We start from the raw sequence: 60948 nt of genomic DNA, 5'->3' as shown, positions 1-60948 counted from the left end.
GCTGTCATTAAAGCGTGTTACACAGTGAACATTTAAGTTACTGTTCATTTAATCAACTATCCAAGTGCTTGTAATCAAATATCCACCATGTGACCGTTTTGTCAAGCTGCATTTACCTCGTGGCAGAAGACGAATTAGAAACACCACTTCCTCTCTGCATGTTTGACTTTGAAGGTTTCAGAGATGGTCTCCAGATGTTGGCACAAGGGTGGAGGAGACAACTGACCCGAGTCTGTTTACAATAACGAGTCTTCACTGCCCTCCAGTGGTCACAGGACAGAACGGCATCCTTTCCAGTCCGAGATCAAGGGAGGAAGAAAAAGGGTTGCATTTAGTAAGCTTTTTTATTTTTTAAAGATAATATACAAAACACATATGATGCAAGCAGTTGGTCAATAATATATTTAACACTTATTGGTGGAGATTAAAATATGTCACCTCAGTCCATTGTTTGTCCAGTCTGCTTCTTTATCATATAATAATTACCAATATGTGACAATGAAAAAATAAATGAGACTATATGAATTGTGGAGAATTATCCAACTAAATTTCTTGAGTGTGTATAAAAAAAAAAGGTTACACACAAAATGAAACCAAGTCATGTTACAAATGTATTCGATAAAAAAAACATACGAGGAAGAAAATATTTATCTTCAATATAAAAAGGTTATATCAGAGAAATGTGTAAGACTGTATTTTTAGGTATTTATTAAAAACATTTTCAATTATCAATTTATTCTGGGAAACACTTTGCAAAGTCACTTTTTACTCACACCTTGGGCAGACAAATATCTCCTGATTGATAAGCTTTACAGCTGGAAGACTCCACCCCCCATAATGCATTGCGTTTTCAACATGGCGTCTCACGTTATCGCATGACTTCTGTCAACAAGACCAAAACACAGCTAGAGGTTGAATTGGATAGTGTGTAGCGCGTTTGACTCACAGCAGTAACGACAGTAGGATGAAACTGTTGCTCACAGCGTTCAAACGAATCCACAAACCAGCTGTTTACACCAATCAGCGGCGCCGCCTGAGCTCCTGTGCCTCCAGCAGCGGCCTGTCACCTCTCCGGGATGAGGCTCTCGTCGTCGGCTCGAGCCAGGAGCTCGTGCGGAGACTCGGCTCACAGGTGGAGGTGAGGACGGGCTTCATCACCGAGGAGGAGGAAGGGTCTTTTCTGCGAGAGCTGGAGCCGGGCCTGAAGAAGAAACGCTACGAATTCGACCACTGGGACGACGTAAGTTATGTTCGCACGGTCTGTAGTTTGAAACGGTTCTGCACACCTTTCACGCGCGTTGCCATATAAAAAGTGGGTTGCACCGCACACCTGTTACAGATTTTTAGGATTAATTAAGCCCAATTAATAACGCTACCGGCTAAAACGTTACCACTCATACGAGTAGGCTAGTTAAAGGACACCTGCACCACGTTACAGCCTCGTCTCTTCGCTCTCCACACATTGACCGACTCTTATACCTGTCAGTCACCTGCATATATTGTAGGAAGGCATTTTCTGCCCAAATCCTACCCGTAGATGAAAGAAAATCATTGTATTTTACCGTTTCCGGGTGTAGTTTTCCTGCAAAATCCCTTATCAAAAATCCCATTCAAGAGTACTGGCTTAGCAATAACAAATGATTACTAACAACATATGTCACATCATCAGATGTTGAGCAAAAATGCAACACATGCATGCCATATACAATCTCAATTGAAACATCTACGTATTTTTAAATTCTTATGCAGATGTTTTCACTGGCTCCAGGTGACATGCAGCAACAACCACAAGCTGTGGAATGAAATCCTTCAAACCCTTTTGCAATTCACTTACTTGCAGCACGAGTGTTTTCTAAATGCCAGTGACACTGACTTCATCGGCGCTGTGTTCACTTCCCCCTCCTCTAGGCAATCCACGGCTACCGAGAGACTGAGCGTGCGAGGTGGGGCGCAGCGTGCGAGGAGGTGATGAATCGTGTCCGATCCGTAGCGTTTCCTGAGGGGGGTCCCCTCCTCGGGCCGGTGCACGTTCTAGATCTGGACAAGACCGGCTACATCAAACCTCACATTGACAGTGTCAAGGTAGGTTTTAAAGAGAAATGTTCGTTTCTAACATGGGACAATATCCTGAGCACTACTGCCAGTGGGGAAACCTTTTGTGTGGGCTTTACTGTTGCCGTAGCTGTGCTCTTACTGTCGTTCTCTCTTTAAGTTCTGTGGTAGCACCATCGCCGGGTTAAGTCTCCTGTCAGACTGCATCATGCGCTTGGTGAAGGAGGACGCCACCGATGAATGGGTGGACCTGCTGCTGCCCCGACTTTCCCTCTACATTCTCAGGTTCAGTAAATATGCTGCACATGGAGTGTACTCTATTCACCGCAGGATAGCCTACTGAAACGCCATCTTTAAACTGTGCAGTAATGTGTTTAATCCTGTTCTCTTCACACCCGTGCAGGGACCAGGCCAGATATAACTTCACTCACCAAATCCTGAGAGACGAGGAGTCTGTGTTCAATGGACAGAAAGTGCCTCGGCTGCGTCGTATCTCCGTCATCTGTCGGAACCTTCCGGGCTAACACCCACTTCCACACAGCTTGGATATGAACACAACGTCACCTGGATTTAGAGGATTATCTCACGGATCTCCATTAAGATATTTAGCAGATATCCCAAATATTTTTTTGGTTAATGTAATATTTATATATCTATATCTATATCTATTGTGAAGTGTCCTGGACTTTTATTGCTCCATACTGTGCTAAAATGAACCAGCATACTTACAGTACTGTATGTTACGCAGTGTCTTTTTTTCACTGGAGCATCTTTAAAGTTTTGCGATGGCCGATTTAAATCGACAGCAGGTTATACACAGCAACTGTGTCTCATCTTGGCTGTAATTTGAACATAATTTCAGAAACCACTCACTGTTTTTTAATGTGTTACCATCCCTTTGCTTTGATTCTCTACTTCTGCATAACACACAGAACCGTGTGAATGATTTCCAAATAAAATGAATGTGAACTTGGATTCCTTCATCCTATTCTTTACAGAAAGACGGAAGCTCTTTTCATTTGTATTCCACACTCCAAACATACATCTCAAGCTGCTGGACAAAGTTCACCTCACGTGGTATTAAATTCCTTCAAAATTCAAACTGACACTGCTGTTAATCGGTCAATGATGAGGCATGCTCAATTTTGTTTTGTAAGCAACTATTATTTAAACATATTTTATCCCTACTTAAAGTACTTAAGCTTAATCAATACGAGTCAACTAAAATCTTCCATTTTTCTTTGTGCATATATACAGTGTGTATATATATATATATATATACTTATATATGTCTAAAATACATTATAACCAGCAGATGGCAGCAGCTCATCTGCATTATGTTGGAGGAGTCTCAAATTATACAAATATCTCAAATAGCATACTAAAGATTGAACTTATTCAACTGAGTTGCCCATTTGTTGGCTGTTGTTTATCCGGATTGCTGACAGGAGGAAATACAGGTAACATAGAAGTCCTCCATACCAACTTGTTAGAGGGCTGAAGTAAGTGTGGACCTCAGCTGAGAGGGTGTTACCAACTTGTCTGTCATCATGAAGTTATTCAACAGGACAGCCAACAAGTAGGCAACCCCTCTCCACTCCACACTTACTCCAGCCCTCCAACAGGTTGGTAAGGACTTCTATGTTACCTGTATTTGCTCTGCGGAGAGTCCTACTTGGAATTGCATTTTTCTTTTTTTAATTTTCGCTCAGAAGAGCCAGCACATCTGTCGAAGATGGAGTCAAAGAGCCAAGCGGGGCCAATGCGTGTCCTGGTGACTGGTGGATCTGGGTTGGTGGGCAAAGCCATTGAGCATGTGGTGCAGCAGGAAGGTGGGAAAGTGGATGGAGAAGAATGGATCTTCCTCTCCTCCAAGGATGCTGATCTTGTGTAAGATTGGCTTCAATTGTACTCTTACCCAATTATGCCTATATTTGTTTTTACAAATTTGTCTATAATTGATGCGTTTTGACACTTATACTAGAATACTTGGAGTAAAATACGCGCCAATAGGTTGCAACGTCCCTTTTCAAACCTGCATGTTTCTCCAGTTTATATACGATTGTGAATACATGTGGTGTTAAAACACGAACAGAGATGTCGGGCAGACCAGGGCTGTGTTCGAGAAGTACCGTCCCACTCATGTCATCCACCTGGCTGCAAAAGTCGGAGGACTCTATCTACACATGAGGGAGAACCTGCAATTTCTGGTGAGAGATAATGAATGATTCACCACAGCTGACACATTGTAAACTGTTATGAATATATTTTTTAATGTAAACATGTTGAAAATATATCTGCATTGAATTTAAATTGTTACGTCAGTGACAGTTTGACACTTTCACAGAGGGACAACATCAAAATCAATGACAATGTACTCCACACCGCTCATGAGATGGGTGTGACCAAGGTCGTGTCTTGCTTGTCCAGTTGTATCTTCCCTGACAAAACCACATACCCCATCGATGAGACCATGGTAAGCTCCTTCTCTCTTTTGTTTACTTTTGTTTGTTTTAGCAACACACTTCCTGTTACTTTCTTCAATACAGGGGGATTTGCAATATATATATATATATATATATATATATATATATATATATATATATATGCTACAGAGCCATGAAATAAAGTACACTTATGACTTTGGCGAAATGCATTGATTTAACTTCATGTTTTCTGTAATGCCCCACTCTCCCAGATACACAACGGACCACCTCATGACTCCAATTTTGGATACTCGCATGCCAAGAGAATGATTGATGTCCAGAACAGGTAAGCAGCTGTGTAGCGCAAACAAGGGTGCAGTGTAGACACCTGGGGCTATGGAGAGAGCAGCCAATCAGACGAGTCGTTTCTAGTTCGTCTTTTGTAGCTTTTATTTATTTTGAGGTTCTTTGTATGGCATTGAGACAGGTGCTGTCAGACAAGTTCAATTTAGTAATGTCACAAAGCACAATGTCCTGAGGGATGAAGTTTCGAACAAAAGTTACCATGACAATTGACACGCCTTTTACTGTTGGAGGTGGGCAGCTGAAAGAGGGAAAGTGTGTGTTGTTAGAGCTCAACTCGTGTGAGCAGAAGAAAAGTGTTCATCGTTTCTCTGCATGTGTGTCTGTGTGTTTGACAGGGCGTACTTTCAGCAGTACGGTCATTGTTACACAGCGGTCATCCCAACCAACGTTGTCGGTCCCTTTGACAACTTCAACATAGAAAATGGTCACGTGCTGTCGGCGCTCATTAACAAGACACACGAGGCCAAAAGTGATTGCACAAATCCATTTTCATACACAAATACGGACTGAGAATAGTGAACAGAACATACAAACATAGACAAAAAGAGGTAAAAGAGTGTTTTCTCATGTCTCTCTCTCAGAGGAGGGAACTCCATTGAATGTATGCGGCACCGGAGCTCCTCGAAGGCAGTTCATCTACTCTCTGGTACGAGTATTAGTATATATTGCTCTTAGATTTGACTGTATAGGTGTGTGCTTCGATGACAATTTCATTTTTTCCTGTATCTATATTGGCCAAATGTATCTCTGACTGTATTAAGATAAATAAGTATGATAACATGCTTACATGTCGACTAAGAAAGCATCGTCCCACTGTCTGTGTTTACCGTCAGGATTTGGGTCGTCTAATCGTTTGGGTCCTGAGAGAATATGAAGAAGTTGAACCCATTATCCTCTCTGGTGAGTAGTACTGTTACTCACCCTTAGCTAGCAATATAATTCTCGTCTGGGTAGCTTCTGTTTGTGTGGTAATAAAATGGGGGTAAGTTATAGCTTCAGAACACCGAGGTGTGAGACAGCCACCATGTGGACGGTTTAACCATTCACTTTTTCACTGTGGATTTATTGTCAGTGGGTGAGGAGGAGGAAATCTCAATCAAAGACGCCGTGGACATGATTGCTGAGGCTCTGGACTTCGAAGGCAAGATACATGTATCCTTTCAACATACAGAGAGCAGTTTTATCACATTGAGATGTATGTGCATATGGTTTTACTTCTGAGATGCTTTTGTGAACCTTGGATATGTAGTACATGCTCTAGGTCAACAGTAAATCATCTCTTAACTGTATAAAAGCTCCAGAAGGAGTTGCTGGCTTAAAAGCGAAACATGTAATTGGACATTACCGATATAATGTGCAAAATTCAGCAATTTGTTCTTGCAACCAACTGATGCTTCTCCCGCGTGCCACGTGTGTAAGAGAACTACGGTTGTCGTCACGATTCTTATTTTCCGGCGATTATACGCAAAAGAAAACATACTTATTTAATAATGTATTCAATTTACGCTAATAGATCCCCCCCTAAATGCTACACGCTGTTCCTTGAAGCGCAAAAACCCACACAGATCAAATTCAGTCTCTCCTTGACCCCTCACACCAGTTTGACACCACCCTGTCAGACGGCCAGATGAAGAAGACAGCCAGCAATGCCAAGCTGAGACGCTACCTCCCCGACTTCTCCTTTACACCCCTTAAAGAAGGTTTGATCTCACTGTGTCAGCCCTGAAACGCATGTGTGTGTGTGTGTGTGTGTGTGTGTGTGTGGCAGTGTATAGCAATAACATAAATACAAACTCAAAAGAACAGTGTAATGCCGGTGGCAGATATCTCTTCTTTCAGAGAGCCAGGCTGCCAAACAAAGAAGGGATTTAGGGCAGAGCAACACCTGCGCAGGTCTGGCTCATATAAGATAAGATAAGATAAGATAAGATAAGATAAGATAATCCTTTATTAGTCCCGCAGTGGGGACATTTACAGGATCACAGCAGCAAAGTGGACAGTGCACACAAGATACATGGTAAAAAAACCAGAGCAACAGTAATATAACTATTAAACGAAGTAAAACAATAATTCACAATAAACAGTTGTGCAGCCTGACAGCAGCAGGAAGGAAGGACCTGCGGTTCCTCTGCTTCACACACCGGGGGTGAATCAGCTGGTGGCTGGAGGAGCTGCACAGAGCTGCTCATCCAGCTGATAACGCTCCAATCAGCACCTGCAACAGATAAACAAAACCAACAGGGACACCAAGTGTATGGGAGGAGGAGGAGGGTCGTCACAATATCCACATTACTGATGATTACTCATCAAAAATCTCACCTTGTAAATATTTCGTCAAAGTGCATAAAGGACAAATCAACCCGACAATAGCGTTGCAACAGTTTGTATAATTGAGTAGTACTGCGTACATAATCAAATGCATGACACAGCAGAACAAATGTAGTTTTACATTTTTTAACACTGATAACAAATTAGACCACATTCAAATGAGAGCTTTTAATAAATATTTGCATGAACCCTCAGGTCGAAGCTGACTCGTTCTCATTTTTCTCTCCTAGCTATAAAGATGACCTGCAGCTGGTTCGAGATCAACTACGACAAAGCCCGGATATGAAGCGACCGACCATTGACACGACTCTTTGGTTCTGGTGTCGAGCAAGTTGTTATCACTGCACAATACTGGTTCATTCAGTGCCACAATAAACATTGCTGAACATATTCTCTAGTGTACTGGAGCCTCTTTTAATCGAAGAAATGTCACATTAACGTATTATTAGAGGTGTTCTTTAGCTACACTTTCCTTAAAGATCTCTTGAAACCGTCAGATATTTCATCATTTGGAATGATTAAGAAAGAGTCCATGATCATAATACAATATACATATATATATATATGCTAACAGTTTTTAGTTGTTCCTAGAACAAATATGACAACCCGAGCTGCCCGGTCCCTCTCTGTTGCTGCCCCTAGCATTGACTGATAATCATCCCAAACAGGCTCATAGGAACGCCTCAATATGCAAAGAAGGAAAATCTCTCAAAACAAAGCACAACCACATGACTGCCAACTGAACTCCACTCCTCCGACTGTACTCGTGCACAACAGTGGATGTACTGCAGGCTGTACACACATTCAGTACACCTCTAGAAACTAAATAAGGAACTAGTTTATAATTATATTTGAAGTGCTTGAGGATGCCATCTTCCAACTCAAGTTGTAAAAATGATACGTTTAGAAAACCTTACTTCATATTCGCAGATTACCGATTGAGATTTGAAATGCTATTTAAAGCTTTTTCTGTATTAAATTTCCTTACACTAACGTTTGTATAAAAATGATAAAAGACGTAGCCTGTTTCAGTATGTTTTAAAAGAGTAAAGTCTTACACAGCCACAGTTTTTACATTTTATTGGAAAAAATTCTACAGAAAAACAAAACAAGTTAAAGACTTTTTTTTTTCAATCATTAAATTCCAAGTTAAACTGTTCACACATGGAGAAAAATCAAGTTGTTTTTCTATTATTTAACGTGAGATTCCAGGGAATGAAAAAGAAATTCGGGATGCTTAATACTTAATACGAACAAAACAAAATACTTTCTGATAAATGCCACCAGTAATGACAGTTCCAACTTCCGATCCTGTGGCATGTCACAGCACAGCGTGTTTTAAAAACGGACACAAAGCCTCTCAGGGGGGCCATGGGTTTTGTGACTGAAGAGGTTCGCTTGCTCTCCACCCCGTCGCTTATTCGGTGAGGTAGAAGTGCATTTTGTCGTTGACGTTCTTGCGCTCCGGATTGAGGCGCTTCAGGATCTGTGCCAGCACGTTGACGGTCTGCTCACTGCTCAAACCCGTGCGCTTGGTCTGGAACTTCTTCAGCAGGTCTTTGGTGGTCATCGGTTTACGGATCAGGTATCGCCGGACTGCTTCCTCCGTCAGCTGCACATCACTGCGGGGAAGACGGACAGAAAAGAACACAAAGACCAACATTTAAAAAATATATATATATATTTTGCAGTTTCACCGTAAATCTCAGAATCATTTAAAGAACTTAATATTTCTGAAAGGCATAAACGAAGACTGGTAACAATCTAGTACCTGGAGCTAGGAGTGGATTTGCCTGATGGGGGTTGAGGCGTACTCTTCCCAGAGGGAGCAGGGCTCTGACTGCTGGGCTCCATTTTGAGCCTTTTGGCAGCTGGCGAGTCAGCGCTCGGACCCGGAGTCTGTCTCTTACCTGCAGGACAGACAGATTTAGTTGGAACAAAAGTGACGTCGACGGCCACTTTTGAAAGTTTCACACGAATACGTCGAAGTGGGATATGATGAAGCACCTTGCTCTAGCTTGCTGGCAGCAGCGCGGAGTGTGCTGGAGGTGGAGGCGGAGTCTATGGATGGCGTCCCGGGGCGACTGCCAGTCCTGGAGCTGCCCGCTGAGCCACGTCCTCCACGTTTAGGAGGCGTGCGCTTCTTCTGAGACGGGGAAAGAAAGAGGGATGCTTGATGAGACGCTACAAACACTGTATACACTTATGCAGCCACGCACACACCACGCACACACTAATCACCATGAACAGAGCGGAGGCCGTCTCTCCATCGATGTCACTGTCGTCTGAGCTTTCGGACTCGCCGCTGCTGTCTGTGACACACAAAAAACCACACGACTCAGCATAAATGCACTTGTCTTTATGCATCAAGCAGACGGGAGAGTCATTCAACACTGCTTATGTTTATTATTAAGAGCTCATTGAAGTATGTATTTCGTCAAACCCTTATCTGTCTCCGCGGGGTCTGCACCTTTTTTCTTCTTCTTTTCCGTTTGGACCGGCGTCTTCTTTCCCTCCTCTTCTTCTTCCTCCTCTTTCGCTTCCTCTTCGTTCGGTTTCTCCTCCTCACTCTCTTCCTCACTTTCAGACGCCTCATCGATCCCTATAAAAAGGACAAACATTTTGGAAGGAAAACAATCTAAATACCAATCATTCATTCCGTAAAGCCAGTAAATCCTAAACGCAACGCTTTGTGTGCATTGAGTGAGGACTTACACTCATATGGATATGAGTGTATAACAAAATCATTGTCTTCTTTTCATTAAGTGATTATTGGATCAGTAATGCTCAACAGCAGAAGACCTGACCTTTGGGATGATCCTCTCCTTTGCTGAGCTTTCCCTTTTCCAGCTCTTCGTCTGAACTGCGCCGGGAAAACAGAATTAGATGCTAGTGAAGGAAGAAACACAACGACAACATTTTGTATTGTGCACACAAAGAGGGAGTCTTCGTGTGAAAGGACACGACGGATCTGACCTGCTTTCATCCGACATGTAATCCACCTCTAGACCCTCTTGGTCCCCGTCATCGCTGTCCTCCAAGGCCTCTTTGTCGCTGCTCTTTCTCTTCTTCTTCTTTCCTTTTCCCTTCCCCGTGTCTTTCTTCGACTTCGTCTTACCGTCTCCATCTGTCCGAGGACGAGGTGCGTGGAAGGGGGGGAACAATCACACGATGACAGAGGGAATGAAAACGTGTACAGCTATGGCAGACTGAAGGAACATTGAATACTGCAATCCCGTTTAAGTGTCTTTAATCCTTTTCCTTCCTGCTCACCGTCCCCCATACTGCTGTCACTGTCATCGGTGCTCATCTCCAAGTCGTCCTCCAGGTCGTGAATGCGCAGGTCGCCCCCTCTCCCGCCCCCCTTCTTTTTCTTCTTGCCGGACTTCTCGTTCTCATCGTCATCATCGTCACCACCACCACCGCCACGCTCCTGCTCCCGGAAGCGTCTCTGAAGCATGATGCTGAAGTGATTCACCACCTTGTTTCTTCTGTAAAGCGAGGAGAATGTCAGATATTAAGTGCTTGACACACCTGCACCAGATGGGTAAACTAAGTACTTATACATATATATATATATATATATATATATATATATATATATATATATATATATATATATATATATATATATATATATATATATATATTTTTTTTTAAGCTAAAAATTGCCATCCCTCCCTGTTCAACCCCCATTCGCACCTGCCCCACTCCTCCTCAGCCTCCTCAGCAGTGAGAGTTCGGTGCTTGGCCTGCGGTGTAAAGTTGTACCAGCCGTGGACCGGGAAGGCCTCAAACGCTCCATCGGGACACTGAGTAAAGATGTAGTACGACGCATTTTCTGTAACACCGCCCTTCTTTACACCTTTGAACCTGTAACAGGTAGAAAGAAAAAAAACAGTAGAGATCCCCCATGAAGAACATTTGAAATTCATAAATATACGTGTGCTCCCTCCGAACCTCACCAGGTTCAAAGAGAGACATGTTGGTTCATTGAGAGTGAATCGGACGGTACTGAAGTATTTCTTTCTCCCCACCTCTTGCCGGCCTTGCCATTGATCTTAAGAACCCAGGGCTGATCCTCCACTTTGAACTCTCGTTTCACAATACCATACTTCTTCCGGCGCGCTTCCTCGCGCTGCTTTTTGCCAAACTCACTGCCAGCCGCGCCGTCCGCTGCCTCTTCCTCCCCGTATATCCGTCGGGCACTCATGTCTCTTTCCATACGAGCCTGAGAAGGAAGGAGGGAAGGAAGGAAGGAAGGGAGAGGGAGGAGTTAAGAAATGTAAGTCGCTATTGCTGCTTCTTTGAGACACTCGTCTTAAGACTTCAGATTTTCTGTATTCTTTTTAGGGTAACCACGCTGCTTGTCATTTCTCTCTGTGCTACAGACCGCTGACAGGAAGCCCACCTGTGTCCAGGCTGAACAGTTGACTTTGTCCCCTGAATTGAAAGCCATGATGTTGTACTTCTTGCTGGTGTTTCTATGGGACAGATAAACAAAACAAAAACAATTTTAGCTGCTTATTCCTTTGGAGGGTTACAGGAATAGTATAAACAATAAACTATGTAGTCTAATTAACCAATTCTTATTTGTTATGGCACATTTCAGCATCCACATCAACACTGACACAAAAGGTCAGTACGTACACATACGATCATTTCATCTACATTCTTAATACAGTGGTCTGCAAAACGTGAACGAGTAGCTCTGCCTTGTTTTAAGTTACACAACATGCCTGTACAGAAACTGCCAGAACAACAGACACGTGACCAGGTCTGTCGGGACACTTGCATGTCAGGCCATGTTACTCACTTGGGGACTCGCACTGTGTATTCTGTGGCTGAGGAACTGCTGCTCCCCTGTAAGACAAACAGATTAACGTGTATTTTGGGGGACTTTTGTCTCTTGCAACAGACCACCATCCTCCTTTAAACTGAGATAAATGGTAATACAATGCTGCCTACATGATTATGTGAAGGCTATGCTCTTATTTCTGAACTTTATTAGCAGGTATAAAAGTCAGGTTTTGTAGTTGAGAGCGACGAGATAAAAACTCACCAGTGAAGTCATGGTTGTCTCCGTGGTTTTTATTAACACATCAACAATGGTCTTCAGGTTAGTTGGGCAGCGTTACACTATAAAAAGAAGAGTTACGTTAACCAGGTTAAATGTGAATAAAAAGCACACACACACACGCAAACACAAACACAAACACACACACACACACACCTGTTTCCATGAGGGTTAACTAACGTTTAATTAGCAATACAACAAGTATTTTAATAATACAATAGTCAATAACTGCAACATAAAACTTGATAACGTCTCGCACTGACTAAAACTCTTTGTATCGTTAGCATCTGATGCTAATACAAACAGCAGCAACACGCATAAAGAGCAGCTTTAGTTGCAGTCTGTGGCTCGTGAAAGCGATGCTACGATTCTCCATCTTCAAACGTATGAGGCGTTAGAGATGCAGGGACACACAAATACAGGAATATAGAGCATTTAGACATTTAACAGAATTTAAATGCATCTGATTTACCGGTGCGCGTACTCCCACTGTACCTATTCCGTTCCTATAAATAGTGGTGAGGAAACACAGACTATGAATAATGGTTCCTAGTAAGTTCGCCCGCTCCGTCCTCCTTTCTTTGTTGAGCTCGTGGGGGCTCGGGTTGGCCATGTGTTCAAGCTACCTGTACTGTGCCACATGGAAAATATCATAGTTATTACCTTCATAGAGAAATTAACCATTTTATATATATTGTATTTCGATTCTGAATTCCCCAGTCGTGACTTTATTTTGAAAGTATACACCGGAAGTTTCGGTAAACTGTGTTTGAAATCGTACTTGAGTATGTTGTGTAAGTTGTTGTTTTAAACCTTGTATGGTGTTCATATTTTTGTTACACAGCCAGTGTTCGTGGGTCTGGTGGACCCGCTGCATTTCTGGGGTTTTAATTCAACACAATCAAACTATTTTATGTTAAAATACTCAAAAGATGTTTACTTCATCCCAATTACAAGCAATATAAACAGCATATATGGTTAATATTTGCCCTTTACCTTTGTTAGATCACATTTATGAATTAAAGTGCTTGTCGTTTTTGGTTTAAAATTGTCCCATGTGATGGGTCCAAGTCTCATTACTTGATTTTTCTCAGGGGCTCCTCCATCAGGCTTCCCTGTGTAGACTTGTAAATTCCAAGCATATGAGGAAGTGGCATCACAGGCAGCTGAGATCCTTATACCATATTTTTCAGATTTAGATGGTATATACTGCCTAAAGGGGCAGCGGCCCCTGAATGGCATTGGCTGCTCATCAATGGTGACATTGGGCCCAGTGTTGTAAAACAGGGGGAGGCGGTGCACCCACTTGTCCCACACTGTCCTGATGGCAGCTAGCTTGTCTCTCTGCCGTCGAGCTGGTCTATCATCTCGGTTATCAAAGCGGATAATCTTGGAAGTTTTCCAGAGACATTGTTGCACGGAAAAGTTCTCTGCCAGTTTCTGAATCCCACAGGTATTCTGTGGGTAATGAGTAATCGTATCATTTTTCTTTTGCTAACAAATGAAAACGGGTCCCACAGACCCGAACACCATACAAGGGTTAAAAAGGTGTTTACAATTTGTATGCATATGTGACGTTTATGGAAGTTAGTTCTGAACATGAAAAAACGTACTGATGTCTCTAAAATTATTAATATTATGAACAATATCTTTCTTATCGTGCCTTGATTTAAATATACACATCTCCAGCTGGTCCCCAGGCCCCACAATTGTCATTAAAACAACTCCTGATCAACAGTTATTACCAGAACTGATGTTGTGTTTATAACAATCACAGTCATATTAAATTGTATGTATTTCAATCAATGATGTAAACGCTTGAGATTCATTTGATTGTAGTACTGCAGTTCTCCAGTGTGACCACTGGGGGGCAATGGGCACTCATGAATCTAACAGGTCAAATCCAACTAGCATCAAGGTAACGACAAGTAAATGAATAAAACAGACTAAACAACCGAAAGAGACAGTCGTGTTTCTTTTATTATTATTATTCTGTCAGATTTCCCTCTTAATATTTGGTAGTATCCTGTGGGTGTGATATCATTTTACGTCAATCAGTCTATTCTGAGTAGAATTAACACAATTCCATGATGATAGACACCAGTGATCTTTCCTAATAATGTTGTCAAGAAATGATTTCTTTAATTTCATTCCTTCTTTTGGTATCAGCCTTGATTTCAATGCCGTATCTTCACTGGATTTGAAATTTCAGTTAATGAGACCAGGTTTGCAAGATGTTCACACACAGTACATAGCTGCTGCCTTAAAAAAGAAAAAAAGGACCAGCGTGTTTTCCTATGTTTGTATTTGCAGGGATTTGTTAGTTATTTACATACAGCCTATAGCTGCACAACAATGTAACCCGTTTTACAAGACAAATTGACATGAGAGGGGAAGCACGCACCCTCTCTTCTGTTTCACTCTGGAAACTATGAATTTATAAATGTTCAGACATATTTACAACCGCTCAGAAATGGTGATTTTGATAACAACAGGAGCAGTATGGACTTTTCTATCTGATGTTAATGCCTCACTGTACATGGGCTTACATCAAAATACCCCAAAAGAATATCCAAGCCATGATTATATAGTCTGAAGCATGTTTACTTTATCCAACAACATGACTCTCTAACAGAATTACCACATTTACCATCTTTATGATTAACAAGAAGCTATTTCAGCTCAAATAAAACATCTGTCTTTATTTTTGCCTCTGGGGGAATTTTTTTGCATCATAAAAAAAACCTCTTCATTGAAGAATGTTTCGAACATTTGGCTTTCTATTGACAAACATAAATGCATCCATGTGAAATATGAATAACAGGTAAACCTCCTGTTCATGATCATGACGCTAGGCCAACAAAACACAACCACAGCAACAAATAATAATTAAAATTCAATACAGAAACACATACCACAAACTAGAACATGTTCTTAATGCTTTTTATTGCACGCAGAACATTGTTTGGGGTGATCCTCTTACTCTAAGCAGATGGGGACTTTTACAAATGTTAGTGTATTGCAGTATGCCTCTCAGACCTCTGCTCCCTCCTCGCGTCTTGAGCTGTGTTACACTTAAGCTTTGTCACACGGAAATCATTTTGCATTGGTTTTTGCATTGGGTGCCGAACCTTGTAAAAACAGTTTTTGGATGCTGTGCAAATCAGCGGGTACATGGCTTAAACAGTAGTAATTGATGTTTTGTGGAGTCCGACCTGTCAAGATGAACTGCTGTGCCTTTTCACTGCTCCTGGGTGAGTTAATTCATGTTTCCTGACAATGCATTACTACGATAAATGTAAACTACTGTTCACTTAGAGTAATCTGCCTCCAGAGTAAACATGTGCTTTTTATTTTTTAACCAAATGCAGCAATATTATGAAAATAAAATTGAGTTTACGAAAGAATACTGTACATTTTTTTTGCAGTGTGTTGTTGTAACAAATGCTGTTGTAATTTAGTCTCATGAACACGTCTCGTCATCAATATCATCCGCACCAGCTCAACATTGACATCATTTCTATGATATATCTTGCATATAAATCTCACACGCATTTAGAATGCATAAAAACAATAACCCTTCTTTGTCTTTGTGATTTCCAGGTTCCCTCTTCATCCTTGGCCATTGTGCTTTTCCTCCTGGTGAGAATGATTTTCACTTGTAAACATCAGATACAGATTTTTGTTTCTTGGTGACATATTTTCATCATTATTGACATGTGCACGCTTTTCTGTTCCACGCAGGTTCTTGTGATGGATACACGAACCGAACTGACACATGGCGCAACTACTTATTTGTATCATCCTCCTTTTCTGACTATCCAAATAATGATGTAGGTCTTGTTTCGCATTGGTGGCGCTTCTCAGGGTTTGGTGGAGACAAACTTTTCACAAGCTGCCTAGCAGGCCCTAGTGGTGGTACCGCGTACCCCATCTATATGTACAATAGTCATCCAACAACTGAATCGGAAACTCCGACAACAGTGACTGCATATGGTTGGACTGGAACGTGCAATACTTTTTCTCTTACAATGGCCATAGTCCTCTGTCCTGGAGGATTCTACATATACAAACCATCAAGACACCCACAAAGCAGTGCGGGTTATCCAACCTGTAAGGAGTTATGACTCACTGACATCCGTTGCCATGTACTTTAGTGTATATTTCAGTTTATGTCCCACTAAATGATGTGCTGCTAACTGCAGTTAAAGAGATACTTCTAGCTTTCACCAAGAATATTGTTTGTCTATTTGAGTCTGTGTGTGTGTGTTTTGTCTCTGTTTAGACCATTCTGTGTGTAACACAGACTCCTGTGGACCCCTTGCTCAGTGTGCAGGTAGTGGAGGCTGTGTCTGTGTTTCTGGGTATGAAATCCCCCCAAAACACATACCCACACCAGATTCATACGGTTGTATTGGTACGTACATTCATTTCATCTGAGCTGCAGTAAATCACAGTGGGATCACCGTAACTATATATTTATATCCCCATTCATCACACCATTAAGATGTTTCATTCATTACGTTTTGTGAACATGTACCATACTTCGCACCTTAAAGTCCTGTCTGTAACGTCTCTTGGCAGACATAGATGAGTGCCAGAAGACTGCCGGAATTTGTGGCCCCGACGCCAATTGTACCAACACCATTGGATCACACGTCTGTACCTGTCTGGATGGATACAAAGCTACAGATCCAGCATTACCACCTGGAACTTCCAACAAATGCACAGGTACCGTTTGAAAAATGTCTCGCTGTCAATCTTGAGCTGCGATGACCTTATTGAGTTCAGGCTGATAAACAACTTTTTTTTAATAGATATTGACGAGTGTCTTGACAATGTCTGTGGCGATGATGGGACCTGTCACAACAACATAGGAAGTTATGTGTGTGAATGCCATGAAGGCTACCAACTTGTGCCCGACGCAACTCCAGTTTGCAAAGGTCTGTTTTCAGAAATGCTACACATCACCGGATGAACAAGACTTTTTTCTCATGTCCTCTAAGCTATTAACAGATAGTTCTAAATGTCAAAATATGAATACCTTCGACAAAGCAAGATAATGTAAACTAATGTAAGGCATTACTGAGATGCCACCTCAACAGCATTTAGTGTCACAATGCATCTACAGTAGCTCTCATTCAAGAGCAAAACTCACCTGATTTCCCCTCCTCGCCAACACCAAATAGGCCACCTTACTGTGGAAGAAAAACATGGTTCATTCTGACCATTAATTCATAGTAGAACAAACAATTTAGAGTTATGTATTTTTATTAATCCCCTACGTCGGCACATTTATTTTGGAGTAAAATCACTCTTTCCCCATTTATTTGAGCATTTTCACAATTTCATACCAACTGTGTTGAGTGTTCCTTCCTCAGATATTGATGAGTGTTTCAACTCCACCCTCTGTGGCCCTGAATCTGTTTGCACCAACACACCGGGAGCTTATACCTGTAAATGTGAGCTGGGGTACGCACCGACTGAACCGGACCAGGAGCCCAGCGAGACCAACATCTGTATCGGTATTTATATTGATTGTTTCTCAGATTCAAGATGTTTTTCAGCAACTAGGAGCAGATGGAAAACTGCAACTCAATTGTAACTTCGAACAGAAGTGAAGACTCACACACAAAGCTATCTTGTTCGTGTATCTTGTATTTGGCAGATGTTGACGAGTGTGACAAACATGCCGCCATCTGTGGTCCTGATGCCAACTGCACAAACTCAATCGGATCTTACACCTGCACCTGCTTCCCTGGCTTTCGGCTGAACAACCCAGGTGTGATAGCCAGCATTGCTAACCCATGTACAGGTGAGTGCACATGTTCACTATTAGTGTGATTTTGCTACCATATATTTTAGTAGTATGTGTTTAACAGTGTGTTTTCTCTCTCTTTACAGATATAGATGAGTGCAGTGAGACACCTGGTTTATGTGGTAAACTAACTGTGTGCACTAACGTACCGGGGACCTTCTATTGCTCTTGTCCTGATGGATTCTACCCTTCAACTGGACTCTTTTGGGAGACGGGGGTCACATATTGTCAAAGTGAGTTTAGGATGCAATTGCGCACAGTATATAAAGTACACTACCGTATCCTGATGTGCTCAATTTTTTTGTCATTTTCATCTGCACTGACTCACCAGGTCTTCAGGACATTTTAGATGAGATAAAGCCCCCAGAGGTAAGGATCACCAGCACTGTGGCACTGTCAAAGAATGAATTATTATAACAACTACAACAACACACAGGTGTCTTAATCTAATCCAAATTACACATGCCTCAATACAATCGCTTACTTGTAATGTGAGCAGGAAGAGGTGACAATGTTGCAATATTTCATGTTGCAAACATGTTTACATATTTGCCAAAATACATTATCATTCCGGCTTATCACATTAAAGATGAGGCTATGTTTGTGGATTTGTTGCAGGGTCAGACAAAAGAGAGAGCTTTTCTTGACAACATGGACCAACAACTGAAAGATAATGCGGACCTTATCTTACCAGAAGCAGTGAGTAGAAAACAAGGAGCGGTGGTCCTCTCCAATTTACCTTTAAATATGTATTTCCATGATAGATCACTCTCGGCAATAATGATCTATACAGTTTTGTTATTAGCCCTAAAATTATTGACTATGAATGCAACGTTTTTTTTTAAACTGTGCCATTGTTCACGGTTGGATGCTCTGAAGTGTAATGCACATTATGTGAGGATGACACTGAAACTGCATTTACATAATTCTTTCCCTCTTTCTCTTTTGTGTGCTTTATCTGCAGACTGTGGCAAACAGCTTCTCAGCATCTATGGTACTTGTTATTCCATAAATAACCCGTGTCACTGTAGCGCGTCGTTTGATGATGCTCTAATCCTACTTTGTGTTTGCGTCACCAGGCAGGTCAGTTATTGAAATATTCTAATTCTTGCAGGAAGTGTCGGGTGTTGGACCACGTGCCAGGTCAAGCAAGGTGAGTAGCGAAGGAGACGGGGAGACCGGCAGTGTGATCCTGGGCATCTCGGACCGTTTAGTGTCTGCTATCGTGCAGCCAGGTCAGAACCAAACCAAGAGAACTGTGAAGACTTCCACAGTGGGTAAGAAATGCTCATCTTAGTTCAGTGTCGACATTTACTGTATGTGTACCGTGTGGATAATCAAAATCTAAAGACTGACCTGTGTGTTAGATTTAAGTCTTGAAACTGTCGGGCCCGGAGGCAACAATACGAAGAGCTCCTCGCTCTCAGCCAAGGACAACACCATGCAGATCAACCTGGAAGGTCTGGCCAAAAATAACAACGGTGAGAAAAAAAAGCTCATAATGAAAAAGATGATGGCAAATTACCAAGATTACCAGATTCATTTGAAAGATGACTTTCAAATGGGCTAAAACCCCGTTGATCTCCTGGACATTTCCAGGTTCTGCAACAGCGGCCTTTATGACATTAAATGGGATGGAGAGTCTCCTTAGTCATCAATACTTTAAAACAGAGAACAGGACAGAGATGTACTCGGATGTCATCACTGCGATCTTACCGGCAATGAACAACACCAACCTCACTGACCCTGTCAACTTTACCATCCAACATAAGAAGGTGCTGCTCAATTCTTTCTGTCCACCTACCTTTTGAGAAAACATAAGGCTTGCTATCGTTCAGCATATCTTAAAATCTTTCATCAGACGGTACCTGAATCTGGTTTGGTGACCTGCGTGTACTGGGAGGACAAAACAGAGGAGGGAGAAGGAAGTGAGACAGGAGGAAAAAAGACCATGCGTTGGTCGGTAGAGGGCTGTTGGGTTGCGTACACCAATGAAAACTACACGGTGTGCAGCTGCTCCCACCTTTCTACCTTTGCGCTCATCATGCAGATCGGGGAGGTATATCAGATTCATGTGCGTGGTCAAAGTGTGTTGTTTAGGGCAGTAACAAAGATAGGGTTAATCAGAATCTATGCGTCTTTCTCTGTGTGCGCGTGTTCTATCTTCTCAGCCTCCACCGGAGAATCCTTTCCTAGAGTGGCTAAACCGAATGTGTGTGATTGTCGGACTATTCTTCCTCGCTTTGGCCATCTTCACCTTCCTCCTGTGTAGCTGGAACCCCAAGATCAACAACACAGCCCGTCTTCACCTCTGCCTCAGCCTCTTCTTCTCCCATCTGCTGCTGCTGTGGAATGACGAATATGTTGAACAAGAGGTACAGCAAGACCCTCATTGGGTCTCTCCCACGCGTATTAAATGTGAACCAACTGAACCATTCTTCGGTGAGGCTATTTCCAGGAGCAATTCTTTGTTTTCAAGATATACCTTGTGTGTCCACAGCTGGCCTGCACCGTCATGGCGGGGCTCCTCCACTTCGTAGTCATAGCTAGTTTTGTGTGGATGCTGCTGGAGGCGCTCCAGCTCCACCTGTTGGTCCGGAGACTCTCTAAGGTGCAGGTCATCCAGAGAGATGGCCTCCCAAGGCCACTTCTCTACCTGATTGGCTACGGCGTTCCATTTGTTATTGTGGGCATTTCTGCACTGCTATATTCTGATGGATATGGTGCTACTGAAGCAGAGGTGTGAGTATGACAAACAGTAAGACAAACCATCATATTCTCCTGTATGTCTGCATCTATGTTGAAAGGATTGTTTGTTTCCTTTTGCAGGTGCTGGCTGTCTAGACAGCGTCATTTCAACTGGGCTTTAACCGGCCCTGTGATTGTTATCCTTGGAGTAAGTAAATACCATATTAGCAGTTGCATCCCATCTGTTCAGTGGAAATTCAATCAGCTCAGCCTGGTGTGGTCTCTAGCTTTAACTTGCCATGGACCAACTGAAAAACTAGCCAACATGCACTCAAAGGCAAACACGAGGTGACGCAAGAAGCTTTCTCCAAACACAAATTCCCCCTAATTATTAAGGGCGTGAGTGATTTTGCTGTCAAAGCATGGTAGGGTAGCAGACAATGCAGAGCTGACCGGAGACACGAAAAAGTGGAAGGGTCTAAAAATGCAGTTATAATTTGCAGCTAAGCAGTGGTAGGCCAGGAAGTAGTCTTTACCAGCTGTGGATAAATGTCTGTTTTTTTCTTTCTTTCTTGGCAATATGCTGCTCCGTATCAGCTCAGCTTCTGTGTCTGTATTTTTTCTTCTTCTTTTAAGCTTAATTGGATATTGTTCTGTGCTACTCTATGGAGTCTGAGACCCACACTGGCCAACATGAGAAGTGATGTTTCTCAATCCAAAGACACCAGGTATGAATGTTGCATGTCTTTGCATTGAAATGAACAATGTGAGGAATTTCATAGTCTTATGCAGGTACATCATTTGATATTTAACATATTCGTTATATTTAATTTGCAAACTGATAGTGATGTGTTAACACAAAGTGTTCAAAATACTGTACTCAGTAGTCATCTATGTTTAAACTCATTCAATTCTCCTTGTTTACAGGTTGATTTTGTTCAAGATCCTGGCCCAGTTTGTCATACTGGGCTGTACCTGGATTCTGGGCCTGTACCAGACAAACCTTTTCTTCCAGGTCCTCTTCATAATTCTTAACTCCCAGCAGGGCACCTTCCTCTTCATCGTCCACTGTCTGCTCAACAAGGAGGTAGACTCTTTATGCGGGGGATGACTCTGTCTGATATATATTCAGTCCACAGAAGACTTCTACTAGCAATGAATAGCAAGAAAAACAGCCATCTTTCCTTTTGATAGCATTAAGATATACATCTAAAGGAGTTGTATTTCGTTGTATTTTCTAGGTCAGAGATGAATACGTGAAATGGCTGACCTGTTCGTTCAATAAGCGCAACGAAAGAGGATCAGTGGTGAGTTTTAATAACTAAAACAACAACGCATGATAGCACTTATAATAGGGAAATGTTCGTTTTCATTTTAGCATACCTAATTCTTTTTGAGGCTAATATGGTCCACAAATACACAAAATAGTATGCAGAACAGAGACAACCACATGCTAGGTGTGCCTGCATATGTGAACCGATGTGTTCCACTGGTCTGTAGGAAGCTTTCTTTCGAATGTCTTGCTGGAATTAGAATTTGTGTAATGTTGCATGCCTCTTATTTTAATGAAAATAAATACACATGAAAAATGTATTTCTACAGAAAGATGCACCATCAGTCTCCGAGGACCTGGCTGAAGAGCAGAAAGGCTAATGAATATCACAAAAGAGAGACGTACAACAGGGAGCAGATATGCAGCCGTATCCACTTTGAACCATTAGTCATTACATATTATTGTTTTATTGTTGTTGTTTTGGTTGGGGATCATACAATGTATATGTGTGTGTGTGTGTATGTATACCTCATCTGTATCTACTACTATTTATCATATTCATGCTTTTGTTAACTCTGCCTCGCATAAGTATGTAGCTCCATGTTCATGTAAACACAGCATGATCTGGTGGGCAGTGCAAAAGTCAGAGCATTTTCACAAATGTAAGCTCTGTGTCTCCCCTTTGATAGATGACTCATGCATGACATACATAATGCATTTTGTTGACTCATCTGTAAATATGAAGTGTTTTTACTATTGTGGTTATATTGTTTTGAGTGTATAATAAACCGTTGTTGTCTCTGAGTTTCACCAGCTGTTTACTGACACGTATCCAGTGTTTTCACACCTCATATCTTCCCGTACAGGATCGATGGGTATCATGTGCCTCAGCTAATCGATTAGATATTAGAGGTGTGGAAACATGCGGAGTGACAGGTGAATTTTCAAAAGGAGGATTATATTTAACCAAAAATGAGGCAAAAAAATGTACTAAAATATGTAACGAAGTTCTGGGCCGATAAACGTTCACTAGACTGAACTTAACAGTCAGTCAATCAGGGAAGATAATCAAGCAATTAACCAAAAACAAAAGCAACAACAAGCTAATGTCCACTAAAGACATACACAGAAATCCCAATCCCCCCCCATGATGTGACGTCTTTTGGTACATTCTAAAATGGCCACTTCCTGATTTAAGGGCTTTACTTTAGGGAGCCATCTTTTGCTCCAGTCTGAGAAGATACCCTCCAGCAGCAGCAACCAGCAGTGGCATCCTCCTCACCGGTAACTCAAAGAAATAGGAATTTGAACGAAATAACTCGGAAGTGAAGTTACTGAAGTTACGTGACAAATAAGTCAACAGTGGGGAATAAACTGTGGTCTCCTGGCTGAAAGCTCAGTGTTTGTTGGACTCATCCACCGCCCCGCCTTACTCTGTGGGCTTTTGTGGTCTTTATAATCCTCTTTCATGATTACTTATTAAAACACGGCACATTATTTTTCATAGGTATAGCAACGAACGCTGGATGAGAACAGCCAGAACAGCGAATAAAGACCCACCCGGCTTTACAGGAAACGTGTTGTTCCTTCATTTCATAAGGAACAACACGCCAGGTGATGTGGCGGTTTACCTTTACACTGAGATCTGTAGGCTCCAGCTTCTATCTTTATCCTTTTAACCTGTTTTCACTGCTGAATCAGTTAGACTTCCTAGATATATCCTTCGAATGCATATTTTACACCCATTGTTTGCCCAAAAATGTGATGGTATTTATTAATTCAGTGAGTGCAGTTAGTGACAGTGTGGGCTCCATAGCTCTGACAGCTTGACGGGGTAACAGCTACCTCAACTGCGGTTGCTGGGACACATCTGTAAAAGGAAGAGAGGTGCATGGTGACACGCATCTCTGCCCTTAAAGTGGATTTGCATTTTATATCTTTGCATGAGCACTTGAAGGAAAATATTCTTTGAGTGCTGTGCAAATCTGCGATGTAGATGTTGTGTAGTCAGAACTTATCAGCAGATATGTCCGGGGGTCTGTCACGATGAACTACTGTGCCTCGTCACTCGTCATTCCTGGCTATGTGATTTCCTGTCTTCACATGAATTGTGAGCGATTTCAAATATATCAAGTGAAGGTAGTTTATCAGACTAACCCGATTACATTTATTCAATATCCATTTAAAAAAGTCACATTACTTCTCAGTTTGAAATTGCAGCAGAAGAAACATCATTCAGAATGATTTTTGTTTTACCTTAAAACGAGATGTTTTGTAGGCAAATCATTAGGATCGGTAAATATTAAATTGTGATTCATGCTTTAAAGTTACCTGTCATCAGGTCAGATTCCCAACAAATGACTTTGGATGTGCCCCTTAAAACTTTGTAGAAACATTGTAACCTGTATAATGACTTGACAAAATATAAGCTGCCATAAATGCAAACGTTTTCTGGACACTGATTCTTATTTTTACTTTCGATCATGTTTTTTGTTTCAGGTTCACTTGTCATCCTTGTTACTAGTTATTCTCCTCCTGGTATGAAAGATGTTTACTTGAGAAAAATAAAAACTCTCTATAATTGAGACAACTATAAAGTCCTCATTATTGCAACTGTTTGCCTCCATGCAGGATCTTGTGACGGATTCACCAACATAACTGAACCATGGCGCAACCGGGTCTTTACATCCATTTATTTCCTTGACTTTCATAAAGATGATGCACATTTTGTTAAACCACTGGTGGCGCTTCTCAGGCATCGGTGGAGACAGAGTTGTTGCTGACTGTGTATTAACCAATCGTGGAGGCACACCGCGTACTCTTTTTATTTCATTTGCTCACCCAACTGCTGAGTCTGTCACCGCAATTAAAAGTGAGTGTGGTCCTCTGTCCCGGAGGATTCTACGTGGATAAACCATTGAGTCACACACTGCAGAACGGGATATGTGACTTGTGAGTAGTTGTCATCTTTTGTTTTTCTTCTATTTCTTATGTATATATAAAGTTGTAATTCAATTTTATGGAATGAGCATGATGCCTTCATATGTACTTAGAAAATGGCATCACAGGCAAGTGTTGCATTTATTACAATATGACTAAAACACATTAATGAAAAGTAAGAGTTGGCTGTGATGGATGCATGGGTCAGTTCAGACAACCTAGATTCAATTTCCAACTTACAATAATGACATTATGGATATTACTGATATTAAAGGTCAGAACATTCTTCCTTTCAGAGAGCCATCCCTGATGTCGTCATAATGGGAGGAAACATCTCAAAGGCTGCTTTTAAATATTTACATTGCAAGGATGAAATGGTATTTCAATCAAACACTGTAAAGTTGTGCAAAAACTTGTGTTTCGGTCACTGGCTATGGATGGAGGCCAGGTGGTCAATGCGCAAACCCTTTTAGTATAAAAGACCAACTTGGACAGACTCAATGACAAAAGCTCTAATCACGTTGCTCATTTGATCAAAGTGCAATTTTTTTATTTTGAAGAGACCTTCAACATCACGTTTCAGCAAATTTACATATGTTTTGCATTTGATTCAAACCGTTTAAGAACACTTTTTGGGCACTGTGCAAATTTAACCATATACTGACAGAACGTGCCATGATGAACTACTGCGCATCGATACTTCTCCTGGGTAAGTGCATTCCTGTTTTTGTATAAATGTGTGAGAATCTCCACTTATTACTACTTGAGGTATGTATTTGACTAGCCCATATGAATTTATTCATAATATGTCCATGCTGCACATTTTTTAATTGAAGATGAGGTTATTTGGACAGAACGTGAATCATTTTTGATCAAAGTTGTGAGATAAAAAGCAAATTCAAATAATTACAATCAAGTAATAGTTATTCTAAATCATGCCTTTGAGATGTGCAGCATTCATAGTTTGTTATTTAATATGTAGATTATACAAAGTTTAGCAAAATCCTTTCAAGGCACTGACAACTTCTCCTTAACTCTCCATTATTTCCCTTTTCGTCAGGCTCCCTTGTCGTCCATGTCACATGTGATTTTCCTCCTGGTACGGATGATATTCACTTACTCACAGACAACAAAGAAAGCGTTTCTAACAATGGCTGAAATAACCATTCATTTGTCTAAATTGCCAATGTTTCCGTGTTCCTTACAGGTTCTTGTGATGGATATACCAACATAACAGAACCACGGCGCAACTGGAACTTTGAATCGACTTCTTTCCTTGGCTTTCCTAAAGATGATGCACATCTTGTAAACCACTGGTGGCGCTTCACAGGCATTGGTGGAGACAGAGTTGTTCCAGGATGTCGAGCAAATAATCATGGTGGAACACTGTATATGATTTATGTTCCATTTGCATTGCCAACCACCGAGTCTGTGACTCCCACAATAGGGACTGCATACGGTCGTACTCAATACTGTAAGGGCAAAAGTATTTCAGTGAGTGTTGCTCTGTGTCCTGGAGGATTCTACGTGTACAAACCATCAAGACACCCAACTGGCCCAAAGGGTTACTTGACCTGTGAGTTGCTTCAAATTGATGTACTCCAATGTGTTTGTTTGTATAAATTACAGAGACCATGACTTTGTGGAAAGTATGGGTTTGAAGTGAAAGACAAATTTTTCACAGCTTTTAGATGAGGCTGTATCAATAATAACAACTTGATACAGAGCTTGTAGTCCAACATTTCAATGTGTATATGAAAGAAATTTAAGGTAATTTTACAAAATTACTGTTGCAGTCGTGGTAACAAAAGGTTTGCAAAAAAAGGGTTAGGGTTAGCTGCAAGACGTCGCCATGTTGAGAGCCGTTGAGAGGCAATAGAAATGCTCCCAATCCCGTGTATTGCACCTTAAATATATATTTAATTTAATTAAATCAACCCAAATTAAACCAAATTAGTTAGATAGATCCCCTGCTACAAGGTATCTGGAAAATATCGCAGTGACACGGAAAATCAGGGGACAACAACAACGTTAAACACGTTAAACAGCTTCACAGACAAAAATGAGTGTCATTAATGTACCATATACCATAATAAGGTAGCAGCTGGGGGATTGCACAACTCATTGTTTTTGTTTGATTGTATTATAATCATTGTATTTCATCTCTGTTTAGACCATTATAGGTGTAGCTCAGACTCCTGTGGACCACTTGCTGAGTGTTTAGGTAGTGGAGGCTGTGCCTGTGTTTCTGGGTATGAAATCCCCCCAAAACACCTACCCACACCAGATTCATATGGTTGTGTTGGTAAGTACATTTTAACTCGCATGCAGGAAGTACGAGGCATTGTGTGCTTTAGTATACCACTTCTTTAAAGTCCTGTCTGTAACGTCTCTTGGCAGACATAGATGAGTGCCAGAGGACTGCCGGAATTTGTGGCCCCGTCGCCAAATGTACCAACGCCATTGGATCACACGTTTGTACCTGTCTGGATGGATACAAAGCTACAGATCCAGCATTACCACCTGGAACTTCCAACAAATGCACAGGTACCGTTTGAAAAATGTCTCGCTGTCAATCTTGAGCTGCGATGACCTTATTGAGTTTCGGCTGTTATACAACTTTCTTTTTTCCTTTAATAGATATTGACGAGTGTCTTGACAATGTCTGTGGTGATGATGGGACCTGTCACAACAACATAGGAAGTTATGTGTGTGAATGCCATGAAGGCTACCAACTTGTGCCCGACGCAACTCCAGTTTGCCAAGGTCTGTTTTCAGAAATGCTACACATCACCGGATGAACAAGACTTTTTTCTCATGTCCTCTAAGCTATTAACAGATGTAGTTCGAAATGTCAAAATATGAATACCTTCGACAAAGCAAGATAATGTAAACTAATGTAAGGCATTACTGAGATGCCACCTCAACAGCATTTAGTGTCACAATGCATCTACAGTAGCTCTCATTCAAGAGCAAAACTCACCTGACTTCCCCTCCTCGCCAACACCAAATAGGCCACCTTACTCGGCACATTTATTTTGGAGTAAAATCACTCTTTCCCCATTTACTTGAGCATTTTCACAATTTCATACAAACTGTGTTGAGTGTTCCTTCCTCAGATATTGATGAGTGTTTCAACTCCACCCTCTGTGTGCCTGAATTTGCTTGCACCAACACACCGGGAGCTTACGCCTGTACATGTCACCTGGGGTACGCACCGACTGAACTGGACCAGGAGCCCAGCGAGACCAACATCTGTATTGGTATTTAGATTTATATTTTTCAGATTCAAGATGTTTTTCAGCAACTCGCACACAAAGCTATCTTGTTCGTGTATCATGTATTTGGCAGATGTTGACGAGTGTGACAAACATGCCGCCATCTGTGGTCCTGATGCCAACTGCACAAACTCAATCGGATCTTACACCTGCACCTGCTTCCCTGGCTTTCGGCTGAACAACCCAGGTGTGATAGCCAGCATTGCTAACCCATGTACAGGTGAGTGCACATGTTCACTATTAGTGTGATTTTGCTACCATATATTTTAGTAGTATGTGTTTAACAGTGTGTTTTCTCACTCTTTACAGATATAGATGAGTGCAGTGAGACACCTGGTTTATGTGGTAAACTAACTGTGTGCACTAACGTACCGGGGACCTTCTATTGCTCTTGTCCTGATGGATTCTACCCTTCAACTGGACTCTTTTGGGAGCCGGGGGTCACATTTTGTCAAAGTGAGCCAAGTGCAGTTTTTAGATAATAATGAAGATTTGTGAAAATGTGAAGAAGTTCATGAACGATATCTTCTAAATTACTGACAGGTCTTCAAGATATTCTAGATGCAATAGAACCTCCAGAGGTAAGCCCAGATGGCATTCTCTCATTTCAACATTGAGAATTTATGATTGAAGAATCTATAATGTGCATAACAATGTTCAAACAAATATCTCAGCAGCAGTGTTTTAGGATTTTCACGGAATTATATTTGGAGGCCAGAGCTGACCCGGGCTTGTTATGTTGTATTTAGCAGTTATCAGGTTGAGATTATACAAAGTTAGACCGTAAAATTCTCTTAAAACATGGATGCTTACAATGTAGTATAGTAAACAAATACTCAACTGACAATTTTACTGCAGGGTCAGACAAAAGAAAGAGCTTTCCTTGGCAATATGGATGAACATCTTAAGAACAACCCAGGGGTCGTCTTACCAGAAGCGGTAAAGAACACTTTTTGTGTGCAAACAGATCACACAGTTCCTGACTGTCTGAAGAGCTGATGTCTGAGGACACTCCAATTACATTCTATCTAACTCTTTTCCCTTTTTCCTTCTTGGTGTCTTTGCAGACGGTGGCAAACGGCTTGTCTGCATGCATGGTACTTAACATCCAACACAATTAGAGCTCGATGGGGTATTTTATGTTCTTATTTCTGTTTGCCTTTTATTTATTCCTTCATCACAAATACTCACATTCTTGCAGGAAGTGTCAGGGGTTGGCCCACTTGCAATGTCAATTGGGTTGAGTAGTGAAGGAGATGGGGAGACCGGCAGTGTGATCCTGGGCATCTCAGACCGTCTAGTTTCTTCGATGGTGTCTCCGAACACAACCAGAAAATCAGTGCATACTTCAACAGTGGGTAAGAGTGGGTCCCTTTTAGTTTAGATGGGCTTCATATTAATTCTCAGCACTTATCAATTGTAGCTGAAGTAATTCTCATCCATGTGCAAGATTTAAGCCTACAAGCTATTGGCCCAGGGAGTCATCATGACAACAAGGCCCCCCTTTCTGCCAAAGGCCAGACCATGGACATGAACCTGCAGGCTCTAGCCAGCGCCAACAACGGTGAGGCAGAGTAGATTACAACGAGCATGATGACCAAAACACTTGTAGTTGTTTCTTCATTTCTTGTATCATGTGGACATTCTTAGGTACTGCAGTAGCTGCCTTTATGATACTGAATGGGATGGAGAGTCTTCTTAGTCATCAATACTTTAAAACAGAGAACCAGACAGAGATGTACTCGGATGTTTTTACTGCGATCTTACTGTCCATGAACAACACCAACCTCACCGAGCCTGTCAACTTCACCATCCAGCACAAGGTGCAGCCTCGACTAAGATCTAACACCTCTCCATTCAGACAAAAAATAAACTTAACTTTTAATGCAATCTCTGTTTCTCTTGGTTTTCTCAGAAAATACCTGAATCTGGAATAGTGACTTGTGTGTACTGGGAAGACAAAAGCAAGAACAAAGGAGAGGGAGCAAAAGAGGGAGAGACCATGCGTTGGTCGGTAGAGGGCTGTTGGGTTGCGTTCTCTAATGAAAACTACACGGTGTGCAGCTGCTCCCACCTTTCTACCTTTGCGCTCATTATGCAGATCGGGGAGGTACATCAGATTCATGTGCGTGGTCAAAGTGTGTTGCTTAGGGCAGAAACAAAGATAGGGTTAATCTGTGTGTGCGCGTGTTCTATCTTCTCAGCCTCCACCGGAGAATCCTTTCCTGGAGTGGCTAAACCGAATGTGTGTGATTGTCGGACTATTCTTCCTCGCTTTGGCCATCTTCACCTTCCTCCTGTGTAGCTGGAACCCCAAGATCAACAACACAGCCCGTCTTCACCTCTGCCTCAGCCTCTTCTTCTCCCATCTGCTGCTGCTGTGGAATGACGAATATGTTGAACAAGAGGTACAGCGAGACCCTCATTGGGTCTCTCCCACGCGTATTAAATGTGAACCAACTGAACCATTCTTCGGTGAGGCTATTTCCAGGAGCAATTCTTTGTTTTCAAGATATACCTTGTGTGTCCACAGCTGGCCTGCACCGTCATGGCGGGGCTCCTCCACTTCGTAGTCATAGCTAGTTTTGTGTGGATGCTGCTGGAGGCGCTCCAGCTCCACCTGTTGGTCCGGAGACTCTCTAAGGTGCAGGTCATCCAGAGAGATGGCCTCCCAAGGCCACTTCTCTACCTGATTGGCTACGGCGTTCCATTTGTGATTGTGGGTATTTCTGCACTGCTATATTCTGATGGATATGGTGCTACTGAAGCAGAGGTGTGAGTATGACAAACAGTAAGACAAACCATCATATTCTCCTGTATGTCTGCATCTAGGTTGAAAGGATTGTTTGTTTCCTTTTGCAGGTGCTGGCTGTCTAGACAGCGTCATTTCAACTGGGCTTTAACCGGCCCTGTGATTGTTATCCTTGGAGTAAGTACATACCATTTTAGCAGTTGCAGCCCATCTGTTCAGTGGAAATTCAATCAGCTCAGCCTGGTGTGGTCTCTGTTATTAACCTTGTCTGCACCAACTTTTTAGCAAACTGAAAAACTAGCTTACATGCACTTTAAAGGCACTACATTTTATAATTAGAGCATTAATATAGCAGTAAACAACTATTTACAATGTTAGCACCTTTTAAGATAAAGTATTGTTGTTGGGTTTGTTCAAGTTTAAGCGAAAAGCTCTCTGCATGCCCTGATGGATTTAAGTCCAAGACCAATTGTGTGTGTGGTGCAATCCGATGAGAAATCAGCCCAATTTTCATGTTCTATACAAAGTGAGTGATTTGGCTCTCAACGCATCGTGAGATAGCAAGCAACGCAGCACTAACCAGGGACGCGAAAAAAAAGAGTTGGTTTGAATAGTTTTAACTCTATGCACACTGGACGCTGCATGGTGAGTATAGCCCAAAAACGGACTAGAAAAGGTTATGCGGTGGTAGGAGGCCTTGATACATATGTGTAGTGGAAAACTGGTAAATATCTCTTTTACAGACATGATTCCAGGCAAAATATACATGTGCTGCTTGGCGCATAGTCATGTGAATTGTTAGAGAAAGTTGTAGGTTGCTTATTTTCACAATCTTTGCAAATACAAAAGCTTCTGGTTCGTTTGCGATGGGGGGGACACGCCCACAGGCAGTGTTTTTTCACCGCTAGCTAGAGAGGAGAACAGTGTCTGTATCAGGCCTCCCTTTATTCATTCTTCAGAGGCCTATTTCTCTACAATCATTGAAGGTTTTGTGTTATATCTCCTTTCAACTGCTCTATCTCTTGTTTCCCCCCCTTTCAAGCTTAATTGGATATTGTTCTGTGCTACTTTATGGAGTTTGAGACCGACGTTGGCCAACATGAGAAGTGATGTTTCTCAATCCAAAGACACCAGGTATGAATGTTGCATGTCTTTGCATAGAAATGAAAAATGTGACATTATTTTGAAAATTCTGAAAGTTGAAGTACATTCTCCTTGTTTACAGGTTGATTTTGTTCAAGATCCTGGCCCAGTTTGTCATACTGGGCTGTACCTGGATTCTGGGCCTGTACCAGACAAACCTTTTCTTCCAGGTCCTCTTCATAATTCTTAACTCCCAGCAGGGCACCTTCCTCTTCATCGTCCACTGCCTGCTCAACAAGGAGGTAGACTCTTTAGATTCATCGTTGTTCATCTTGCCTTCTGATAAGGCGTCATTTAATTGATCTGAGACAGATGAGATGATACTGATGTTCGACCTTCAATCTTTGATAGCGAGGATCTGGTGTTTTATGTCGATGATGTAGCATTGCTTTACGTGCAATGGTTTGCCTTGCAGTCCCTGTGTATTTTTGTATTGCATTGAATTGTTCATTTGTATGCTCCAGGTGCGAGAGGAGTACATAAGATGGCTGACATGCTCTTGTGGAAAAGACAGATCTGTGGTGAGTCTCCGGCAACACATCATCTCAAGCTGTTGGTTTGCACTGGATATCAATTTCAACAATGCTAATCCTGATTTATAATGATTTATTTCAGCAGAAAGATGCACCTTCGGTCTCTGAGGATTTGGACAAGTCAGAGGGACAGACCGATGAGGAGAAAAAGGAGAAATCCTGATAAAGTAGAAGGGAGAGCTGGAAAATCATTTGTATGTAGTTATAATTTATACATTGTAGTTCAATGAATGTAAAAGGTGACATATTCCAACACGTCTACACCTTGAATGGATCATTGTTGCTTCTGGTTCTAGCTTGCCATTTTCATTGTCTAAGGACTGAAATGTTTAAAAGTCTCAGACGGTGAGTGCTAAAGTGCTGCTCCTCGTCGAATTACTGCAGTCAGGTTTATTAGTGCGCTTAGTTGAACAATACAATAATTCATGTTGTGTTGACTTCATTGTTCAATATTGAATTGCTATAATACTTTTTAGATGTAGAAGAGGAATTTGTCAGGTTTGAAAGTCACACTTGAAAGCTTTTTAGGAAGCTGCGGTTTTGTCATTTCTACACTGTGTCCTTGTGACATACAGCAAATTACCGTATCAGATTAATGTCACACACATTCGGGCTCACAAAAATATTTGCATAAAATGAGGCTGATGTTATTGAAGGTCTTTCACTGAGAAGACTTGTTGAAATTGTCACCATCTCTCCACCTAATTCATTTGCTTGGGTCTGGGAGCTTCCACAAACATGTTAGTGACTACACCCTCAGCCTAAAGAAACAAAGTTTCGACTCAGTAAAAACATTCATGTCTCAGTTGTTTCTCTCTCTCTCAATACGTAGCGTATTTACATGAGAGCTGGGACACTTCGAGGTGTGTCGGACTTTACAAGACAAATTCAAGGCACGAGCAACGCCGACACATAATCTCTCATTTACATTGTATGCATTTAAATCGTATTTACGTCACACATTGACTCAGAATAGAAGCATTATCTTAGGTTGGTAACATGCAAGGTTCAACCCAGTTTACTGTAGCATACAGGTCTCTATTAGACATGCATGTAATATATGCTCTATGAACAGATATTCTGAATTTCTGTATGTGCTGCTCTTTGCCCTCTTTGCTTGTTCTCTTGAATACAATTAAATAAAAGATGGACATCAAGTCTCAAACCTGTTTGCACTAGAGTTTCAGACCACAAAATGTAAATGACTGAGCTGGAATTACAATCAGTCAGTAGATGATAGAGTGGCAAATAAGAATTGAATTAAAGTGAAAACTTGTAGATGATTGTTAAAGTTCACATAGATAGGCGCACATTTGGTTGGCCTATTATGTGTGTGAACATTTCAGAAATACTGTACAGAGAACACTGGCTGTAGCTAGCTTGGTGTGTTAGTATAATGCATATGTCTGCCTCAAGGGTGCGGCATTTAATCACATATAATTACACTTTTTATGATGCTTAGGAAGCAATGCGATAACAGTATGGTAATTTAAAGACATCATTTAATTTGAATGATATTTTAGTCTCCCTTTTGAATCGTACCTTCATGTCCCAATAGAACGGTACTTACTGGATCCTTTAAATCTGCCATCAATCCCTGCACAGACTGCTGACAAAGCAGAGGAGTGATCACAGGAAATAGCTAGTGGCTATAAAGCCTCTGTGCCACTTCCCAGTCCATTGAATAGAATAATGAGGACTGACCAATTGCCCCGATAGAACCAGAACGGAGTGACTGGGGGTCGTAGATTACGGAAGCTGCTGAAACTTTCTTTGCCAAAAATAACCATCATTTCTCAGTGGAGGTTCTGTGAACAGTGCCAGTCCCTCCTCCAGTTACCTCAACTGCTGCTTCTATACAGGTAAAACCCACTCAGCGCAGTGTAATTACTCTACTTCTATTTCTCACAAGTAAGAGATCACTTTCAGGTAAAACCATTAGCTTAGAGGTCTGTGATTACGGACATCACCAAGGCCATAAGAGGCATTTAGGCCCAGTTTGAAATGTCGGGTAGATATATGGAACATTGTCAAAGCTGCAAATAAACACGGTAAATAATCGGATTATTTTTGCACATATGTGACACAAATTTGAGAAGAGTGGGCACAAATCACATGGAATCTGGTTCTGATTCTGATTCGGGCCACTATGATATGTGATCCTAAACCAGATGCAGGTCAGACGTTTCTCAATGCAACCTCAGTCTGAAAAGTTATGTTTCATGTGACTTTTAATCAAGTCACTCTAGAGTCTAGATTGACATTTGTCGGCTGTCTGCACTTTCACATCTCAATCCCACCACCCCGACTCAGCATCCACACACACACACACACACACACCTCCGAACAGACGTAGCAGCCATTGCTTCACAAAAAGCCATCATGAAAAAAATGGTCTCTCTATCTCCTCATGCTCGTCCTCATTATCATCTGCTCACAAATTTGCTGGCTTTCCGCTGCACATGAACTGACGAATGAAAACATAAACGGTGACTGAGTAGGCCTCCAATGTTTACTTTATGACCGCGTGCTGTCTGTGATATAACTTTGTTATCGTCTTTTTCACATGCCGGTCAGTTCATAACCTCGACCAGTTCACACTGAAATCTGATATTGGCCACATTTAAAAGATAATATGCACATTCAAATAAAAAAAAAATAAAAAAATCAGAACTGAGCAATAAACATAAATTGAGCACAAAGACCTCCAGTGTGAGTGTATCCTAATGAGGTCAATAACAGCGTTTCTGCAGCATCTGGTCTTATCTCTGCGTCAGTTACATAACAGGGCCGAACTTTACATTTGTGAGTCAAATCCAATGTACTGTAGAATTGCGCATGAGACACACACAGCTGATGTTGGTGTAGTTTACTATGACTGCCACTAGATGTTACCATGGAGGCATATTTTACTGACTGTACCTTTTTGAGTGGCTTCTAATGTTCCTCAAAGAGTTCCTGGTGATCTGATCCCCGGTCGACTGTGTACCTGACATAGTGGCTATTATCTGCTGATGGTTTTATGCATTAACTTGCATTGGCATTAATGTAATCACCCTCACAATCAACAACACCTCTGGAAATTAATTAAGCGGTGCAAGGTTACTTTGCACTGTTTCATCCATAAACATTAGAGCAGAGCAATGGAAGTTGATATGTCTATGTATTGCTTTTCACCACCTTTAGCTTCCCCTTGAATACAAATAATGTTCGTTTATGCTGCGCAGTATGCTATCTACACAACAGCAGATCCTGAACTGTGTTTCAGTCGACTGTTCTTCAATAATTTGTGTTTGTGTGAGTGATTATATGTCGGCGTGCATGCACGTGAATTAGAAGAGAAACTTTGTGCATTCTAATTCTTGTTGAACAATGCGTAGCGTCCATAAGGATCAGCTGGAACTCTGCATTCTGTCTGCTTGAACGCTGATTGCATCCCAGCGTTGAGTCCAGTGACGATACCCTCAACTCTGCCCAGGCATGAGGCCACTGATGACACAGTCAACACTCTAAACACACACTCAATATTTATTCGGAGTGTGTTAAACACTGAATCTATTTATTATACGTTCTGACAACTGAGAAATGTACACATCAGCTTTATCATATGATGATATATATATATATATATAATGGTGTCAAAGCATTTCTAACAACCTAAAGATATAATATGTGCATCTTTGCTGAACTAGATCTGTAAAAGGCAATAATTTTAATGGTTGAAGCACAAATACATATCAAGACGCATTCTGAACGTCTCCAACACATCTAACAGGCAATCATGCTACCATGGTTCTGACGTGGTATTCAAGCTACCGCCGCCTCCGAAAGAAATAACTGACAGGAGTGAAAAAAAAGAGGAGAGAATGCAGTGCTCAGGGTTAGCTTCAGTGTCTCTCCCTCTTTGCTCCTCTCCTCAATACTATACTTGGTTGCCATGGAAACACACTTGGAGCGCTTGAGTCGTGAGGCCAGTCAGCTGAGATTCCTTCGTCTCGTAAACAATCCTGCAATCTGAACCGACCATGTTCCGTATGTGTCTGAGTTTGTCAAAGGATATAGATGTCAGCCAAAGTAATAGGTGCCAGAAAGGTGGCAGGACCAGGGGTGGAAGTGAGACAGCAGCTGTGACATTTTTCAACTTTTCTGTCTGTGGTCCTCACTACATCTTAACCCCATAGTCTGGTCTGCGGATTTTTTAAGAGCAAGTCATTTCATGCCTGTAATTATTTTTTATAATAGGAACCTAGCTAAGACTCTATTTATAAGACAGGCCGAATGATCTTTATTGTCTGTGAGGAAAACCTGTTGTACTGTGTGAAACACTGCAGAGTGTGTGCATTGAGTTACATCATCAGCACATTAAACACTGCTTTACTATTACATGCAGACCAGAACAGTCCTTGATGCCGATGAAGTGCGTGAGTCATTTGTCATGCAGCGACCACAAATACAGGCAAAACACACACACACACACACACACACACACACACACACACACACACACACACACACACATCCATACGTTGTCGTATTGAAACTAAGAAAAATAAATGACACATGTCTACTGACAAAGCCCCATAATGTTTGAATGCACTGTCGGAACGGGATGTTTCATCTCTTCAGCCCAGTCTAGTATGTAGCCAAAGTAAATATGCTTAAAAATGCGACTGGTACTAACCTAACACTTAAAATGCAGAGTGTCCTGTAATTGGCCTCTAAAAGTAGCAGCCCAACATCATTTAGCATTTAAACGCGGGGATAATTGTTTTTTTAAGTAGAACAAAGTCATGAAAACCTTGACCTACCTTGCTTGCAGGTGGATCAAGGCGACGCTGTTGAAGGAGAGTCCAACTGAAACTAAATGGTCTTTCGTTGGGTAAGAATGAATTTCTGTTTTATATGTTTTGGTTTTACGATGGCACTCACTGGTTTTGCTTTAATTCAATGTAATACCATCAGTTATATGATACTTCATTTTGATACAGCTAGTCAAGTGTTGCAAAAAGTAGTAACGTCAGCATTCTACCATCGGCGGCAGTCACGGACTTTAAGTGGAGGAAACACATAAGCAGATGGAGCTGACAAGTTGCTCCACAGCAGTTTCCCAGGAAAAGTATATATTAAAAAAATTCAGATAGAAATTAGAGAGAGGAAGGAAGACACCTGAAATGATATTCATTAATGGAGCAGCTAATGTCATAGCTCCCAGACCTTAAGAAGTGACACGATGACAACACGATTTATTTTCACACGAATGGTTAGCCTCGAGAGACAGATCCAAAATTAAAGTCCCTGGCAATAACCTGAGCATATAAGAGCATCTTTTAATTGTTTAGCTGTCAGAAAGAGTCCCATGCATCAAAGTGGCTCTGTACTTGAGAGTGAAATTAAGAAATGATTAATTATGACGAGACAGCCGGATGAGACTGTTAGGAAATGCAGACAGGCCAGAATCTTTGGGGCCCCCAAGGCAACCAGCAACCTGACATTTTCTGGTTAGACAAAAAATTGATCCTTATGAAATGTGAGCTGCCTTTTAACCTTCACACTGACCCGCTAATGACAGGACCTGACTCATCAGTCTGCCCCTCTTTCTGTCCAACACCAGACAAGAGTATCTCAACAAATCATCAAATCTCGTTCTAGCTAGAAACCTATGATGTTGGGTACCGATGGATTCCTATTGATTTATGTGAGCCAACTGTTCATTCATCTGGAACCAAAGCAGGTAAAAAAAAACAAAAAACAAATCCATGATAGTATCTCAAAAACTTCATTCATAATCTGTTGCTCTCGCTGTATACCGTACCTCCTCCAGTCCAGTCCTCCGTCTCTGTTTTCCTCCAGCTTGCACACAGATCAACCAGTTAGCTTTAGGCCATTACTTGTGTCAGAAAGGTAAAGATGGAGCAAAACCCTCCAGCCGTGGCTAATGGAGGGTGAATCAAGGAAACACTCTCGCTCGTTTCTCAGATTTTTGCCTTCTGTTCGTGTTTTTCTCTTCCAATCTATTGTGGCAATAATTGTGGCTGCATCAGTACCTACCAGATGATGTGGAACAATGATGTGGTTCTGCAGTAAGAAATGACTTTTGATGCAAGAAATCATCATTATGTATAGTGGCACAGCTGTATTTCTGCTGATGGTTTACAATGTTGTCTATCGTGTGTGGAAGCATCGGCCTTAACTAGCTCAAAACACGCGAGTACACATCCTTCCAGCAGCAATAGATAACACATGTGTTAAGCATCATACCAAGACAAGCCATTGTGCTCCTGCTTAACACTACAGGCACTGATAATGGGAAAATATTAATGAGAGTCTCAGTGCCGCATCAGTCTCTGGAGCTAATAGTCCTCCACTGACGGAGAAAAGGGGCAGAGATGGAGAGCGAGCGAGTTAATGAGCTGTAGAATACACGTGTGTTTGCATGTGTCTGTGTGCGCTTCCTTTTGTAAGGGAGAAAGACAAGGAGACCAAAGAACAAAGCGAGTGAGAAACGAGGAGGGGAAGAGTGTTAATTGAGTATGATCACACCTCCAACATATTCCTCCATGTGAAATGGGCAGAATCAACCTCCATCATCAGGGCCTTCTCATTCCAAGCTCTGGATTTGCCCAGTTTGACTCACAAACCCCCCCACTCCATCTTTCATTCTTCTTTAAGCTTCAAATGCATATGCGGACATAGCGGAAAATAATAAAGAGGGGACAGGGGGGGGGGGGGGGGGGGGGGGGGTAGGAGCTGATAATAGAATGGGCTCTGATCTTCACGATGCACACGTATTGGCTCGTCTACATACATTGTAAGCTCGGAGCGATCCCTCAAGAAATGTATCATTGTCCAAAATCATTACAATGTGCTTATAACATCAACAACTTCAATGTCAATAATCCCCGTTTGTTGATGTAACTGAATCTGTCAAGAACTGTTTATATCATGGTGCAAAATCCTGCTTTCTTCCTCCGCTCCCTCCCTCCCGCTCTCCCTCCCTCCCTCCCCTTTTCCCTTTTTACAACAGCATCTGCTCATTTCTCTTACTGTAATTACCAATGAAGGAGGCTAGTCGTTGCACTTGTTCATCTGTCTTTTTGTCTTTAACGTCTGTTGAATCTTGGTCTTATGCAGTGAATAAGAGTCTGACTACCTTAAAATGTGTGTCACTGTCACTGTCCCATACACTGTGAGTATGCCCACTAATAATTATTCAAGATTTATTTAATATTATATCAATGGCATCTGCTATTTTTAACCCCACAGTCCTCAATGAAAGTAAGTGCTGCCACAAAGTGTATCTGCAGGTACTCACTTCACTGAAAAAGAATCCAGCTGTAGAGGCAGATGCCCACTGCAGTTCAACCATATTACTCTACAGCAGAGGTCTGTGCATCCCCCCCCCCTTCTCTCTCTCTCTCTCTCTCTCTCTCTCTCTCTCTCCCTCTCTCTCTCTCTCTCTCTCTCTCTCTCTCAGTCATCCTCTCCCGCCGCGCTGCTGAGCCTGCGACGGTAGCAGTGGATGGGAAAAAAAAAATCTCTCTCTTTGCTTCAGCCAACGGACGCATAATTTGGAAAGGAAATAAGTGAAGGTACTGTACAAAAAAATGCACGTTTCCATCTTAACACTTCTGATAATATCAATTTAGAAATGATTTCTGTATCCTTGGTATGATAAATTGTGTGTGATGGATGCAAGCGACGGCGGAGCGAACATGCACCTGCACTACAGACTCCAACGCTCTGTTGGGTTGAGTCCTCTTGGTGCAACAGAAGCCCATATGGTTGATTTTACGAGGCTTTTTCTGTTGGTGTTGGCATTAAGTACGATTTTGAGCAGACTTGTGATATTTAATTTTTTTTTTAATCGTTGGGTATAAAGTGTATGTTTTTCCCGTTTTGCCACAATTGTTGCTGAACGCGCTATTTTTTGCATGTTTTGGTTTAAATGCGAAACAGAAGTGATTCAAATCGGTGGCTATAGATTTAAAGTGTCACGTGAAGCCAGGCTGGTATTTATGCTGGAGTCTGCGGCGAGAGGATGGACGGGCAGAGTAGGCGACATGGACAGATGTGAGAGAAGGGATTTAGTATCGAGGGAGGAATCACGCAGGGGATAAAACTGGTGATGCGTGTGTGTGTGTGTGTGTGTGGTGTGTGTGTGTGTGTGCGCGTGTGTGTGCGCGCGTGTATGTGTGTGTGTGTGCGCGCGCGCGCGTGTGTGTGTGTGTGTTCTAGCCTGTGTTTTTGAGGGTGAATGGCCCAGCTTTCCAGCAGTGTTGACTACTCAGTCGCACGACAGGCGCCACACTTTACCTGCAATGAGGGCTTCGGTGTCAGCTGCCTTTAGTTCTGCCGTGCTCGTGCGCGCGCGTGAGAGTCAGTGAGTGAGTGAGTGTATGAGAGAGAGAGAGAGAGAGAGAGAGAGAGAGAGAGAGAGAGAGAGAGATTTCCTAGCAGCAGCAACAGTGTCCGACTACTGACCGATGGACCTCACACAGATTCCCTCGCCCACACATTTTCGACTGCCAAGCACGAGATAACGCGTAGCGACTGTGAACAACATACAACAATTATCTGTCAGTCCGATGGTTAAATTAACGGGCCGTGTCTGTAGGCGGGCAAAAGTGTCTACTACCAACCGATATTTGTGTCCTGAACGCTAGAGCACGGTGGACGGAGCGCAGTGGTTCAGCACCGACAGCGCATTGTGCTGACAGAGCGCAAGACGGCCTTTGGTGGGCTGCAAAAACGCCACATATTGGTGTAGATTACATGATTGTAAGATGTGACAAAGAGTTTGCTTGAACGTGATCTGCATGCGTCATCTAGCTGTAGCGTGCACCTCTTCACTCAGGTGATTAAAGAGCAATAACAGGAAATATCTAGCGTTGGTCTAGAATAAGACACATGTCATATTCGTGTTTGTTTAAAAAGCCACTTATTTCACTCTGATACAAGAATTTAGAACTAATTGTGGAGTATTTGAAAACCAGCACAAAAAAAACATCAAAATTAAAGGGCCACTTGTGACTCAATGTATTTTAGATTTAATATGTCTACAATTCGGTTCAAATAAATACATAAATAAAGTGCCATTACATTGACTTCTATAGCTTGAGAATAGATTCATTTCAAATCAATTCAGCTGTCAAGAAACCTGCCACAGTCAACTGATGTTGGTCTTCAACTAAAGAAATGAATGTTAATAAGAAAGGGCTGTTTCTGAAATCAGTAATTGATCAATACTTAATAAGTGCTCCATCAGGTTGTGCTGAAAATGACGGAGGAGTGAATTGCTCTCACCACAGTCAATAAGGAAAACCTCTCCCAGTGGCTTAACCATCCATGCCTAAGCCTGCATGGCCCCATCAATCATTGGCCACACCCACTTGAATTGAGGAACAAATACACGAAGGAAAGCACGTCAAGCTACAATGCAGCACATTACTTTATGTCCTACTTCACTACGCGGCTTTGGTTTTCGCTCATTGCTTCATTCTGTCTTCACCCGCTGCATTTATTGGTCCCATTCTGTTCATGCCCCTAAATAATCCTTTGCCTCCTGATGTCTATGATTCCTGATGTTGCCCGTGGAGGAATGATGAGCAGTCTCCAATCAATTGCAATCACAGATCAGTGGTGTACCAGGAAAAAGGATGCGAGGAAATCAGTAGGGGAGGCAGGCCTGGGAGACCTAAATAATGACCACCCACCTACCAAACCCGCTGCCTTGTTTCTATGTAATCTTCAGTTCATCAGAATACTATTGAACTACGTTAGTCATAATTCTGGGAATCCATAGCGCTGTGTGTTGGTTGCTCTCAAGAGGTGATGGATGTTATACTGCAAGAAACCTGAAGTGCAATTTTCTTCTTGCTTGCTTCTCCTGTGTGAAAACCAAGACATGCTAGCTGATGTTGGGGAGTAAGAAAAGAAGAACAATAGCAACAATGCCAATGTGAAAGACTGTGTTACTGCAGCAACATGCAGCAAAGAGAAACATGTGAATTACATAGAGAGAAAGACAATACAAAACATATTGCCTCCAAAGATAACGTTACAAATATCTTTGTATAAGAAGAACAAAATCATATGTTATGAACTTGATATTCAGTTTTTTGCTGGTATATTCATCAGTCAACCAACCAACAGAATCATTTAGTCTGATGGATGGCATGGCAGTTGTAATTACGAATGTTTCAGCGGTCTCTCGCTTCACAACTCAAGAATTAACAGGAACATCTACTAATTGTCTGGGCCAATTGATAGCCATAATGGCAGGATTTTGAGTAGCTATTGAATAGCTGATACGTAGAGCCATTAGTGCCATTATATATATACACCTCGGTGCAGTTAGAGGCCAACACACTTAGAGCCCCGCTTGCCTCATTAATTGGCCTTGCACTCGGATGCAGGTCAGATGGTTGATAGTCCTGACGTGGTGGATTGCAGTGATGGAATGCTGCTCTGTATATGCTGACGTGGGTGACATTTTGAAGATATTTTGTAATTTAAAGTGTCAACAAAATGTGTTTGCTGGCATTCAAACACACCTATTTATATATATTAATCCATAATTCCTGTGTTGCAGCACATACCTTTAGCAAATTGATCAGATATATGCAAACTGCAATAGTTATGCGCAGTGTGTGTAGTTTGATGACCAATAAAGCGGCGGTGGCTGTCACTCATTATCCCTCTCACTACGTCACTGAACCACATTCTTTCTCACCGTCAACAACTGTCTTTGTTGAGTTGTTGCCGTTAGCTTTTTCATGTTCTAGACACAATGTAACCTAAAAGGCACAAACTGAATTCAAAATATGGGATTGAAACCTGCTATGACAGGTTGACAGGTTGATTGACAAGTCATTTAATACATAGACGACAAGGTATTAATGACAGCGATGCTGTAAAAGGTCTGCTTAAACCAGAGACGTTAGTCCTATTTCACTGCAGTTTTTCTATCGGTTCAGTCATAAATACTCTAGAAGGGAACTCGGAGAGTTGCAGACCTCCACCAAGACCCAATGGCCTATTTCCAACTTTAACGAAAGTACAAAATAATGAATTTAGTCCCACCATGATTTGGATCTCAAAAATGTAATGGATTCATCCCATGCTACACCCGGTTCCATGACAATTGGCTGAGTAGTTTTTCAGTAATCATGTTCACAAACAAATGTATTTTATATAAAATAGGGATGGGCATTTTCTCTAATCAGCCTCTCTGCTCACATGTTTCTTATGCTAATATTCCAAGGATCAGGACTTTCAATTGACAATCTCAAATATTTAGCATTCTCCACCAGCTCCACCTCCCTCTCCCGGCCCCGCCCTCCAAATTGATTTCTGTATCCATCAGGAGGGATTATGCTAAGATCGTGAGAGGGATAACCCTTGGGAGACATTCACACTTGCTCACTCCTCCACATCACATCCTTGGCCGTAGCACACTGCGCTCTCTTTCAGCCGAACAGCTGTTGCAGTGCTCTGTGCAATCAATACGACAGTCATGTTTCACAACAACCGTCACTCCTTCACTACCAGGAACCTGCGGTAGGTCCCCTTGGGAAAGAGACTGAGCGACATGGTAGACGGCGATTCGCTGATGAGGTGTCAGAAATGCAGCAGCAACTGCAGGTTTTTGTTCATTAGCTGTACGTTGTGCGGGGCGGGAAAGCGTTGATGGGGTGAAACCGCTGGTTTATGTTCCATGGGAGGGTGAAATGTGAAAAGAGCGCAGAGAGAGTGGACAGCTGCAGGCTTGGGAAAGAGAAGGAAACAGGGAAGGAATAAAGAGAAGGAAACAAGAAACAGATGTAAAGAATAGAGAGTCAGTAACGAGAAGTTAGTAAACCTCAGATCTTCAACAGCTTAACCCCATGAATGGCATCCAGCAGGTACGGTCATGTCTCATGTCAGCTGAACTGTTATTCGGAAGAAGGGTGATGGTGATCTGGAGACCCCAGTGTGTTTTCAGCCCAGTGTTAAGTTCACAGTGCCATGTACAGAGTAGCAGAGACTTCACATGTGCCACCTCAGTCCTGCTTGAATCCAACATTACAATTGGGGATTCATTCATTTGAATTGAGTCAGTGTGTTGCATCGGCAGACTCTTTTTCATCACCTCAATAGCCAAGTAGATCCATGGAAAATACTGGAGGCAATGCAGGGGGTTGATAACCACCTTTTAGGAAATCACTGGAATACAAATACCAATGCTCAATGAACCCACAGCAGTCTTTATGTCGAGGGCAATCAGCCGATGATTCTGGATTCCATCTTACACGTTGATAGATTCACAGCTCAGCGCTTTATGGCTATAATTGGAGTGACAAAGTGACCTGACATTGACAAAATGTTTTTGACGGGGAAAAGCTGTTGAGCAGAAAGAAGAAGAAGGGGGGGGGGGGGGGGGGGGGGGGGGGCAGCAATGCGAGTCTGCATGAGGGAAGGTGTTGGTTCTCTTGCGGTGACATAGAGGAGCAGCGTGCATGCACTGCTTAGACGTCTGCATGGACACACGTCTCCCTTCAGGTCAGAAAGACGCATCATGTTGTTTTCTTGGGTCTGTGAATACCTGCAGTATAACAGACATCAGATACACACACACACACATTTATATAGCCTCCTGCACACATACACTAATGCTGCACGAGCTACTTTGGCAATACATGCTTGAACGTTCCATAATATACTCCAACGTTTTTATTTTTGTTTTCTTCAAATGTAGAAGTACTGTATGAAGGAATCACATACTGGATACATCTGTATCAGTGTGTTTCAACATTACTTTTAAGATCTAGGATGCTACACCTGGAAGATTATTCAAACCCAAGATGCCATGTTTGCTTTTTATGTTATACATCAAATGGAAATAGTGTCCCACATCCCATCAGAGCCTAATTTATACTGAACAATGTGGAAAAAAATGAATTAATGGAGGAATCAATTAGTTCTGAAACTCTCAAATTCTAAATCAAATCAAAGATTCGTGTACACCAATAACCTTTTTGCAAAAGAAGCGCTACAGTACAGATGGCACGTTGTGCTGTGTTGATATAGTGCAGTCAAATTATTCCATGATGCTCTGAAGGAGAAAAAGTTATTTCAACTAGTCTGATCTGCGATGAAACCAAGCGTTCGGACGCATTTGGCTTTAATAACCTCCTGAGGAAGAAGGAGCTTGACATGACTCATACAACATGCAGCTGTTTGTGTTAGGGCTGCTATTTTCAGACTGCAGTCAACTATGAATTTATACAGAATGGTATACTCGTGTTCTCAGTGCCCAGTAATGTGAAATAGTTTAGTATAATATCTTACTCAAAATCGTCATATGACGGAAAGAAAATGACACATGAAGTCAAATGTGTGGGAGTATGCAGCTGTTATATAGTTGAAGTAATTGGATCGATTTAAAATGTATTAGGCAATAATGAGCACAACACATTCCTGTGTAAAAAAAAAAAATTGGCTTACAAAAATAGGTGATAAAACGGAAAGCATTTTAATTCAGAATCGATTTTGAATTAAGTCGTGAGCCGAAGAATTAAAACTGAATCGCAAAATTTCAATAATATGAGATGAGATGAGCCTTTATTGATCCCCAGAGATTTGCAGGTGTTGCAGCAGCACGGGGACAGAAGTAATTGGAGATAAGAAAGTATAAAAAGGAAAATGTGGAGGTAGTATGTATAAAATCTGTGGGTATGTCTTTTGCATGTCTCAAAAGCAAGTCATCCAATCTAGGAATTCTTCGCATTCAGCCTGTGTTTTGCTCGAGACCCAAGGAAGTGCAGTGTCAGTTTGGAGTAATTTGGACACGCGTCAATATTGATTAACGTTGAATAAACAAGCATGCAGCGCACACGTGTTTCGCAATTGCCGTCTGCAGGCCGCGGCTCATTGACTGCGGCTCACTTTTGCTGCTGGGTGCTGAATGCAGCGTGCTAGAATCAATGCTAACGCTACATTGATTCTGCAACCGAAATGTTCTTCACTTGGAGTCAAGGAGCACGACGGGATAGTCCCGACCCTCGGTGGAATAAATGATCTTCAATCTTTTGTCATAATATATTTTGTGAGTAAAATCTTAATCTGCAATGTTACCAATAGGCGTACCGTCTCCCCGTCAGGTACACTTGTTAGTGTGATGTTTTCCTTTGAAGTAGAAGTACACAGTCAGTAGTAGCCCAGTTGAGTTGCATATTTTTTTTACGTGGTTTCGGGGCTTTTTGTATTTTTTTTCATATCTAGACATCACTATAAATCTATAGCTGTTTGAGGCCGTTTTAGTTAGGGGCCTCAGGCAGTTGCACACTTTACCTAATGTAAAAGTCTTGTACGTGTGAACCAGTGTATTTCACAGATCTTTCTGTCTGTGACTCTGTCTGTATTTCACCTATGTTTCTGACCATGACTCGCTGCGACTTGGGTTTTTTTTCCCCTCGTGAACCAGAGTGTGTTTCACCTGTGTTTCACCTATGTCATGACAGGTGTATTGTTGAGGAGCCAAGGAAGCACACTGTCAAGTGTGAAGTTGTTTGTATGAAGGATTCTCGAGAAAGCATTCAGCCCGTTCCGAACAGGCAGGTTTTGCACGGATGCTGCGAAAAAAAACCTATTAGAAATAAAATTAACAACTATATGAGACCAATTAAAATCGTGGTGGTGTGGTGTGAAAGTAGTAGCAGCAAAGTAAGCAAGGTATAGTGTATGTTAACAGCATAATGACATGATAGACCATTTTTGGAATCTGTCAGAACTTTTCAAAAACTTCAACAAATACATGTGAACAGAACCGAGTGATTCAGCGAGGTTGACAAAGCGTCTGCAGAAACCTGCATGTGTGTATATTATGAGCCATGCATGTTACGTGTGCGCTCATTTTTCTCATTTCTCTGGATAGCTGTCTAGTAAGTGTTCAGTGTGTGTGTGTGTGTGTGTGTGTTCAGTAAGGACACCATCTGCCATCATCTTTGCTTTGTGCCAACCCCCCACCCCTATTAACCCACACCCATGCTTACATACACAAAATCCTTCAGTGTTAGAGTTTGACAAAGAAAAAATCTCGCTACGGGTATGAGAGAGAGAGAGAGAGAGAGAGAGAGAGAGAGAGAGAGAGAGAGAGAGAGAGAGAGAGAGAGAGAGAGAGAGAGAGAGAGAGAGAGAGAAAGAGAGGCATAACATGCTGGAAGAAGAGTGGGTGTTATGCACGGAGCACTGTAATTGCTAAAGGTGATGAATAGAAATTCCAAATATTGAGCAAAAAGGTAACTGTGGTATACTTGTTTTTCAGCCCCTGAAATATAGCACTCACATTGGACAGAAACTTGCATATTTGCTTGTACATCACACACACATTGTCACACACACACACACACACACACACACACACACACACACACACACACACACACACACACACACACACACACACACACACACATTTAGAAATACAATTACTTACACACTTGCACACTTACACACATAAAAGTGGATTTTGAAATAATGCCTTGTTTTTTTCTGGACTGCCCTAGATTAATTTGGCATCTGTGCTGCACACTCATCTCTCTCTCTCTCTCTTTCCCTCTATGTTGTTATCACGCTTTCCCTTTTACACACACACACACACACACACGCACACACACTTTCCATCGCCCTCTTTTTCTGTAGCCTGCCTCTCGTTTTGAATCTCTCCCTCTTTCCCTCTCTTCACCCGTTGTTTTCTGTGTCTCTCTCCTTCTCTTAGTACAGACTGCTAAGATCTGGGTATAAATATTTTAGCTTTGTCAACCACTCGCAGAGAGACAGTATCTCTATTGCCCCTGTGTGTGTGTGTGTTAGAGTGTGCATGTGTGTGTGTGTGTGTGTCTAGGCACAGTTTAGTTGGATGAGCACCTGATGGTATGTTCTACTGAAGCATCTGTTCTAAGTGTGCCATGGCCTACAGAAACTGAATGTCTGGCCCAGCAGAATGTGTCCAGAATCAGCCTGATTTTAGATTTAGTGGTTTTGAAGCAGAATGTTTATTAATAGTACAGAGAGCAAAGCAATGTTCATACCAACCTGACCTAACATTTCCCTTAGTATAGCCAAAATAGTTCACCCTGAACCAAAATACTGAATGCAAATACACCCGCAGAATCTAAAAAAAACCATTTTCTTCCTAAACCAATTTTATTAACGACATAGATCAACCACATTGATGAACGCATTAGCTGGATATGTCATTCCACCATAAGACATAACTATACTTAAGTCTATAAAAGCGTTATATTTTACATTTTGTCTTTACCTTTGATGTTCAATGTAATTAGTAACTATGACTGTCAAATAAATGTAGTGTTTTTGTAGTGTAGTGCAGTGTAAGTATAACATGTCATGAAATGTAAAGCACAAGCACCTCAACATTAAGCACAGTACCTGAGTAGATGTACTGTTGCACCGATAGACAGACAGGTGGTGGGAGGGCAGAATGATTCTGTTTGTTCCAGGGGATTAGAGATTAGAAACACATCCTAACCTACAGCCTGCAGACACACATCTGCACTCAGGAGCTGCTTTTAGTATGCCCACAGATTTCTTAATACAAACCGAGTAAACTCAGACAGTGTGTTTATGTGTGCACCTTCATTCACGTCTGAAAAGTAAAAAAAAAAACACAACAAGAAACAAAACAAAACAAACACCTTTAAGTTTTCCCCATTCAGGTTCCTTCAGATGCCGTGTGATGCTTAGTCAGCTTCTCAGGCGGAGAGTCTCGACTCATGGAGGCTCAAATGTAGAAATACGCTGTTGGCTTGGAGTGATCGATAGTCAAAGAAATGCTACCTCTCCCCACGGCCAATAATACTATTGATTGCTGTACATCCTCTGTTAAAACAAGCCAAGGAAGATTCATTTGTTCTTCTTTTTCATTTTCCAGCACCTTTTTTTTTAAACTTCCCTTTTTTTTGCAGTTTTACTGGTCTGTAGTTACGGCAGATCTGAACACACTGACACAGACACACTGCAGGCCCCAAACACAAGCAGACATATGCTGTGTAATGTGCACAAACCTAAGCCAAATACACACCACATTGCACGCATAACCACAGTGACACACACAAGTATCTGCACACACACACACACACCATCTACACTCCTCTTCACACCCCTAGGGGTTCAAATGATTTCACAAATGCTCACACTTAATCCACCAGCCAGGCGACGAAAGCTTAGACGAGTATGCGTGATAATGTGCGCGTGGCACAGTGCTGTGATTCCTATACTAAAATCAGCACTCTTTTATTCATAAGTAAAAGGTTGTGATAATTTACATCCTGTACTTTAAATCTTTGTTAACAGCTAACATAAAATAACTAGTAATTGAAATGTGAATGTGTTGTCGCTGAGAGACTCAATGAGTCGGGAAGACAATGTTCTCAGAGATGTTCTTGTTTTTGTTCTGTTAAAATAAAATTGGCTTGAGGTAACGGGCTTGTCAGTGTACATATATGAAGACATGTTCTTTCGGATTAATCCTGACAGTAATACAGAGGATGACTTAACCGCTGACGTATCAGCAAACAGCCCACACCTGCGGTAGCCTCAGCCTAAAGCAGACAATCTAAAATCACAAATTACAAATCAATGTCACCTGCAGAAGAAATAACTTATCAAGATTAACAAACGTGCTATTTTCAGGCACAGATAATTGCCCATCGTTCACAAACAAATCGTTATTCCAAGAATGTCACTTGGAAACTAAACCGCAGATTCCTTTTGTTACGCGATTGTTTCAGCTGCGACAAAAGAGATAAGAGATTGTGTCTCTTATGCAACATCCCCCGACAATATCACACAATCTCCAGATGTGAATGCATGGATAGCAGAGTAAACTGGAAAACAGCTGACTAAAACAAAACATGTATTCTTCTTTGCCTCAAAGTATAAAAACAATGAATATGTTCTCTCTATAACTGGTATAATGGCTGCAATCAGATCTCTCTTTTTTTTTCGATGTATGCTATTAACTTTAACCCCAAATAATAATAACTAAAGTTTTTACTTGACATTATCTATTTAATATTACCAAATGATTATCCATCTATTATTATTTTCAACGTAAAGAACTGTGACACAACAAAACCATCGTTTGGCTGCAACATCATCTGCGTCAGGCTGTAACACAGAAGCGTTTTCATCGTCAGTGAATTGCCTGTTAGCTTGGCGCAGAGGCTGAAGGTGACGGGAGGCACTTCGTCTCTGCCAAAAGAGGAGACATTTGACTCATGGTATCTGTCATTCATGTATGTGGGACATGTGTCCTCTTAGCTAGCTTGTTGCCCAGCCGTTGATAAACCAGCCATTCAGGAATCACCTGTGGTCTTCGCTGTGAGTGTGAGACTTCTGTAGAGCTGCGTGCTGTCACCATGGCTAACATTAAGCTAGCTGCCGTTAAATACCGTCAAAATGCAGGCTGGCTGCTTGTTAAACCATGATATCATGTTTTCTAGTTCTGCATGTGTTAAATACAGAATACTGTATGTGGGTGTGTGTGGAGGATTTGGATTTATCTAAAGGCACTTAACGACGGCAATGCAACGAGCAACCAATTACTTTTGCTCTTGAGGAATTAGTAAAGTAGTACGTGCTGTGGCGATTACATTATGTCCAACACTAATATACTTAGCCATCTAAGTGGATGCTTCTGTCATAATATCACAGCGGACCCTGATCTTTTTTTACTATTGTTTTCTGTTTTTGGAGTGGAAATCAAATTATAAAACAAAAAACAATCGAACCTTGTCCTGACAGTATCACCACTCCTCAGAGATTTGTTCTTCATCCCCCTAGAGAGGTAGAAAACCTTTGGTTTATGTTCACAGGCATAGCTGACAACATGGTTACTACTCATTTATGCAGCACACTGAGGAGAGCTGGTGATAAAGATGGAAGACTTGGGCTGTTTGCCCTCTAAAAAGGTGTGTAAACATAAACATGCCAGCATCAGATAAAAAAATCTTCATGTGTATATACGTATGTCCATACGCTGCATTGTGCTCTGGATTTATCTCAGGCATATCCCAGCATGCATTACAATCCAGCATTACTCTCGCCCAGCCACATTAAACATGTATGGATGCACATACAAGAACATCCTCAGAGACATAAATTCTTTTTGTATGTACTTACAACCATATACTGAGCACACCTGAGGGGAAAACAATTCATTGCTCTCCATTGACTTTGTATTGTGTGAAGGACTTTCGTCTGCTAACAAACAACAGAAAAATGGCTAAAAGCTGCTGTATGGTGGGATGCACTACCAACAGAGTAAACAATCCCAGAATTAAGTTTCTATGAGCTCCTGCACTCCTCTTTGTGTTATAGTGGAATGTATATATATCAGAAAGCTATGCAGTAATATATTTGCAATTGCCTTGGCTAGCTAGAGTAGCCTGCTAACACATAGCAACACTTAGCTTGCTAACAGCTAATTTGTCCTATACCGCTATCATTTTTGTTATCAACTGCACCCTTGGTAGACATAGGGTGCTAAAATATTCCTTTGAAATGCTGAAACCTAACATTTTACAGGCATTTGTTAGTGTTTCAGCCCTTGGTTGCATATTGTGGCGGCGGTTGTTTTCTCCTCCGCTGGGCATGGTGTCCACAATATGATGCGTTATGCTCTGTCTCTATGAATCAGACTGATGATTCAGCAGACTACCTTGAGGACGAAGAGATTCATGCAAAAGCACACTTCAACACACACAAGCATGCACAAAGTATGAAAAAAATCTGTCTACAGCAGTTTCTGATGTGAAGTTTGTTATATTTTGGCACATTAATGTTTATCATTGATGCTCTTTTTGTCTTCCTATTCGCTCTCTCTTCCCTCTCTCTCTCTCTCTTTCCGTCTCACCCAGCCTCCAGCTCTGCAGTTAGGAGCCTCGGTGGCAGATTTTGCCTGGCAGTGCTAAGGACACATGCGCCTTGAAGGAAAGACAGAGACAGAAAGACAGATGGGTGGGCAATGGAGATAGACAGTATTTGTTGGAACCTCAGTTTCAGTCCTCTCTCCTTTCCAGTCCTCCCACTTTATGGACTTTATACCACAAGAAAGTCATTTTTATACTGTCAGTTTACTAGCTCCCAGCTCCCAAATAATAAATAATTGGAATTGGCAAATTTAGCTTATGTTTAGTTTAATTACAGCAATGTTGAGGTGTCTTGGTACAAGGTTCTTCTGGTGATAATTGACAACAGTAATGCAGACTGTTTATTCCTAATTTCTTTTTAATGAAACTGGCCTCATTTCAACTGACTGCCTCGTATACAAAGTGAGTTTTGTGAAACGAGCAGGAAACATTTCTTTCAGCCTTTGGCATCGTTAGCTATCCGACATTGACACATTTACCAGATCCTTCTCAACCGTTTGCTCACTTGGCCCACCTGCTTTCAAAGACTTTGTGACATCACCTTGGTTCTCGAATCACACACCTGCTCTCCTGAGATTGAGAAACCTGTGTCTTTGTTGGCGGCCTCAATGTCTTTACAGAAGGTTTACTAAAACAATTTAATAGTGTTGACTGTTTTTGCCCCATAGGGCCTGGTTATCAGCATGGATGCACACATAGAAGTGACTGATATTTTATAAGGTGTGTTGAGCAGATGGAGCGCACTTCTGGTTGAACTCAATCTCAGAAGTCATTGGCTATTGGTCTGATGACCAATAAGTCTCTGGGGGCTGGATTATTTCACAAGTAGCCAATAAGCAAATTTTCAGCTGATAAAAAGCTTGCATTTCGGCCAATGCGTTACATCTCTCTTGCGCTCCACACGGACTGTTTACCTGCACCAAAGTCTGCTCTATGACAATCTGTTTATGGAGTTTAGATTGAACCAAACATAAATTTGATAACATCAATTTGGTAAGAGCACCATTACAAATATTGATTTAGTTCGGCCGAACAGGAAACTGTATGTTGGCATAGAGTGTGCTTCATAGCACGCAGTAAGAATAAGTATAACAGAATGTTTCAAATTCATTCTGAACTGCCTTCTCGTCCTGATGATCTCACAATGATCATGCAGGATGATGCATTATAATTGGATGTTTGCATAATCAAATTACAAATGGGAATCCAGATGAACACTACACAACTGCCTGATGTTGTTATTTATTCATGTGTAAAGGAGATTTCCTGCTACATTATTTGCCTGTTGAGTACAGATTAGAATATAACTTTGTATGCAGCAAAGTGGAAGCATTTCAGGCATAATTAGGTATCTTTCACTGCTCTCCCAACGCACCACGAGATAATATACAGTGAGATCCAAGCTTGCATGTGGATGCGATGCGTCACATCTTCATGCGTTGTGTCAAGATAATTAAGAGATGTTTGCATGCTAAGATACAGATGGAGAAGTCAAGACTTTCTCATGCTCAGGAAATTATTTGTCTGAAATTAGAAACACAAGTGCGGCAAAGCATAGCAGACGTAAGAGGCTCAGAACATACAGCTGACTGCAGACTCATTATATTACTCACAAGATTTTGAACGCGCCAAAGCAACGGGGGAAAGGCCTTCCGATGCTTAACATTTTAAGATTTCTTCATAGTCATGGAATAGTACGGCACATTGCACACCTGAAGTAATGCTGATAAGAATTAAGCGTAGTGACCACTGTGCACCCGTCTACAGGGAATAATGCTAGCCTTATATAACAGCAGGCCGGCCTGGAGCATACTAGTGTCCATTTTAGATTTGAGCTGATCATCCATGGTGCTGGGTCCTCCTCTCTAATTGCTTCTTCCTTTCTCCATAACACTTATGTTCCATGCTGTGAGAGAGATGCCTTTCTATATATGCAGAATGCTTGTGTCACTCTGCGTGAGACTGCTGAAGTGAGCAGTACGTGGGATATAAAGATGTCAGAGAAGGCACAGAGCCGTTAGGGACGCGCTGGCAATACAAATCAGCCATGAACCTTTGACTCAGACCGGCCCACCAAAACCAACCTAAACACACATTCAAATATTTCAGTAAATAGTAAACACAGATTAGATTTCATCCAGAACATGTACGATTTAATAAGAAAAACAATCAAAGAGAAAGGCCAAATGTAGGGGAAATTGTGGATGGTGTAATATGGTCTGTAACTCTGCAGAGTGAGTTGGAAGTGAGTGAACTTTTCATGCTTTAGTTGAACTCCAGTTGAGCAATGAGCAGCAATTAATATTAATTCCCACTCTTGACATCCATGGTCCATTAAAACATCGGACATGTAGACAAACTGTTAAAACATTTCATTTTTTAAAATATTTTTTTGATCCGTCTCTGACAGGCTGATTATTCAACCTGTCATGCAAAAGTACAGGGCTGAATATTTAAAGATAATTTCCTAATTGCTGCTCTGAACTGCAGTTAGAATGAAGTTCAGAGCACTTTCTCTTTGTCCAGTCCGCGAGTCCCCTCTTCTCTGACATATACTAAACATAAAAGTGCTTAATTTCAGTATATATACTGTATATACAGACACAGCCACCCACACACATGAGATTCTGTAACCCATTGGCGTAACCCACCCATGGACCCATGAGAAGGTCTGGAGGCTATAAAAATGCTGGCTGATTCCCTTCCAAACCTCCCATTGTGTCAGCAGCTGCTGCTCTTTGATGTAACTACAGTATGAGTGGGAGAGGAAGATAACGTTTGAGAAGGAGAGAGAGAGACTGTGCACATCTGTAAGAGAGGGAAGAAATAAGAAGAAAGAATATTGACACTCAATCTAAGCTATAATAGCCAGCTAGCTCCAAGTACCTTCGGGGGGCCCATGCTGCTTAAGCGAGTGTCTCGCTGAAAGAGTATATGGGATGGCGACATGTCTGGGCTAGGTTCAATACTGATGTGTTTTGAGTCTACATAATTTAGCTATTATAAATACACACTGGAAGCTGAGAGAGTATAGTCAGACACGGTGTCATTCCATTAGTGTGCCATTGAGACTAGATAGAAAACACGCTACTTCAATTCATCGCCTGGTGGGGGATAATGAAGTGTAGGGCCATCCAATACATCACTTTAAAAAAAAAAAGACCACAAATATCAAGCATTTTGTGTGACTGTTGAACAGAATGAGATTCACACGAGTAGGGTTACAATTGGACGTCACTTCAGGCAAGGCCATGTGGTGACAAAATACAATGGAGTCACTTGGAGTGTCCAAAGTCGAAAGGTTTTATTCTCTAGAGTGCATCAATTTGCTCTTTAATTTTTTTTGGCAGATTCAGATCAGACCTCTTGTGCACAGATGGAATTTGCTGCCTCGACATTAAAGGTCAGAGCGTTCACCCAAAAGGCTCGGCTTTATTCTTCAGGGAGCGCAAATATCCCCGTCAGATTGAAAATAAATCTGGCCATTAGATTTCAACAACTTGGATGGAAAGATGACAGTTTGACCTGAGGGTAACCTCAGAGGAAAACTCTTGGATTAAAAAAATAAATTGAAATGGTTCAAGTGTGAATTTGCGGTACATTTGGGCAATGTTTATTCTGACAGCCCTAGTATGGTCCTTTTTAAGATGACATTTCCCAAGGAAATCCATATTGACCCCTGTCACAGAAACACTGGGTCGTACAAAAACATCCCGAAAAAATGACAAAAAAAGTTTATGGGAAAGTAGATCAGATCATTTCTTTAATGATATTTTTAGAGTCATATGAAGTCTAGGGATGAAAAAAAGTGAACACCACAAACAAGTGGGCCTCAAGTGTGCTCCAGTTTGATCAGTGCTTTTATTCTTGTGAAGCTTATTTTGCTGAACAAACATGCAACACTGAAACATGCAAGTCTTTAATGAGGTCTGGTTCTGTGCGTCTTTTCTTAGTCTAGAATAGTTTTGTTTCAGATTGTTTCTGTTGTGACACAGCACACTGGGGAGAGACACTTCTAATCTGTTTCAGTAGTAAGCTTGAACTCTTGTGTGTCTGCCATAGAAGCACATGTGTTTGTTTTAGTGTCTGCAGGCTGCACGCAAAACATGCTCCGAGTGTGCGCTCGTGTCACTTGTTAGTGTAGTTTGCCCGTGAGTGAAAGCTCATATGATGTGTGTTTTCCTTGGTGTGTGTGTGTGTGTGTGTGTGTCTGTGTGTGTTTTCATGAGGCGTGCGCTCTTGCTTCTCACACGCACATGTCTACTTACTGTGCCAAGTCATGATCAAGTGTAATGCAGCGCTCTTTCTCCATTTAACTTGTGAGGGAGGAGCAGGATCGGCCCAGTATTACTGCTGAAAATGAGATGTCACGCTCAGCGCACTTCGGTGCAGCCAGCCGGGCTCACCCTAACTGATTTAGGCTGTCTGTGTGGGTATGGGTGTGTGTGTGTGTGTGGGTGAATGCGCTGAAAGGAGAGAGAAAAAAGAGGGAAATAGACAGATAAAGAGAGGCAGAGAGAGAGAGATAGAAAAGGGAGCCATGTATGTCAGTTTCTCTGACAGTTATTTGCACAAATTATCCTTCGACGGGCAGTATGTTGTGTACTGACGGCTTGAGGTGTGATGTGACAGGTGTCCTGCTCCGCGACTGAACCGGGAAGATAGGTAGCATCTCGTTATATATATAGTAGCACTTATAAACCCAGCCATCTGTCACCATGTACCCTTCTGATGCATCATCAGCCATTATTATCATCATTATTGTTTTCCTGCTCCTCTGCTCTGGTAATGTTAATTCAAGTGAACCGCAGCAGCTGAAATGTAAGGTGAGAGAAAGGGAGTGTGAGAGAAAGAAAAGAGGACAAATGGAGCAAGAGTAACAAATAGACATAGATTGATAGATAGAGAGGTAGATACACAGCAGCGGTGTTATTTCTCTTCACAGTCTTGATGCAGAGAAGAATCTGTGTGCTTCTGAAAATCCTCTCTCCTTCTCTGTCCAATCTTCCTCTCTCACCTTTTTCTCTCCGTCTGACTGTAGTCTCAACTCAAGTATTTTCATCCATGAAATCCTGTAGTGCTGAGTGATGCATTATTTACAGATATTTTTCAATGTGTCTATTAATGATAGCTCTATTTTACCAGAAGGTTTTCCTTTTTAACACTAAATATACGGTGGACATTTAGGCAAGATTTTAAATGTTATTATTAGCATGATTGCCAACACTCAGATTGGTTTGTTAACGTAAATGGGGGTAATGAAGACATTGCTTGTCAATTTAATGAAGTAAGCAACTGTACATGAGCGTTTACTTTAGCCTGTAACTCTACATGAATTAGAAATGCAAATGAAACAATAAGGAATGATCATTTACTTTAATTGCAAATTACCCAGTGATGTTAAATTCTTCTAGTTGTTCATCGTTTTCTTTTTCTTTTTCTTAATTTCAGCCGCAGGCCCCGTCTGGTCTCCTGTAGCGCCGGCAGAACCACAGAGGACCTGAACCAACTCATTTTGGTGTATAACCTCAACCACCTGCTTCTATCAGAAGCAGCTTCCCTCATCAGAAGGTTTTCATACAGACACACAGCAGAGTGGCCACAAAGGAGCACTCTTGTGTCCGGATAAAGAAAGCTGAAGAGTGAGAGGAGGCCACAAAGAGAGGCAACAGGTTAGAGATTCTTTTTGTTTTATTATAAAAAAAAAATGTCCTATTGCATATTACTGTTTCAAAAACCACACCCACTTTTTCGAAGCTCTACACACAAAAACAAAAACGTATACACAAAACACAAAATATCTTAAGCAAACACTTAATTTAAAACTATATATACTCTTCTATTGTATTTTTTACATTACAACTTCACACACACACACACACACACCAAATATAGTTTTTTACTTATGCCAACTGCACACTGATGTACTATAAGACACTGTTATATAGTCTTTGGCATTTCCATTTGAAGCACGCTATGAGTGTCAGCACCGCACCCGAGCTTACAGGCCTGCAACGTTTATTATTTTCACGAGTGAGTGAGTGAGTGAGTGTGTGTGGGCCCATTGGTTTAGAGTTAAGGATGTTGTTTATACACTGAGTCTGCTGTAGTGTGTTATTGTTGTTTTGTTTCCTGTTCCCCGAAAGGGTTCATATTATTTGAACTTTAAAAAAAAAAAAAAAAACACGCAGTAAACTTTTCATCCCTTTTCATCCCCAAAAAGTTGTCTGTGGTCAGTTATTTAATTTAATGCTAAGTTTAACAGTTTATTTGTTTATTCAGAGGGTAATTTAAATACCACCCGAATCAGGTAAACCTTCGAGGTAGCTACCTTAAGATATCGAACTCAAACAGCCCATCCCTCCAGTGTAAAGGGGTAACCTAGGTCTACTCTCTATAGAGTGAAGGGGTGCTACACTTACAATATTTTGTATTCCCAATACTCACACCAGTATAAGACACAATCACTTTAACTGAAGACGACACACGCACAGTTACTGTATTGCACTGTAAACAAAATACAGGATGTTGTAATTTTACAGTCCTCCGACTCTCTCAACCAAAATCGGTCTCCATTGTTGTGCACAGCGAAGAGCAAACCTAAATCCTACTTATAGTGTTGGAGCTGTGATTGCTCGGGTCTAATTGGATACAGGTGTTTCTGCATGTGCATTCTGGGTGCAAGTGTGGTATTTCAATGATGTGTGTTAGCAAACCACACGTTCGGTTTTAGTTGTGAATGACGTGTCTAACGTAGATAACTTTGTGTAGTTACTTACATCAAGTGTGTTTGAGAATTTAAACTCAGTGTCAAAGCAGGCAATGTGTTAATGGTTCAGCATACCTGGTCAATAGGTTTATTAGAGTCACTGGTCTCAATAATGATTGGCAATTGCAAAAAACTGTAAGATGAGGTTTCATAGAGTTTGTGCAGCTGATGGCTTCAAATCTGTTTCTTTGAGTCAGTCACCACATGTTTGTGTATGTCTGACCTATTTCTACCTGTAGTATCACACACACACACACACACATAAAGCACATTCCAGCGATGATATAATCTAACGCACATCCATCGACAGAAACTGACACCTCACTGTTTACAACACATGTGCTCTGCTTTACACTAGCCTAAATATTCTTGTGAGTCCGCATGTACCCATTTGCATGCACGTGTCATGGACATGACTTCACACAAGTGTACGTGCAGTGCGCGAGTATGTGTGAAGCTTCTGGCGTACAGTTAACCACTGGAGCGAAAGCATTAGTTAGTGTCTTCGCAGGTATATATTATGCCATCTCCCCTGCTTTTATTGCACTTATTTCACTGGCAACACTGTCATTAGCACTGACAGTACTTCACATTCCACAGCTATTAAATTCTGCCTGTGTGCACATGTGAGTGTGCTGTGTGTGTGTGTCTGGCAGAGATAAAGTAAAAGAAGAAGTAATTGTTGTAATTATTGCGTCTCCGATCTATCTCCGCCTGTGCCGGCGCTGAGGGAAATCTCGCCGCTCTAAGAATGTAATGCAGAGCGAACTCAACTTCCTTCATGTTCTTATTGTGGTTCTTATTATTGTCATTATTGTCGTCAGTGTCCCTGACAATAGCAAGTTGTTTAGTCCACATCAAAGGAAAACAAAACTCAAACCAAGAATAATAGACCCAATAATTTGTATTTTATATTGTTCAATAAGTATAAACAAGTATTGACACCTTTCTATAAGAATACAAAAGATTGTTTGGAGTCATTTAGAAAATGTAGGGTTCACTTAAGGGCATCTGATTTAGAACACAAACATATTTGTGCGTCAAAATATCAAAATAAGGCATCAACAGGGTAAGGGCTTTGTTGAAAAAGTAAATACATGGAAACAAAGAGATGTCTAGGCTTAGACAAAGAATACAAAATGCAGCGTTTATCAGGCGTGTGCTGATTGGTGATTGGATTGTAGAGCCACGATTGAAGGGATGATTGATTATTTTCTTTCCAGGGCCAAGATCACGGCAAACTTATTTAACTTAGTATCAGAACTAAGATGTTATTAAAATGAACTCTCTAATTATTTAGAGATGTTTCTGGTGGAGCAGCACGTCGGCCTGCTGAGCCCCATTACTCAACGAGAGCGACGAGTGCATTTTAGATCCTTAATTACAAACGCTTTCCTTTCTTCTGACATCCTGCATCTTCATCCTTTTTTAGTAGTAGTTACAATTGTTTCCAAAGTGTTGTCACATTATGGTTGTGAATTTATTAATAGATAATAAATATATAAGTTGTCACGAACACAGTTATGCTAATCTGACAGAGATAATTAAATACAGTGGTAGACTATAACAAG

General features: G+C 41.5%; 4 protein-coding genes across 5 annotated transcripts; 3 read left to right on the top strand and 1 right to left on the bottom strand.

The window, feature by feature from the left end:
- The first annotated feature begins 859 nt into the window (after window positions 1–859).
- alkbh7 (alkB homolog 7) lies at window positions 860–3015 on the top strand. Its single transcript, XM_079177464.1, has 4 exons — window positions 860–1240; window positions 1909–2082; window positions 2213–2337; window positions 2456–3015. The coding sequence occupies exons 1-4, from the start codon at window positions 965–967 to the stop codon at window positions 2574–2576; spliced, it is 696 nt and encodes a 231-aa protein (XP_079033590.1). The 5' UTR covers window positions 860–964; the 3' UTR covers window positions 2577–3015.
- Window positions 3016–3682: 667 nt separating this feature from the next.
- On the top strand, window positions 3683–7542 carry LOC306709118 (GDP-L-fucose synthase-like). Its single transcript, XM_079177157.1, has 10 exons — window positions 3683–3942; window positions 4148–4262; window positions 4400–4528; window positions 4751–4824; window positions 5180–5313; window positions 5426–5490; window positions 5678–5744; window positions 5917–5996; window positions 6445–6544; window positions 7403–7542. The coding sequence occupies exons 1-10, from the start codon at window positions 3788–3790 to the stop codon at window positions 7456–7458; spliced, it is 975 nt and encodes a 324-aa protein (XP_079033283.1). The 5' UTR covers window positions 3683–3787; the 3' UTR covers window positions 7459–7542.
- Window positions 7543–8334: 792 nt separating this feature from the next.
- On the bottom strand, window positions 8335–12758 carry gtf2f1 (general transcription factor IIF, polypeptide 1). 2 transcript variants are annotated; one of them, XM_079177449.1, is made up of 14 exons: window positions 12722–12758; window positions 12235–12311; window positions 11989–12035; window positions 11584–11656; window positions 11210–11403; window positions 10875–11045; window positions 10446–10663; window positions 10149–10299; window positions 9980–10035; window positions 9616–9774; window positions 9414–9484; window positions 9180–9318; window positions 8944–9082; window positions 8335–8794 (listed from the first exon to the last, which is right to left on the bottom strand). In XM_079177449.1, exons 2-14 carry the CDS (start codon window positions 12244–12246, stop codon window positions 8590–8592), a joined length of 1635 nt encoding a protein of 544 aa, XP_079033575.1. In that variant the 5' UTR covers window positions 12247–12311; window positions 12722–12758; the 3' UTR covers window positions 8335–8589. The 2 variants fall into 2 exon arrangements, with proteins under 2 accessions (XP_079033575.1, XP_079033576.1); XM_079177450.1 differs by having other exon boundaries at window positions 9643–9774.
- Window positions 12759–14122: 1364 nt separating this feature from the next.
- LOC306709251 (adhesion G protein-coupled receptor E1-like) lies at window positions 14123–32837 on the top strand (the record flags this gene model as incomplete). The annotated part of the gene is made up of 21 exons (XM_079177318.1): window positions 14123–14167; window positions 15853–15891; window positions 16556–16613; window positions 16834–16980; window positions 17631–17774; window positions 17918–18064; window positions 18154–18300; window positions 18399–18436; window positions 18686–18766; window positions 19032–19061; window positions 19182–19344; window positions 19435–19548; window positions 19667–19842; window positions 19929–20126; window positions 20239–20442; window positions 20568–20809; window positions 20897–20963; window positions 21392–21483; window positions 21683–21842; window positions 32606–32662; window positions 32757–32837. 21 exons carry the CDS (start codon window positions 14123–14125, stop codon window positions 32835–32837), a joined length of 2430 nt encoding a protein of 809 aa, XP_079033444.1.
- Window positions 32838–60948: the final 28111 nt, after the last annotated feature.

Source organism: Pholis gunnellus (assembly GCF_910591455.1).
Source record: "Pholis gunnellus genome assembly, chromosome: 17".
Taxonomy (NCBI): Eukaryota; Metazoa; Chordata; class Actinopteri; order Perciformes; family Pholidae; genus Pholis; species Pholis gunnellus.
This window is presented reverse-complemented; position numbering and strand designations above follow the sequence as displayed.

Coding starts and splice junctions, on each gene's coding strand:
- alkbh7 (XM_079177464.1), top strand. CDS start 965: ATGAAACTGTTGCTCACAGCGTTCAAACGAATCCACAAACCAGCTGTT. Junction 1,241..1,908: donor AATTCGACCACTGGGACGAC/GTAAGTTATGTT, acceptor CCCCTCCTCTAG/GCAATCCACGGCTACCGAGA. Junction 2,083..2,212: donor CTCACATTGACAGTGTCAAG/GTAGGTTTTAAA, acceptor TCTCTCTTTAAG/TTCTGTGGTAGCACCATCGC.
- LOC306709118 (XM_079177157.1), top strand. CDS start 3,788: ATGGAGTCAAAGAGCCAAGCGGGGCCAATGCGTGTCCTGGTGACTGGT. Junction 3,943..4,147: donor TCCAAGGATGCTGATCTTGT/GTAAGATTGGCT, acceptor AAACACGAACAG/AGATGTCGGGCAGACCAGGG. Junction 5,314..5,425: donor CAAGACACACGAGGCCAAAA/GTGATTGCACAA, acceptor TCTCTCTCTCAG/AGGAGGGAACTCCATTGAAT.
- gtf2f1 (XM_079177449.1), bottom strand. Junction 10,664..10,874: donor GCTGAGGAGGAGTGGGGCAG/GTGCGAATGGGG, acceptor CTCGCTTTACAG/AAGAAACAAGGTGGTGAATC. Junction 9,319..9,413: donor CGGCCTCCGCTCTGTTCATG/GTGATTAGTGTG, acceptor TCCCCGTCTCAG/AAGAAGCGCACGCCTCCTAA.